At 40.4% G+C, this 72,089-nt stretch overlaps 2 protein-coding genes and 1 long non-coding RNA gene across 4 annotated transcripts; 2 read left to right on the top strand and 1 right to left on the bottom strand.

Moving 5' to 3' along the window:
- Positions 1-12,623: 12,623 nt before the first annotated feature.
- Positions 12,624-20,264, bottom strand: LOC140516888 (uncharacterized). Of its 2 annotated transcripts, none has more exons than XR_011971427.1 (3): positions 19,990-20,264; positions 13,205-13,351; positions 12,624-12,904 (listed from the first exon to the last, which is right to left on the bottom strand). It is a non-coding gene; the product is annotated as an uncharacterized lncRNA (long non-coding RNA). The 2 variants fall into 2 exon arrangements; XR_011971426.1 differs by lacking the exon at positions 19,990-20,264 and adding an exon at positions 19,629-19,924.
- ZNF488 (zinc finger protein 488) lies at positions 17,223-53,686 on the top strand. Its single transcript, XM_072627739.1, has 3 exons — positions 17,223-19,590; positions 43,342-43,556; positions 52,132-53,686. Exons 1-3 carry the CDS (start codon positions 19,022-19,024, stop codon positions 53,301-53,303), a joined length of 1,956 nt encoding a protein of 651 aa, XP_072483840.1. The 5' UTR covers positions 17,223-19,021; the 3' UTR covers positions 53,304-53,686.
- Positions 53,687-63,871: 10,185 nt separating this feature from the next.
- On the top strand, positions 63,872-65,187 carry LOC140524623 (zinc finger and BTB domain-containing protein 12-like). Its single transcript, XM_072639272.1, has 2 exons — positions 63,872-64,642; positions 64,680-65,187. The coding sequence occupies exons 1-2, from the start codon at positions 63,872-63,874 to the stop codon at positions 65,124-65,126; spliced, it is 1,218 nt and encodes a 405-aa protein (XP_072495373.1). The 3' UTR covers positions 65,127-65,187.
- The last annotated feature ends 6,902 nt before the right edge of the window (positions 65,188-72,089 follow it).

The raw sequence follows: 72,089 nt of genomic DNA, 5'->3' as shown, positions 1-72,089 counted from the left end.
AAAAGTTTTATAGTCTTTCCCCTCTGGTTTATTAGTCCACAAGAAAAAAGAATATAACAAAACAAATGCTTGGAAGCACCTGCCACCATGGATTATCAGTACAAAGCATAGATAAAACAGCACAGATTTCCCATTCTCTTAAAGATTTTTTTCAATTATGTAAGGTCCTTCTCTATCTGAAAGAAGGAACTCGCTTATTTGAAAACTTATGTCTATCATTCACAACATGGACACACAGAGAACATAAAACTAGAGACTTAAAACAACATCATTAAATCGTGCCTGATTTCTGCTAAGTAGAAAAAAAGAAAAAAAGGAAAAATGGTTTTGCTGGTTTCCTCCTCAAAGTGAAGGCTTACCTTAGCTTGCAAGAATTTAGGTTCTAGATTGAGGAGAGTTCAGGCCTCTGAAGCAGAGCTCTGAGAAGTCCTTTGGTGACTGCTGAGCTCTCAGGGAAATTCCTTGGAGGAGAGCTCACTTATGAAAGTCTGAAGTCAGTCCCTCAGGTCCCATCTGGGTGCCAGCTGTTAAAATTGATTATCTGAAATAAAAGGAAACTGAAGACAAATTTACTGAGTACCTATGATTTAATTTTGCAAAGCTAGTATTTGCATATCAAATCAGGTCACCTGATCCCTCAGATGTCAGAGTCAAGGAGTGATTTACAGAGTTGATTTTTATAGCAGAAAAGAGGAATGAAAAAAATTACAGACTTGTTTTGAACATAATTCAATTGGACAAGGCAGGTTACCTGACTAGTTAACTTCTCCTAGGCTTTCTTAATCCTACCCCAGAAGTCCAGGTGATGCCTTTTATAATCAGGAAGTATACTTAACCTCTGTCTAACCCTTCTCCAGTTTACCCTCTGGTCAAATCTCACTGCCCCCTCTCCCAAAGGGAAACAGTCTTTTAATAAAAACTTATAATATGATTATTTTCATTCTTCTAAATTATCTGCTGCTAAATGTTAACGTCTCATCATTCTATTCACTAAATTTATAGGTGACCTAGACTTAAAAGACTATGTTAGTCTGGCTTAGCTGTTAGGGCTAGATTTTCCTAAAGAAAGGAATTTAATCCTATAATCAATCTAAAAATTAATCAAAGTAATAATCAACACTAAATGACTTCCTTTTCACCTGCAAAAAAATAAGAATTTTCTTTACCATTTCTGGGGGATGTTCCAGCAAATGCACAATATTACATTATGACAGTGTATGGATGTGTACTGTTTAGACTTCAACAGTGTTAAAGGTTAGAAAAAGAAAGCTGTTGAACTCTAAAGAGAAAGGGTTCTTGGATGCAAAATAAGTATTTTATATCTTCCAAAATGCCGAGCCTTGAATATCTCAATTGCTATGAAGAGACCAGTAAGAAAATAAACTTGTCCCAAGACATAGACTGCTTTAATACCTTTGCCCCCAGTTACTCATCTGCATAAAACCCTATAGGAATCTGGGAACTGTAAGTGAGCATTTCACCATAAGTAAAGATGAAGTTCCTCATTGAGGGAAGTCATTTCTGAACGAGAAGAGATTGTGTAACAGGGGAATCTAGATCTTTCCTACCTCCTGCCAGGAGATGAGAAACACTTTATAGCCATCCAATTAGTCCAGTTTGAGCAGCAGTCCAGTCACCAAGCAACCTGCTTGGCCAATTCCAGCAGCAGCTGAGCCTGTTGAAGAAATGCCTTTATAGTTGAGTGACCTGCTTGATTGAATGGAAACAATAAAAACTGGCCTATATTGCTGAAATACTGGGTTCTACAAAAAGCCAGTCCAGGCAAGTAGCAGGGTGGCTCATTTATCATGATACCTTATTCTTCAGTGAACTTTAGGAGGACATTCCAGGAAAAAAGGAATAGTTAGACCCTGTAATTTTAAGTTGTTTTAGCTATTGTTTTCCTTAAATGTGTACCTCATTTCCATTGAAAGTTAATGCTACTTCATTCTATTCCCACCATATATATTTATGGGATTTTATATATATATATGTATGTATACATGGCACAGGCTTCCTTCCTTGGGAAGGAATTCCTTCCTTTCCCCAGAAATGAATACTTTGCCACTATTGTTCTTGCTTTGCCATTTGAGTGTCTTTGCTAAGAACTAAATGAGTCTATTGACTGATTGTTAAGAGGAAGCCACTGGTGGGGGCTCATGCTCTATTTTCTGAGTATCATAGTTATCCCTACAAGCCTGAGAGTTATACCTGGAAACACAACCTGCCAGAGTCAGCATGTGTTGGAGAATTAGCATTGTGGAGCTCATCCAGGACATATTTGATTGCCTTTTACATATAATATAGCTTACTAGCAAAATCTTCTATGCATGACTCTCCTTATTAGATACTCTAATTTTGAAAGAATCCACTAGAGAAAGATTAGCACTTTTTTTTTCTTTTGCTCTAGACAGCCATTAGCAGTTTGTTTTCTGGTTTTCTTTAGAAGTCAGACCAATTTCTTTTGGAAAACTTACTTGTTTGAATGTTAAATACTGATATCTGTTTATTACTGCAGATATTGGATGTGTGGTGCTGATATGAGCAATTAGAATTTTGCATTCCTAGGGAGTGATGTTATTGCTTTCAGTGTTTTAGGGGTATTCCTATGAGTAGTTATCTTCCTAAAATTCACAAGTCCCCATCAGTATGCTTCCATTGAACAGTCGGTAGATTAAATTAGCATTTTAGTAAAGGCATTTATTCAAATAGCATTAGCAAGAACATGAACCATGGACCATTTTCCCACATAATCTGGGATACATTCTCCCACAAACATGCAGAGCCAGTGGGAGCAAGAGAGTGGATGCAAACTTAGAGTTCAGTGGCAGTGAGGCAGATGTGTAGCTGTCTCAAAACAATAGAACTTTGGTGTCCTTTGTTTCTCTGGAGGCTTCTCACATGGTTCGTTGAAGTGGGAGCTACTGGTGATAGGTGAGTCTTTCAGATGCTAAGCTGTACTGTCTACTCCCAAAGCATGGTGTTTTAGCAATATGAGTCAATTTACTGCTCAGCTGGGTTAAACTTGTTGCTCACTCAAAGTCTTATTGAGATACCATTAGGTAGCAGCTCATAGAACTCTAGATGGCCTCTCCATTTGAAATTGAAGCTGTTCAAGTCTCAGACTTCTTTCAAGGTGTGAAATATTTAATATGCATTTGAAAGGTCTTCCCCTTTCCAGTGTTCACCCTTTGTGACCTTCAAACTTGTTGAGTTCTGAATCTGGCTACACCCTCACAGCTGGACTCAGTCAGAAGGGCATGTATACTCTTTCCGTTGTTTTTTCTAGTAGGAGTAATGACTTTCCTGTGACTACATCTCTATTTGCATGCTTTCCTTTGCTATTTCCTTGCAACCAAAGGCATTTTGGCTACTGACCAGACAAGTAAAGGTTGTGTACTGTTTGTGACTACTAAATACAGAAAAGCAAACTAGTTAATCCACAGATTGATCTGCCTCATTAGCATCATATTTCAACCAACTGAACTTTGGAAAACACTTCATTTCCCTTTTTATGCACATTACAAAAGCCACATCAAAGACTTGAGTTCTAGTTTCAGCTCTGCCACTGAACTTTGGTGATCCAGGGCATCTAATGAATTGTTCTGGAACTCATTTTCTTCATGCAGGGATAATCTGGAAGACCTCTTTTGCATGCCAATATTTTATAATTCCAATTTCTTTTGTATAAAGGTTTCAAATGTTATTACTGATGGGGCTATACGATATGCAGCTTTCTTTGTTGCCTGTGAACACCACCTTCTTTTGTTAACCTTATTTTAGGTTTCTGATATCAAAAGGAAAAAGTAGACTTTTGAATATCAAAACCATTTCTTAGGGTGTCAAATCAATCAATCAGCATTTAGTAAGTACCTACTATGTGCCAGCCATGGTGTTAAGCACAGGGGATATAAAAAGAGGCAAAAAACAGTCCCTGCCTTCAAGTAGCTTCCAATCTAATGGGAGAGACTGCATGCAAACAAAAATTTACAAAGGAAGCTATGTGCAAGATACATAGTATCAAATACGAGTTTGGAGTGTTTATCGACATTGGAAACTTTTGGTGTGCAAATTTTCTTTAATAAGGCAGCTACCAACCTCTCTAAATTTGTTGGATAAATGGATAAGTCCTGAGAGTTGCCTAAGATAAAGTGACTTTGCTAGGGCCACACTCTGCTAGAGTTAGAGGTAGGATCTGCACCCAGGCCTTCCTGGTGCTAAACTCAGTACTTTATCTACTACCTATAATCTCTCTAGGGATGTGTCAGGACCAATCCCATGTGAAAGGACTTAAAGAGGCTTTCTTTTGCTTGGGGGCATATACCAAATAAGATTTGTTTTAGTTCTTTTACTATGTGCCTTTTCCTTGGAGTATGGATAATTTTCCAATGATAAATGAGCAACAAATGTTTGTATATGTACACACATGTATGCATACATATATGTAACAGCTAAAATTTACATAACACTTAAAGGTTTATAAAATGCTTTTATATATGATCTCATTTGGGCCTCACAGCACTGTGAGGTAAGTATGATCATTATTCCCATTTTATAGTTCAGGAAACGGAGATAAACAGAGGTTAAGTGACTTGCTCAGGATCACACAGCTAGTAAGTGTCTGAGGCCATATTTGAACCCAGATCTTCCTGACTCTAAGTCCAGTGTACTATCTATTGTACTATATCACCTAGCTGCCTCTAATGTTCACACACACACACACACACACGTAGTTAAATCTTTCTGTATCTCCCTTTACCATATCTCTCAAATCTGACTGACTCCATCTCTCCACACATACACTGCTATCACCTTAGTTCAGGGCTCCGTCAATTTTCACCTGTATTATGGCAACAGACTCTGATCTCCCTGCCATGGGTCTCTCACCTTTCCAGTCCATCCAACAAACTGTTGCCAATGTAATTTTCCTTAAGCACTTATCTTGCCATATGACTTCCTCTACCTGACCCACTCCAGTGATTTCCAATTGCCTCTTGGATAAAATCTAAAGTCCTTGATTTAGCTTTTGAAACACTCTACAACCTGGTCCCAACCTATCTTTGCGCGTTATTTCTCTCTCACCCTTTGAACTAGTCAAACTACTTTCTCATTGTTCTTCATTCCTGACATTCCATTTCTGTTCTTGGTCCCTTTCTACAGTGTTTTCCCATGCTTGGAATGTACTGAGTCTTTACCTTCACTTAATAGAGTCGTACCTTCTTCTGCCCAAAACCTTTCCTGATTCTCTGAACTCCAAATGTCCTCCCTTCCAAACCACCTTGTATTTAAATACTTTGTAGATACAGTATTTGTACATATTAACTTTATATTCACATTGTCTATCTTTTTATAGATTCTGTTTGTCTACTCCATTAGAATGTAGTTATATGTTATTATATGTAGGGATTGTTTCATCCATTGTACTTCTATTCCCACTAATGAATAGAGTGCTTGGCACATAGTTGGTTGTTGTCCTTCATTCTCGAAGAGGACCAAAATGACATCTCCAAGATAAATTGAAGTTTCAGTGTGTCTGACTGTAGCTGATCAGACCAATATGATCTTGGAATGCTCTACCACAAATTGGGCACAGATAGTCTATGTGAATATTTGGGGTGGCTACTCTAAATTTGTGCATCCTAAGTTTCCTTTGTGCTGTCTCAATCCTGCTTTGCTCATAGAGCACAACAGCTTTTCTGATGTCATCACACCATGCTGAACTATCTTGTGCCAGTGACTCCCATGTCTTACAATCAAATCCAAAGTTCTTGAGAAAGATCTTGAGAGAGCTGACCACCATGTTATAGCCTGCCCCATGTGAGTTCTCCATAAAATGGTCTTTTTGGCAAGCGTATATTTTGTGCTCATCAACATGGCTAGACCATTTAAGTTGCGCTTTCTGAAGCATAGTTTGAATGCTTGGCAGTTCAGCTCGAGCAAGGACTTCAGTGTCTGGTACCTTATCCTGCCAAGTGATCCTCAGAATCTTCCTAAGACAGTTTAAATGGAAGTGATTCAGTTTCCTGGCATGGCACTGGTAGACTGTCCATGTTTCACAGGCATACAACAATATGAGGTCAGCACAATGGTTCTATAGACCTTCAGTCAGTCTAATACCTCTTCTCTCCCAAACTTTTCTTCAACGCCTCCCAAACACTGAGCCAGCTCTGGCAATGCATGTGTCAACCTCATTGTCAGTGTGTACATCCCTGGAAAGTATACTAGCAAGGTAAGTGAACTTATCCACAACATCCAGAACTTCTCCATTTGTTGTAACCTATGGTTCCATGTACGGATGGTGTGGTGGTGGCTGATGGAGCACTTGTGTTTTCTTGGTGTTAATTATTAGGCCAAAATTAGCACAGACAGCAGAGAGTTGATCCATACTTTGTTGCATCTCAGCTTCAGAGGCTGCATTGAGTGCACAATCATCTGCAAACAGAAAACCATGCACCAACACTCCCTCCACTTTGGTCTTGGCCTGTAGCCTTTTCAAATTGAAGAACTTAGCATCAGTATGGTAGTTGACCTTGATGCCGTGTTCATCCTCATTGAAAGCGTTTGACAACGTGGCTGAAAATATCATGCTAAAAAGCATGGGAGCAAGCACACAGCCCTGTTTCACTCCATTCGTGACTGGGAAGGCAGAAGAGCATTCTCCACTATCCAGAACCCAGGCAAACATGCCATCATGAAACTGACGTACAATACTGATGAACTTCTTTGGGCAACCAAATTTTGACATAATTTTCCATGAGCCCTCATGACTAACAGTGTCAAAGACCTTGGTCAGATCTACAAACGTTGTGTACAGACCTCTGTTCTGCTTCTGGCATTTCTGCTGGAGTTGTTGGGCAGCAAACACCATATCGACTGTTCCTTGGCCCTTTCTGAAGCCACACTGGCTCTCTGGTATATAACCATCTTCCAGGTGAAGGATGAGTCTGTTAAGGAGGACTCTAGCAAGAATTTTGTCAGCAATGTTTAAGAGAGAGATCTCGCTGTGATTGTCGCAGGACAATCTATTCCATTTACTTTTACAGAGATGGACAATGGAAGCATCCTTGAACTCCTAGGGGATAACCTCCTCTTGCCATATAACCTGGGAAATTTCAGTCAGCTTTTGTACAAGCAGTGGTCCCACTACCTTGTAAATCTCATCTGGAATAGAATCAGCACCACGTGCTTTGCCACATGAAAGGAACCTAGTGGCCCTCAAACCTCTGTTTCAGTTGGCAATTCAGCTAAGGAGGGATTGACTTCAATCTGAGGTAAATGGTCAATAGCCTCAGCATTGATTGATGATGGTCTGTTGGGAACACTATGGAAGTGTTCAGCCCATGTCTCTAGGATCATATCCTTATCACTAATCAATGTGGCTCCATCAGCACTGAGTAGTGATGCACCATAGGTTTTTGGTCCATAAATAGCTTTCAGAGAATCATAAAAGCAATCATAAAAGCTTGGCACATAGTAGGCATTCAATAAAGACTTGTTGATTGAATGCCAATTTATAGATACATATAAATAAATATACATCTATGTCTTGCTTTCCCTCCTCAACCTCCATCACCCATCTCCCCCCTTGACCAGTGGGAGACTATGTCAACTTTAGAGGATCAGAAGACTGGGACTTTTTTCTTTGACATCCTAGCAGTGTCTGGAGGACAGAAATGTCTAACAGTACAGTGGACAGAGGGTGGTAAAGACAGACTGGACCCTGTGAGGAAAGGCAGATTCAAGGATCTACAAGGAATCCAACCAGGAAATGACACTATTATCTAAGGGCAGTCAAAGACTTCTAGCAGCCAGGAACTGTGACATGAGCCACATGTATTCATTCTCTAAAGCTCATTTCCTACCCCCCACCTCCAACTCTGTATGGAATGGAAGAAGAATGTGTCACAGACTTTTCTTGTTTTATACCAACTGTTCTTGCCATAGCACTATAGTAAAATATCCTTTTTAAAAAGCTAACGAGTCTTGACTGACTGATTTTAACAGATTATCAAGAGAGGAAGCATACTAGTAGGAGTGAGAGGTATAATATTAGAAAGACATCCTTGAGCCTTTCAGGTTTATCCCTAGAACACAGTAGTCAATATAGCTTTTGAAGAGACATAGTAGCCACTCTATAGGGACCCAGCCTTCTGGCACAAGTGTGTGTTGGGAGGGTAGCTCAGAGACTCTGTTACACTAACCTTGTAGAATATCCTTCCCAAGGCTGCACAACTAGGCTTGTAGGTGGTTGCCTCTAGCCAATGAAGAGGAAAGGGGAAAATACTTGGGTGGTATTCCCCACTGGACAATATGAATATTTGAATACTACAATGTCACTCAATTCAGATGATTTCCTTTAACTTTTCCCTTGGTTCATCCATAAAATGGCATCAGGGCTATGCATTTCATTCTCTACCTTCCCCTCCAAGGCTCCACATTTCCTTCTCTGTCTGCAGTCATCTGAAATAACAAGATCAACGTAACATGACAGGGTCTGAGATGGCTTTGCTTTTAAAGTTACATCTATTGCACTCTTTCTGTATATACATAATCTAGAAGGTTCATGTTTCTATCCTTAGGATCATAGATTAGATCTGCAATGGTCCTTAGAAGGCCATCAGATACAACTTCCTCAATTTGCATTTGGGAAATTGAGCCCCAGAGATGTTGTGTTCCTTACTCAAGGTCACACAGATTTTAAATGGCATAGGCAAGATTTTTGACCCAAATCCATAGCTTTCCCTACAATATAATGACATTGTAGATGATAAAAGGTACATTCCTTTAGGTATGACTATTCCTGACATCATCCTAGGGCAGGGAAACCTTATTTGTGTTATGGACCTCTTTGGCAGTCTGTGAAATCTAGGGACCCCTTCTAAGAATAAAGTTTTGATGCCTGCATTCACCAACAAAGAAAATGCTTGGTTTTGGTTATTTGTTACTGAAAAGATTCCCTCCTCTCCTTCCTCCTTTCCTCCCCACACTGCTTCAGAATCATTGCTGTGGGGTTTCTCTGATCAGTTCCTGTGAACACTAAAGGGAGGAAGGGTCTGCTTTTTGTTCTGTTGGCTTAACCAATTGGCAGGTCAGTAAGACTGATGTCCTGGACATGTAAGTATGGCACAAGGTCATTTATTCCTTCACAACCAAAGCTCCAAGCTCTTTTGGGTAACCTCTATATCACCAAACGTCGAGTATGATGAGGCTGGGAGCTGGGAAGCTGCCTGGTATCATTGGAAGAGTTCATTCTCATGTTTACAAAACCAACAATGATCTAAGTTTTGAGACTGTCAGCTTTGCTCTAACTCTCAGTGGTCAGAGTAGCCCCAAATTTAGAAAACAACAGTAGACCCCAGGAGCCTGAGAACTAGTCAACATGGATCTCTGGACTCGGTAGCAAATCTTCTCCTCAAAAATTAGAGTGGTCCCAGTGGTGTAGGTGGTATGGGTTCATTTCAGGAGGGTCAAAGTTTATTCTGGTTCGAATTTATTTCTGACTGGCCTATTAAAATTACAGGGGAAGTACTATACCATTTCATCCCTTTAATTCTTGCAGAAATCCAGCTTCTGAGTAAAACACACACATACACACACACACACACACAGTGAAAGGGAAATGCTTCACTGGCATGGTGTAGTAAAGGCCTGACATCTCTGCTCCAAGTGCAAGCCAGTATTCAGATTGCTGGGACATTAATCAAATACCTTCAGTTATTCCATTTGTCAACATGTTCACAAGCATTTTCGACCAGGCGTTAAGCACACTTATGTGGAGCGACAGTCATCAAAAGCTGTGTAGGCTGGCCGAGGTGACAGGATCATGGATGTGGATCCCTGACTCTGGTTCACTGCTCTGACTCCTGGGAGAGCATCCATCACCCAGCAAAGGGGCGGCCTAGCTATGAAAGCCAGGACTGGGCCTTGAGCTCAGAGGTGTCGGAGAGAAAAAGGCAATCATGTCATCAGCTTGGCTGGAGAAGAGCTACAGTCCCTGAGGCCCCAGAAGTCTTTAAGGAGTTGGAGATTAAATGTGTGTGTGTGTGTGTGTGTGTGTGTGTGTGTGTGTGTGTGTGTGTGTGTGTGTGTGTGAGAGAGAGAGAGAGAGAGAGACAGAGAGAGAGACAGAGAGAGAGACAGAGAGACAGAGAGAGACAGAGAGACAGAGAGAGAGACAGAGAGAGAGATGGAGAGAGACAGAGAGAGACAGAGAGAGTGAGAGAGAGAGAGAGAGAGAAAGGAGAGAGAGAGAGAGAGAGAGAGAGAGAGAGAGAGAGAGAGAGAGAGAGAGAGAGAGAGAGAGAGAGAGATTGGATATTCTCATTACCTTGTTTTGTGAAAACCACACAAGATGATTCATATTTATTTTATTTCAACCATATGACACAATTGGTTCCATTTATGTGTGTGTGTTTATATGTTACAGTCCCCATATAACAAATTATTTCTGCCCCAAACATACCACCCCTCCTTCACAATTCTCTGTTTTTTGATGAAGACACCATCATCCTTACAGTCAACTAGTCATTCTTGACTTTTCTCTGTCACTCACTCTCTGCCCTTTTGGTAACATCCGATATTGTCAAATCTCATTCATTTGGACTCTACACTACCTCTTGAATCTCCTCCTTTCTTTCTACTTTCACAACCATGATTTTAGTTCAGTTCTTTCTCATCCTTTGCTTGGACTATCAGAACAATTCCAGTTTTTTTCAGCTAAGGAAACTGAAGCACTGATAGGTTAAGTGACTTTCTTAACTTGCCAAGTCACGCAATTATTAAGTGTCTCAACTGATTTTTGGGGAAGAAAAGAGAACAATTTAACAAATGTAATGCTCCCTAATACTATGAGTAGTAATCTACTTCCTAGATTTACCAGGTAGCCAGAGTATAATGGAAATATACTAGAATTAGATTCAGAAGACTTGAGTTTAAACCTTGGCAGTGTGTCTTCAGATAAGTCACAAACTTTGTAAGCTTCACTTTTCTTATCTTATAGATGAGAATACCAATATTTTTACTACCTATGAATAATTTGTACTTCTGTAGCAATTTAAAGTTTGCAAAGATCTTAGTTTCTTGAGGTTGTTGGAAGAAAGGCATTTTCCAGTCCTAAACAAATGTATTATTTACATTTTAAAAGAGTTTGCTTTGTTAACCCAAAGCAACTAGCCCCTAATAAAGAGAATTTGGGAATAGGAGTGAGTCTGGGTATAGATCAAATTGTCTTGCTTATGGTAGAATGTCTAAGATATAGCCTCAATGTTGCAACATCCCATTTAGAGGTTTGGGTAATTCAAGGACAGATTTTTATAGGAAGCTGCCTGCTAGAACTTCAAGAAATGCTAACTATATTTGTCCCTCCCCTTCCTACGAAACTTTGGGTTTGTAGGCATGCTCTAGTTACTGTAAATGAATGGCTCAGAATAATTGAGATACCCTTCTTTCTTCCCCAAGGCAATTTGTGGAAAGACCAGACCTTATTTCCTGGAGATAAGACTTGTGTGTAAGAATTTAAAATTAAGCCTGCTTTCAAATATATGAAGAATATATATCCCAATAACCATGTAATCTCCATCATTATGTACTATCATATTATAATTAGATCAATATATTACTACATATTATTATATATCATCAATTTCATTTTTTTAAAGGATCCCTTTGCTTAAAAATATCCAAAATGAACTATAGGATCATGGATATCAAGCTGGAAGGGTCTCATCCAGTTCCCCTCCTTTCCAGTTTTGCAGGTGAGGAAACTGAGGTCTATTTAAAGTGATTTCTTCTGGACTATACAAGTAGTATCTGAAGAAGGATTTGGACTCAGACTTCTTGACTCCAAGTTCAATGCTATCTGCTATGACATTTTATTTAGTATTGTTTTTAAATTTTCCCTTCAAACTTACATGAACCGATGCTGGGTGAAGCGAGCAGAACCAGAACATCGTACATAGTAACAGCAACAGTGTGCGATGATCAACTTTGATAGACTTAGCTCTTCTCAGCAATGCATGTATCTAAGACAATTCCGAAAGTCTCATGATGGAAAATGCTATCCACATCCAGAGAAAGAACTATGGAGTCTGAATGCAGATCGAAGCATACTATTTTCTCTTTTTTGTTGGTTTGTTTTTCCTTCCTTGTGGCTTTTTCCTTTTTATTCTTATTCTTTTTTCACAACATGACTAATGTGGAAATATATGATTGTACATGTGTAGCCTATATCAGATTGCTTGCCATCTTGGGAAGGGGGAGAGGAGAGAGAGGGAAAAAAGTTTGGAACTTGAAATCTTATAAAAATGACTGTTGAAAACTATCTTTATTTGTAATTGGAAAAAATAAATATTATTAAATGGGGAAAATTTTTTTTAAAAAGAGAAAAATACAATTTCCCCTTTCTCCATTTTAGTATCATTGTTCTTACTCGAGGCAGTATGGTGTGGTAGATCGAGTGTTAGATTCTGAAACCTGGGTTTAGAAACCACCTTTGATATTTATCAGCTATGTGACCATGGGAAATTTTCTGAACCTCAGTTTCCTCATCTGTGAAATGGAGATAAACAATACCCATAGTGCCTATGTCATAGGGTTATTGTGTAGGCTAAATAAGACCATGGATGTAAAATGCTTTGTTAATCTTAAAGCATTTAATAAATGAATTATCCTTATTGTTGCTGTTCTCAGGATCCATGGGAATACTCGTTCTCTTGACCCAGAATGCAACCTCTTCATACCTATTTCATTAAACTGCTCTGGCTAAAATCCCTTCACCATCCGTTGGGCAGCATCCTGGCAAAGAGCCTTCTGTAGCTTAGCTAGTTAGTTCTTGGAAGGCAGAAATGAGGTTCATTCCCAGGCTTGTCCTCAGCATCCGTCCCCCTCGTGGGAAATTCTGGAATTACTTTCAAGGATTCAGGGTCATCCCCAGGCGGTGATGCGCCAACGGGAAAACAACAAACAGTTATTAGGCACTTACTATAAGTAAGGTACTGTGCTAGTTTCTGGGGATACAGATACAGGGGAAAAGAAAGTCCTGGTCTCAAGGAACTTCCATTTTAATGCAGGAAGACAACACATCAGAGGGATCAGAAGAGCAGGAAGTAGGGGGACAGGGCATGGTGGCGAAGACAAGAGAGTCAGAAACATGAAGCATGGCTGACCTGGAACTATTCCCCAAATAGCAGCCCTGGAAGTAACTCACCAATGGGAGAAAAAGCCATCATGGTGGAGGGACGTTCCTGCTTGAGAAGGCCCTGGGCATAGGTTGAAGTTCCAGGCTAAGGAGGCAGCTAAGGCAAGGTGACAAAAGCTGGAAAGTCAGAAGCACTCAAGTTTGTTGCTCATGCCACTGAAAATAAAAAGTTGGGAAGTTTTCAGGTCGTAATGGTTTTATTGGGAACACCAAAGCACCGGTGAGAGAACAAGACGCAAGACAGATGGAAAGAGGAAAAGTTTACCAAATTCAATTCCAAAGGACCAGTTGAAATGCAAACCTAGATTAGTAAATGAAAATGAACAGTTCAAGTAAGTTTCCCCATCTTTAAAATGAGGGGTTTGGCCTATGAGATCTCCAAAATCCCTTCCAGCATTAACATTGGATGATTCCAAGAAACAGATGGAATACATTTGTTTAATTACTAGGCTAGGCTATAATAGGAACACTGAGAATGGGGTTTAAAATCCTTAAAGTTAAAATGACCAACTTAAAATTGATCAGAAATCAAAAGAAAATCCGAATATCAAAATACTATGTGACAGAGAAATGAAAGAAAGTTCTATAAAACAAATTATTGAAATGGAGAGCAAGAGAGAGAGAGAGAGAGAGACAGAGACAGAGACAGAGACAGAGATAGATAGGCACAGACAGAGAGGAGAGGAGACACAGAAAAAAGGAGGAAAGGCACAGAGAGACACACACACAGACACAGAGACAGAGAGAGAGGAGAGGAGAGAGACAGACAGAGAAGGGGAAGAGAGAGAGACAGAGAGAGAGACAGACAGAGAGAGAGAACAGAGAGGGAGACAGAGACAGAGACAGAGACGACAGACAGACAAAGGCAGAGAGACAGAGAGAAGCCAGAAAAAAAAAAACCAACCAAAAACTTAAATGGGATAGTATGACTAGCTAACAGAAATAGCCCAGGTACAGACACCTTTAAGTATAGATCTTCCTAAAAATGGAAGCAATGTTTGGAAAGAAAGGCTATGAACAATATTCTATAACATATGGGGATTCCCAATTCCGTTGGGAATCTATTTTCATAGATTAGAACTGGAATGGGCTTTAGAATTTATACTAAAGATAATCTGAAGAGTATAAAGGACCTGTCTGCACCCTGTCATTTTATTTGGAAGAACGGTACGAGCTGGAAACGAGCTCAGCATTTAATGATCAGAGAACAGCTGAATAAATGGTGTTACATTCATAGGATGATAGATTTAGAGCTGGTAGTGGCCTTAGAGACCACATTCAGCTCCCTCATTGGACTCATTAGGAGACTGAGGCACAAAGCCATTAAATGATTCACTCAGGGTGGCACAGTTAAGTGTGTGAGGTGGAATTTAAGCCAAGATCTTTGTGATTTTAAGTGCAGTGACCTGCCCCTCTGGGAGGAGACCACTGGAGTCAACATAATTCATACAGTGTACTGGCACTGTCCCTTAGGACTCCTTGGTTCTATTATTCTGCCTCTAGACTGTAGCCCATGAGTGCCCCACGTGAATAGTTGGATTGCACCAAGGTGTTACGTGTTCACTTCATGATCACACTAGATAATTAGCTACCAAGTGATCAGCCTAAATCACATGGTTTTTAAATCTTGTTTTAAAAATCTAACTACAAAGTAAACAACGTCAATAGTAACAAAAATAAGTGAGTGACCTTCTTTCCGAGGTGATAGCTTCAAAGAGGACAATCCTTGCTTGCATTCCTGCATTCTGGCGTGTTGTTTTAAACTCACCAGACTAATTGTTTCTACCTCTCCTTCAGAACCTATAAATCAGAGGAGTTCCCAAAAGGCTGTGTTTCCTAGGTTAACCCCAATCAGGAAATGTTACACCATGAGCCATATCCTCTGTCCTATGTTCAGCAGGACGGACAGCGTGATGTAGTTTCTTCTCAGTGGATTTATGTGAAAGGAAGTTACTCTGATCTAACTCTAATTCAGCCAGATTTTTTTCTCTTAAATCACAGTTTTACAATTAGACAGCTTAGAGGAAGTTTAGGACAGGATGTTGATTAGGCTTATTATGATTATTTGCTAGATCTCAGAGTTGGAGTTGTAGTCAGGGCCAAAACCAGTGTGCCAGGGGAAGCTTCAAGAAAGACAATCTGAAGGGGGTAGGAATAAGCAATGCCAAGGACTTTCAAGGTACAGAGGATAATTCCACCATGGATGAAATATGTTGGGAAACGGGTCAGCCTGAAACCTGTGGAGTTTGGAGGGAGAAAGGGAACCCTATGAGAGGCTACCATGAGAAGGAATCAGGCAATGAGATGATAGTCTCAGGACAACTGTGAGGAGGAAAATGCATTCCCTCAAGGATGTATGCACCCGGGGACAAAGTACAAACCATCTCACCCTAGTTATGGTTTTATCCAGAGGTTTCTTTTATTTGGCAGTAAACAAAATTCAGACTAATTGACAAAGGAAGATTAATCAATAATTTGAGTTTCCTAGTGCTTACTCCCCAACACTGAGTATACTTTCTAGTTCTCAGTTGTGTTGAGGACAGTTTTGACAAAGGGGGTCTACCAGACCTTCTTTCATTTTTTTCTGAGCCCTTAATGGATATAATCAGAGAGTATTATCTCTTTTTGTTTGGCTAAGAAGTTATATACTAGAAATTACTGACACAAAATCAGGAGATTTTCGTTTGAATCATGCCTATGATTCCTATTTGGTGAGTAATCACAATCAATTCCTGAGCCTTCATTGTCTGTTCTATAAAATAGGCCTAAAATACTTACATCTACCGTCCTATAGTAGTTGAGACGAAAGGTTTTGTAAGCTACAAAGTTCTAGATAAATGTGAACTATTATTACCAAAGTTATAAGATAGCTCCAACCAGGCCAGTTTCATTAAAAACAAAACAAAACCAAACCAAACTACCTTACTCTTTATCCATTCATCAGCATAGTCTTAAGTGTAAACAGTTTATTTAGTAATTTTAAAAAGAGTAAAAAAAAACCCTTTCTGACATTTTTTAATATTTCTTCTATTCCTTCTATGTTTACTCAAAATTAGAAGTTCCTCTTTCCTAGAGAAAGCCACTGGGGTTCCCAACTCATTTTCCCTAATCAATCAATCAATCAATCAACTAACCTGCATTCATTAGAGTCCTAGTACGTGATAGGGATTTAAGACAAAAACAAAACATTTTCTGCCTTCAAGTGGCTTACATCCTATTAGAAGAGATGAACGTGTACCTACCTAGATATATTCAAGGTAATTTTGGGGATGAAGAATTAGCATCTGGGGTGATCAGGAAAGCCTCTTGCAGAAGGTGGTGCTTGAACTGAGTCTTGAAGGAAAACAGGGCTTCTAAGAGGCACCATTGAGGAAGGAATACATTTCAGATGGAAGGAAACTCCATGCTAAAGCATGAAGACAGGAGATAGAGTATGGTGTATGAAGAAAATTTAAGAAGGTCAATTTGTGGACCACAGTGTTTGGGTAATAGAGTGGAAAAGCAAATTGGGGCCAGATTGTGAAGAGCTTTGGATTCCTAACAAAGTTTATACTATCCCATAGGGGGCCACCATAGTTTATTGAGTAGAGAGGTAATATACATGTCAGACCTGTGCCTTAGGTAAATCACTTTGGTAGTTATGTGAAGGATAGATTAAGAAGGGGGAAGACTTGAGGCAAGCAGGCCAATTATAAGACTAGTGCAATAGTCCAGTCAAGAAATGTTAAGGGTTTGAACTAAGGTCACTAAGGGAGTGGAGAGAAGGGAATATATTGATGGAGATGGATTGGTTGATGGAGATAGAAAATGCCAAGATCTGGAAAATTATTGGATAAGGAGAGAAAGAAGTAGAATAAAGATCTGAGGATTAGACCAAGGTTGCAAACCAAGATGTCTGGAAGATGGTGATACACTCCACAGAAAGTGAAAAGTTAGGAAACAGGTAGGGGTTGGAGAAAGAGAATGAATTCTGTTTTGGACATACTGAGTTGAGATACCTATGATGAATTCAGTTGATGATGTGGGACTGGAGCTCAGGAGAGAAATTCAGGCAAAATATGTAGATCAGTGAGTTCTCTGCAAAGAGGTGGCAATAAAATCTATGGGAGTTATCCTCTAACTCCTTGGAAAGGGAAGGTGGGGCAGATAGCTGAAGAGAAGGGTAAGGAAGCAAGGGTAGTAGAAATGTCTTCTCTTTGAAAGGATATCAGGAATTAAAGGCACTGACCTAGAAAGAGATGAGATGGAAGGGATCTGGATAGAAGGGCCACCAAGAAAAGAAAGCCACTGGAGAGAGACTTGTGAATTGGACTCAGAGCAAGGAATAGATGCATTAGAAATGATTGGAGGAGAAAAACTGACTACAGAAAAGATGTCTGGAATGGAGGGGAAACATACAAATGACTGGTTCTGGGGAAATTTTTAAAGTATGATAGCTGGTTTATCTTCAGTTTTCTCTCTTTTTCTGCTTCCATCCCACCCCAGGATGGTGATGGTGGAGGACAATTTAGGGGCACCATGTTCTCCTGCCAATCAAAATCTGTTTTTAGAAAAAGTCTGTCCCCAGTTATTTTTGCCTTTTGATGTAGTTCTTTTCCACTCTTAAAGTATGTACTTATTTCATTTAGCTAACTTTATGAAATGAAAGGATTTTTCTTCAATTAAAGGAATTTCAAGTAGCAGCAAGGGTATTTTACTAGTCAGGAGATTCCATCTCCTATATTCCCAATTAGGCTTTAAAAAATCTAGGTTTAGATCAGCCCCTGGATTGAAGTAAAGAGCAAAAGTATCAATGGAATTCTTCATTTAGGACCATGAAGTGATGCATGGGGAAGGGAAGTAAGCAAGAATGGGAAAGACAGTTATCCAGTTACCCATAGGGACACAACAGTGAGAAAGACCTGGAAAGAAAGAGACCTACACACAGGGACAAAGACAGACACAGAGACAGCAAAACGGAGGAGGAATGAGCGTGGGGAGACAGAGAAGAAAAAGAAGAAAAGGAAGGAGTAAAAGGGAGGAGAAGGAGAAGGAGAAGAAAGATTGTGTACTGGGGACTGGAAAGTGAAAGTGATAGACGACCAGAGAACCTATTCAAGTCGGGCAGAGAGACGACCGGAAATATAACTGAAGGATAAATGATAATGAAAAGAACATAATATGAAGTAGAGAAAGCATATCTATAAATATAAAACAGGATCTGAGAAGAGACTGGGCCACAGAAAGCAGGTGCTGCACTAAAAAGCAGTTGTGTATAATCCGAGGCAGAACATACATGGGGTATGTAGAAGAGGAAAGTAGCCCAGCATGTCCCCTATTAGGATAGCCAGGATGGAGGAGGTTCAGGAGAGTACTAGAAGAGAGATACAAACAGCTTTGGGAAAAGAGTAGAATCCGCAGAAGGGATGCACAGGAAGCAATGGGTTTGAAATAAGAGGGAAGATGGAGCTAAGACTGGGGTGCATGGAAGTCAGGCGCCGGAAGTATTGAGATAGTAGCAAAGATGGAGAATACAAAAAATGGGGAAAGAAGAATCAGGAGAAAAAGAAGCGAAAAATGAATCGAGATGGCGAGTGGAGGGCTCCGGGAACTGGGGACTGGGAGTGGGGAAAACGGAGTAACACTATCCAAGGAGCGCACCGCTTAGACCAAAAGGCGGCAATGAAATTGCAAAGCGAGAGGTGGCTAGCGTGGAACCAGGAACACAATAGCTAAAAAATCCAGGAGAAGGAACCTCACAGGAAAGAAAAGAGGCAGAGGACAGGGCAGGGGCGAGAGAGGGGAGGACAGAAGGGATGGAGATCGCGAGCAAGGACCGCAAATTGAATGAATAGGACTGGCGAGGCGAAAGAAGAGGCTCCAGGCGGGGGTGGAATGCAGGGGAGGCGCAGAGGAGGCGGGAGGAGGCAAAGAAAGGCGGGAGGAAAAGTGGGGAGCAAGAGGGAGGGGAGGAGAGGGAGCCCAGGGAAAGGCAGTCAGGCAGGCAGGGAACGGACCTGCCCTCGTCTCACGCCTCACTGGCTCTCGGTGCGCGCGAGCTGGAGACACTCGCGAGTCAAGCAGGGACCACTTTCCTCCCCATCAGCAGGAACGCACGCAAGCATTCGGGGAGTCCTTTGCAGCCCATTCCCCCAATCAGGACTTCCACGTCCACGTTATCCCCTCCAACCCCTCACTCCCTTCCCTCCTCTGCGCTCGGTCAGGGGTCTTGACTGGAGGGACATCGAAGTCTGCGTGCGCGATCCCCAGGTCCCTCTACATCCATCTCTCTGGGGCTCTCTTAAAGGGCAGGGGCTCCGGGAAGAGCTTCTGAGGGTCTGGGCCAGCTGTGCTACTGCAGGGACCTCGGGTGACTTGGAGACGAGCAGTAGCAGCGGCGGCAGCGTCTGTAACCGGTAAGAAAGGGCCAGAAAGGGGCTGGCCCCTTGCTTACCCTGGGCACCGAAGGCGACCAACAGGGAAACCGTGGAGGAAGGAGATGGAGAGTGAGCCCTGGGAGCGAGCTGTTGGGCTAAAGCTGAATCTTCAAGATAGGGATGCTGCGGAGAAATGCCGGGAGGGAACGGATGGGAAACTGGCCCTTCCTGTTTTGGTTTCAGTTTCCAGATACCTGCGGAACTAGCGAGGGGTTTGGCATGCGCCAATTCAGCTCCATGGATCGGCAGTAGATTCGTAGGCTCCCAGACTCTACAACCCTACATGCCTTAGCCAGGCTAAATCCCTTAGATTGGTTTGTCCATTCCATCTCACTAGGACCGGATTTCCTTACCTTGCCTTCTTTGGGCTAATCGTACCTGGAGTATCAGCAGAGGTCCTAGGTCTGGGAGAGGGGCTGGAAGGTGAATGTAGAGAGTCAGTGCTGCGCAGGTTGTGGGGAGAGGAGACAGGATCTTTTAGTGAACCTTCAGACTCGGTGCTTTTCCAATTTGTGTAAGTTGTCCTGGCTGCAGAGACCAGAAGAGAAAAAGAGGAAGGAGGAAAGAGAACAATAAGGAAAGGAAGAAGGAAGATGTTTCCTGAGGGGTGGGGGAGGACAGGTTTAGGGAAACGTAGGAAGGGCACGTTCGGATGCCAGGTGGGCAGAAGAACTTGTAGGTGAATCTAAAAGACACTGCTCATTCTCTCCCAGAAATTAGCTGTCAGGCACCCAGAGGCCTGGGGAATATGGCAAACACTTCAAAGATCCAGGCAGGAAAGTTAGAATTTGTTAGCTATCAACACACAAAACTTGGCTGTATTTTGAAACTAAGGAAATGAAAGGAAGGATGTTTCCAGAAAGCCAAGGGGAGACAAATGAATATTTTACAAGTTGAGTTCTAGGCACCACATTGTAAGAGAGATAATAACAAACTGGAGCTAATTCAGAGGGGGATGAGGAAGGTAGGTTGGTTTGATGTCTGGGGAACTATGCAGTTAGGTGGCATAATGAATAGAATACTGACTTGGAGTCAGGAAGACCTGTATTCTAATTCTGCCTCAGACATTTATTAGCTATGCCACTCTAACCTCAGCTTTCTCATCTATAAAAGGAAGGGGGTTGGGCTTGACTGCCTTTAAAATTCCTGTCACTTCTAAATCCTATGCCATATGAGGCTTGGATACAGAAATTGTGACTATTTAGCTTGGAGGAGGAAAAACTTAGTAAGGATGGGCATGATAACTATCTTCAAATATCTAAAAATCTGTCCTTTAGGAGTGAGATTTCACTAATTCTGCTGGCCTAGAGAGGAGAGAACTAGGAACAATGGGTGGAAATTATATTGAAGCAGATTCTATTTCCGTATGAGGAAAACTGCCTAGCAATTAGTACTACTCCTAAATGAATGCATAGGTTATGGTGTTAATTCCTGTCCTTTAGTAATTTGAACAAGCAGAGGATGGATGATCACCTGTGGAAGATGCTCGGTAGTCACTGGGCTTAGGTTCAGGAGATCTTCCCTCTGTTACTCTTTTGAAAGCTCTCTCAGCCTCTCTGGATCTCATCTATAAAATGAAAAAGTTGGGCTGTATGATCTCTAGGTCCCTACCAGGGCTAATAATCTATTGATCTATGGATTCCTGCATATGTTAGGAAATAAAATTGGGTGTAAGGTCTCATCCAGCTTTGAGATTCCATGATTCTGAATATTTGCTTCCCTCTCCCTGGCAGGCTAAACTGACCTTGGAAGGATTTTTGGAAATAAGTTGCCACTCTGATGAAGACCCATTTATAATGTATACCTGTGCAGAAAAAAAAATCCCTCTGCAATACAGAGGATGATTTCTATTCATAGACTATCCCTGGGAATAGATAACATAGCCTCCCCCCTCCCACCTTGACAGCTGTTTTCATAGTAGTCTACTCATTTTAGGTTCTATATTTTACTCTGTCATCTGTTCTGTGAAGAGGTTTTATCCAGTAGCTAATTTAGATTCTTCTGTGGAAAAATTTGAATAGCAGAAGTAGAAAGCTTTGAAACAAAGGTATGTCTACATTGAAAAGGTCACTTTTGGCTTTAGGCTGAAGGTGTTGGTTAAGCAGTTTCCCTTTGGTAAATAAACAGAAGGAACTCTCAGTACCCTGAAAAGAGAATAACCCTTTGGGAAATATTTCTTACGTTTTCTTTATCCTTGAGCAAAATATCTTATAGTGCTCTCAAGGGTCTACTGTCATAGAATAAAACACAGTACTTTATTCTGTGAAGACAATAGATGAGTATGCCAGTGACAAGAATGTTTTAGTAGGAGTCAGTATTGGAAACTGGATTCCAAATTTTATAAAATAGAAACAATCGGGATCCTAGGGAGCCCTGGATGACTATTGTTTGAAGGAATGTTTATTTTGTAAAAGTTAAGAATGGTGGTCACCTACATAAATATCATGCTAAACAGATTGGTTTAATATGAAAATATTTATTCTGATCTTGAAGTTTATTTCAGATAAACTGAAAGGAAAAGATGAAAAATGTGATCCTACTTTTTGGTATAAAATCCAAGCATTTCTTATGCCAAGGTTTTAATTTTCTGTTAAAATTAAAGACATTTGACAAAGAGGCATTTAGGATATGCTGTTTTTCTAAAAAGAAATACAATCTGTTTTAAAGACACAAACCATTCAATTTGTTTGAGGTTGAACAGTTTCTTATTTTTAGTTTATACTGATCCTTAACGATCATTTGGCTTATCTCATGTTTAAGGTCTAATGGTGGCCATATCTACAGATAAATAACCTAGGATAAATGATAGCAATTTTAAAAAATTCCGATTTGTAATCTTAATTTGTTATGAGAGAAGTATAAGGAATGTATTAATGGAAAATATTTTCAAAGGAAATATACATAGAAAAAATGACATTAGGTTTTTGTTTGTAAATTTCAATATTACTTTTTTTAGATGAAAGTAACAGGAATAATTGTGGATGTAAGCTTCAATGACCTGAATGATATTTCCCCAGATTGCAGATCATAAACAGATTACATATTACAGCTGTAATATATGATTTATAGGATATATATTATATTCTAGGTCACAGAGTTAAATTCTCCTTTAATGAATTAACCATTGGCCTAAAGCTATCAGAATTGGGAAGAAGGAGATTTTTTAAGGGAATCGGAATTTCATTCAATTCTTCTAATCATTTTTTCCCATGATAATGGAGTGGGTGAAAATTTTTCTCTTTAACAAAGGTGATTTCCTCATCATTAACTTATTTTACAAACATTCATGATTCTGAACTTCTGACTTCTTCATATAAGGAGGCCATATCTGTAGATAATAATCTTCAGGGTTAATATTTTTAAATGGTACTGCAGAAGATAGCTGTGATGGAGACCAACAGTCCTCCCCATAGGCTTTACCCATAAAGTAAAGACTGTCATTTCATTGGCAACTATAGCCCATTTATGAGTCTGCCCTTAGTCTACAACCACACAGGGCTTTTTTAAGGAGAATGAATATCCAGTTAAGTCAAACAAGCAGTGGATTCACACAAACCAGCTGGATGTAGAGACACAGCCTCATACAGATATGGCTGAAGTTTTTGCTTAGAAAGAAAGGCCACCTCATTTCTGAATGCTGCCTGGCAGTGTGGCTGGCACTGGATACTCTTCACAGTCCTCAACCGTGGCACATTGCTTGAGATCTCTTTAATATTTTTTCTCCTGTCCCCTCTGCTTTCCATTGCCCTCTTTCAGCTCACCAAATAAGATTTGCTTTCCTTCCATCCTTTCAAATCCAGTGTAAGCATCACCTTTGGGTCTGTATTTCAGGAAGGTGTTCCAGGAGTTCCTTCCTGGCCATCCTGGCTTGCTTTCTGCTGATCATCAGGACTTGTTGAAGCTGATAAACTTACTCAGGAAGCTAGAAATGTCTTCTGCACAGGGCATAGGCTAGGAGTGCAACCCTGAAGTTGTGTGCTCCTTTGACAAGTCAAGTCAAGTCAAGAAGTATTTATTAAGAGCTACTTATGTGCCAGGCAGCATGCCAAGTGCTGGGAATACAAAGATAAGCAGAAAGAAAGACATTCCCTGCCCTCAGAGAGCTTACATTGTAGTGATGGAAGATAACACATAAAAAATTGTAGAGGAAGTCTGTGAGGAGAGTGAGAAGAGCAGCTTAGAGAGGAATAATACATGAAAGGAGGGTGAGGTAGATGTTCAGTCATTCCTTCCACATCATGACTTTCTCCATCTCAATTTTAATATATCATGGGTCAGCATAAGAAATTAAATGAGAATTTTGGGTGCATTTTGCAAAAGCTGAAGATGATATGCAAAGGCCAGCGATGACATAGAAAAAGTTTAGAAACTCAGAAATGCAGAAACTGTATGTATAGTATTGTATAATATCAACATATTATATTTTAATACTGAAAACACCCCATAAAAGAAGAAAAAAATTCAGACATTTCTGGTATGGAGGACCAAATTTTTTTATTCGAATTTTCCAGATCATGGGGGACAGCCTAGCCTTGAACTGTGGAAGGGATAACTATACTCCTTAAAATAGAGGTTCTGGAAAGAACTAGTCAATCAGAGGGAGGAAGGTCCTTCAATATGTGAAGTCCAGGGCTGGAGGGAACTTGAAGAATGTAGAGGCTTTGGGGGCATTGTAGAGGAAGTCCAGGAGGAAAGTTAGGAGTACAGCTTCGGGAGGACCAGCACATCCTGTCATCTTCTCTCACCTGTGCAGGAATGCTTTACAGGTTTTTCCACTCTATCCATCTCTCATTCTAATAATGAATAAAAAGGTTTGTGATGAGGGTGTGCTCAAATAGCAAATATTTGGTCAACCATCCAGATTTCATTTTTAACAGGAAGCACAAATTTGGATTTTCCATTTCTAAATCCTTTCTCATTACCAAGAAAGTGATGTGGTGCATTAGACAGAGAACTGGCTTTGGAGCCAGGAAAACTTAGGTATGAGTGTATCTTCTGACTCATGTTGGCTGTGTGGTTCTAGGCCAAGGTGCCTCACCTCTCACTGCTCTCTAGGCAATACTTTTGAGATTATAAATTGCTGAGGAGGTGCCAACCTACACCAGTAGAGGGAGTTCTCTCATTTGAGAGCTCCCAATGCCAATGAAATTGCTGGTCTAGTCTGTGTCCCATTACCAGCTTCCATGAAGGATCTATCACAATTAATCTATGACACTGGTCAGTGTAAACCTTAATGATTTGGGACTTCTGACTTATTTTCCTTCAGATAAATAGGCTGTATCTATAGGCAGTATGTCTTTGTGGTTCATATTTTAAAATAGTGCTATAGATGATAACTGTGATGGGGACCAAGTTGGTATTTGAGCTGCCTCAGTGCCTCTGTCTTAAGAAAACCCAGTGTATAGAAATTGCAGCTAACAAAATAAATGAAGGGGCAAGTGTCTGCATCACAAAACAGCTCTCTGGTTTGTTGCCAGATCCCCTTAGACACTGAGCTCCCAGGTAAACTTAAGTATTTTATAGCTCTTGAACGTAATCAGAGAGTGGCAGGTAGAGGCTGGAGATAGTTAAAGGTCAGTCAGTAAGGAAGACTAAGCATATTTGAATTTCCAAATCCAAGTCAATGGGGAAATGCAACCTAATGGACCCAGATTTATTTTATGTTCCCTAATACACCTGAAGAGAGGTATATGCTTGTGGAAACATTCAAGTTTGGAATGGTGATGAATACTGGTTCTATGTAGACAAATTGAAGTAATTGCTAGGCTAATTTGGTCCAAATAACCTGCTTTGGATTTTGAATTCATATGGAATCACTATCATTATTTCCAACAAGGTGCTGATCGGTATTTTTAAGTTCTAAGAGTCAAGGCTAGATAGTCACAGTGAATCTGACCAGTCACATATATAGTGCATTCTTTCCTCATGGCACCTCCCATCCTGTGGTACTTAGTTTGTGTTGTTCAGTCATTTCAGTCATGTCTGGCTCTTTGCGACCCCATTTGTGTATCAGAGCTACAGGCAACTTTTTAAGACTAAATTAGAGAGGGGTTGTGATCTGAATTGGTGGAAGGAATTATTACAATAGGAGTTCTCATAGCCAAAATCACAGATCTTTTGCGTATTGATAAACTACATTTTCTTTAGGCCAACAGATGCATTTCTGCTGGTCATGCCTATAGTAGTGTAGTCAAATCAGATGAGACCTAAACATGGGAAATATTGTCAAGAATTTGTCTGATATATTTGTGTATTTTGTATTATAGCTGGTTGTGTTCAAGTAGAATCCTTTTGCAGCTGCTAGCTAGCTTATTAGATAAAGCACCAGGCCTGGAGTCAGAAAGACCTGAGTTCAAATTTGTCCTCAGACACTTACTAGCTGTGTGACCCTGGGCAAATCATTTAACCCTATTTGCCTCAGTTTCCTCATCTGTAAAATGAGCTGGAGAAGGAAATGGCAAACCACTCCATTATTTCTGCCAACATCCCAAATGGGGTCACAGAGAGTCAGACACGACTGAATAAGAATCCCTTACTTGGGGTTAAGCTCCATGGGATCAATGATCATATCTTATTTAAACTTTGCATTCCCTCCAGGGCAGATAGCATAATACTTTTTTGCCTCAGAGGCATTTAATAACTGTTTATTGAATTGAATTGAAAGTGAGCATACACCTTTTCTCTTTTTTTATATTAATTTTATTTATTTTCAGTGTTCTACAATCTCTACCAAATAACTTAGATTTTTTCTCCCCCTTCCCCCTCCCTCCCCCCTCCCTCCCCTGGGGCATACAATTTTATATAGGTTCTAAACATGCATTCCTATTAAATACATTTTCACCATAGTCATGCTGTGTAAAAGAATTATAATGAATGGGAGAAATCATATAACAAACCAAAACGTAATACACAAAAAAATGATCTGCTATATTCTGCAATTGAATTCCATAGTTCTTTCTCTGGATGTTGAAGGCATTTTGCCTTAAAAGACCGTTGGGAATTTTAAATCCTTGCATTGCTATGAAGTTCCAAGTCTCCCAGAAAAAGTTCTTGTACCCTGTGGTCATTGCTGTGCACTAGGTTCTCCTGGCTCTGCTCCTTTCACTTAGCATCAGATCATGTAAGTCTTTCCAGTCCTCTCTGAAGTCTTCCTGTTCATCATTTCTTACAGCGCAATAGTATTCCACTACATTCATATACCATAATTTATTCAGCCATTCCCCAGCTAATGGGCATCCCCTTAATTTCCAGTTTTTGGCCACGACAAAGAGAGCTGCTATAAATATTTTTGTACATGTGGGACCGTTTCCCATTTTTATGGTCTCTTGGTGATACAGTCCTCATAGTGATATTGCTGGGTCAAAGAGTGTGCATATTTTTGTAGCCCTTTGGGCATAGTTCCAAATTGCTCTCCAGAATGGTTGGATCAGCTCACAGCTCCACCAACAATGTATTAGTGTTCTAACTCTCCCACATCCTCTCTAACATTTATCATCTTCCTATTTTGTGATGTTTGCCAATCTGATAGGTGTGATGTGGTACCTCAGAGTTGTTTTGATTTGCATCTCTCTAATCAAAAGAGCATACTCCTTTTTTCAAAGGATTCAAATTCAGTAAATCACACTTCACAGCCAAATCAACTTGAAATTAATTTATTTTTTCTCTGTTGTTTCAGATAACACTCAGGGGTTCTTTAATTCCTTAGGGTCATCATTAGGAACGTCAATTATTATTACGTTGTAGAGGTATGAAAATGCCCATTATTAGAGTATTCTGGTTAATTCAAAGCAGAGGGCTAAGTATTTCTTGTTCTTCAGGTCTCATCTAATTTACCTAGTACTGTAGATGTGGGCCAAGTCCTGCCTACTTCAGATGTAAATGAACATTGAGAGAGATGCCCCTACTTACTCTTCCGGGCCTCTGAAGGACCAGCAGGAACGCATGCTTCATTTGACCTAGAGAAGTCCAATTCAGGGGATGCTTAACTCTAATGAAGTAGAAAACATTCAGTCAGTCATCCAGATGTTTTGTTCCATGATGCCAGGGTCCAGCTCCTGGGCAGCATTCATTAGAGTTAAAGGAGGCATGGACCTTGGTGCTAGTGTGCTCTGTCAGCTAGGCTATTACTACATTGATAAAGACAACTGGTAAGTAGAGGCAATTATATGCAGATAATTTGTCATCACCCTGCTTCTGGCTTGTCTTGCTATGTGCGATACATATGCACATGTATACATGTGTATATACATACACACATGTTTATATGTGTATATACATATATGTATGCATGTATGTGTATACATGTACGCACATACAAGCAATTTATATATGTGCCGTGTATATATGTATATACATATATGTATATATGTATGTATGTATATTATATATATATGAATATGTGAAATTAAATGTAGCATAACTGACATAGCACTGATTTTGAACCCTTGGGCAGGCAGGCTTGTACTTGAATCCTGGGTCATCTGTGCGACTTCCTCTGTGTATATAGACAATTGTAGGTGGCACAGTGGATAGAGTGCTAAGCCTGGAATCAACAAGACTCAACTTCCTGAGTTCAAATCTGGCCTCAGACACTTCCTAGCTGTGTGACTCTGGGCAAATCACTTAAGTTTCCTCATCTATAAAATGTGCCGGAGAAGGCAATAGTAAACCCCTGCAGTACCTCTGCCAAGAAAACTACAAATGGGTTCACAAAGAGTCAGACCTGACTGAAAATGACTGGACATCAAACATATAATAATGTGTGTGTGTGTGTATATATATCTATATCTATCTATATCTTTTTCCAAGCCTATATGTCTATCTTGTTCACAGACCTGAATTTTCCAAACTATCAATTTTATCAAACTTTCAGATTCATTGTAGCCATGCTAATGAGTCAGATTCTTTCATAGATAGAAGGAATTAAGGGGTCATTCAAGAACATACATTCTTCTGACCCCAAACTCAGTTTATACTTATTCAATTTGCCCTTATCAGATATTTCCTGAGATGTACCATGATGTAGTGAATAGAAAACTGATCTTAGACTTAGAAAGGCCTGGCTTCAAGTCTTACCTCTGACATACACTGGCCTGAGGACATCATTTAACTTCCGAGGTAACTTATTGTTTTAAACCTAAGGAGCAAAGAAAGATTCCATCTCCTTTTGGTGGAAAGAGCTTCCTCTAGGGGAGGTCTTTCTACCAAGACTGGACCACAACTGTAATTTCATGGGACTAGAGAACTCCTGAAGAAATTTGCATGACTACAGCAGAAGACTAGTGCCTTCTCTGCCCCTTAGACTTAGAGCTGTCTGGGGACATCCAGAGCTTGGGACTGGCCCACGGTTGTAGAACTAAGATGTATGAGAAGTGTGGGACTGGGACCTGGGTCTTCCTGATTCCAAGACCATCTTTCTATGCCTCTCTTTCTCTTCCTTCCCCCCACACCTTTGCTTTTTCCTTCCCTTTTCTGTCTCTCTGTTTCTCTTTCTGCTTTATTTCCCTGTCTCTCCCCCCACTCTATCTCTTTCTGTCTTTGTCTCTGTGTGTGTCTCTCTTTCTGCCTCTCTTTCTCTGTTTGTCTATCTCCCATCTCCTATGGAGGAAACCCAAAAGGCAGCTTAATTAATTTAAGAGTGAATCAAGTAGAAATCTAGGGTCCAGAAAGAGACAACGTCTCCCTCAAAATATGGAAGCAAAATGCTTATCCCTATTTTCTATACCCTAGGGCCTACCTCCTGTTTCACAACTTAAAAACAAAGGCTCCTCCCCCACTGAAGTTCTTTCTTTAGATGTGACTGTACCTGTCTTAGAGCTCAGCCTTCAAAGCTGCTGGCAAAGATGCTTCATTACTATTTGGAAATGGAACAAGGAAACTCTCCAAAGAAGGGCCAGTATAAGAGTGACCAAGAAAACACACCAGATGCTAAATCTTCTCTATCCTTGCTTGGTACAGATCTATCTGGTCTCCAAAATTTGCAGAATAAGATTTACTTCTGCTCTACAGGCATGCAAGTGTGTGTGTGTCTGTGTGTGTGTGTGTGTGTGTGAATGTGTGTGTCTGTGTGTGTGTAGGGAAAGGGGCAATAAGCTGGTGCTGATCCAACTCAAAGTGTAACATCAGGTTTACCGCTCTGATGGAGGCAGAATTGGCTTCATCCGCAGATCTAACGACTCCCGTTTACTTAGTGCTTCATGATTTACAAGGCACTTTGCAGGCATTTTCTCACTTAATTCTCACAATAACCCTATGAGGCAGGTAGTACTCATATTTTTACACTCATTTTACAGCTGTAGAAACTGAGGTTCAGAAACATGAGTTGCCCAAGGTCATAAAGTAAGAAGTGACACAGACCCAGGCCTCAAATATAGGCCTGCCCTTAGGCTCCAACGTTAATGATCTTCCCCACTCAACTACATTGACTCTAATTTATTTAGTTCAGTTAGTTCAGTCCAGTACGACCCAATCCAATCCAGTCCAATCTGATCCAGTCTATTCCAGTCCAGTCCAGTTCAATAAACATTTACTAAATACCTACTATATCCAGGACATCTGTGCTGGGGATACAGTACCTGTCTTCAAGGACTTTATATTCTCTTGAGGAGATACAGTGTATTCATAGATAAATAGATAAGGAGTCAGCTAGCTGGCTCAGTGGATAGAGCACTGGGTCTGGAGTCAGGAAAACCTGAATTCAAATGTGACATCAGACACTTCCTAACTGTGTGACCCTGTCACTTAATTTCTGTTTGCCTTAATCTACTGGAGAAGAAAATGGCAAACCACTTCAGTATCTTTGCCAAGAAAACTCCATGGACAGTATTGGCCTGATATGGTCCACAGTGTCACAAAGAGTCGGACATGACTGGATGAATGAACACCAACAAATCCAAAGTAAATAAAAAATAATGAGACACTCAGGTTGCTCAGAGTACTGGACCTGGGGTTAGAAAGACCTGAGTTTGAATCACACCCTCAGACTAGCTGTGTGATCATGGCAAATTATTTAAAACCTGTTTCTTTTTCTGTAAAATGGGAATAATTTATAGCATTTACGTCACAGTGATGATGTGAGGATCAAAGGATATATACACGTTAATGGGCAATTTTGTTGGGGAGAGGGAATCTTAACAACTGAGGGGGATGTGGTAGATCAGGAATGGCCTTGCAGAGATGGCTCAAGGATTGAGTCCCGAAGGGAGCGTGTTGTTGCTGAATCATTTTTGAGTTGTTGACTCTTCATGACCTCATTTGGGGTTTTCTTGGCAAAGAGATTGGAGTGGTTTGCCATTTCCTTCTCCAAAGGAGCTAAGGATTCCCAAAGGCAAAGGTGAGTTGGAAAAGTATTCCAGACGTGGAAGATAGATTGCAAAGGCATGGGAGCTGGATATGGACTGACACATGCTGAAAACAGCAAGTACTCTCTAGGGATGACATTTACTGTCATCTTTATGGCAACTCCACTGTCTTATCATTTTCAGTGGCCTCTCATTTGTGGAATCCTTTTGGAAAGGATGGGACATAATTGAGTGGTTCCCGTCTTCCTGGAGACTCACTGTTTAAATATTTCTTTCTAAAAGTTACAAAGGAAATGGAACCAGAAACAACTCATAGGAGGAATCTAAAGTTTTTTTATTTGAATTGGTTTTGGTGTTGACTTTCAGAAGGTCTTCAGTGATACCAAATATAAAGCATCACAGAAAAGGAAAGAGCATGGATTATTTGGAGGACAAAAAAAAGAGAGGAAACAAACAAAAAAAGTAATACATTGTGTTTTTCAAGGAGTGCAATGTGCCAGGTGCATACAGAGCACCTCTAAATCTATGATCCTGAGATGTTTACAACTCTTACCACTTTTCCTAACTTTTCAGTTAGGAAGACAAGTAATATGGGACATTATCTTGATTTTACAGATGGGGATATGGAGTACAAAAATAGGGAACTAAGTTGCTCGATTAGAATTTTTATTTATTTCTAAGAACACGACCAGATCTCAGGGAACATAGAATGGAGAGTCCTTCCTTAGTGCTATCTCTTAGAATCCTTAGTTTCCTTCAAGGCTCAGTTTATGTGCCAGCTCTTAGAAAAAATGTGTTCTCATCTTCCTAATTAATTAATGTTCTTTTCCTTTTCCTGCATTTATAATGTGTATGTGTAGCAGTTGTGTGGGTGTGGAGTAGGTGCTGGGGAGGAGAGGGCTAATTATTTCTTTTCTGTTTCACCCTGGCCCCCCACTTTCCTTGAGTGGGTAGTAACATTCTTTTTTTTTTTAGCACCTCCCTCTGAGTTTGACTTTCTCTCTACTCAATTCCTTGGCTCTGTCCTGGAGGCTTGGGGGTGGGGAGGAGGGTGGTTTGGGGGAATGGTTTCCCTTTCAAATCTGCCTCTGGAAAAAAGTTGGAAAGTGGAGGTGCCTGAGGTGGCCCCCACAGTAATAGTAGCTTCCTGCTACTTATGACTTCTTCCAAACCACCACAGCTTTTCTCTTTTTCCTAGGAATGCATCTGGAATCATGATTTTTTTTTTCTGCTCTGAGAATTTCTAAAAATATGAATCAATAATTCTCCCTTTTACTTATCTCCAAGTCCCTATGCCAAGAAAGATCCCAGAAGTTAAAAACATCTGTCTCGGTCTTTCTTCTATGTACTTACCCTCTCCTTCTGCCCCTATTTGTGAAAAGACACATATGTACACCTCTTGTGCCGCCAACACCCCCTCCCAACATTGATCAACACCACTATGGTTGTTTATCATAGAGAAAACAATGTCTTTAAAAAGAACAGAGAGAAGAAAACAAACGATCTCTTGAGAAATCAATATTTTACTTGAAGGAACAAGAAAGTGAGGGTGAAGCAAAAGATGGAAAATTGAAGAATAGTCAATTCTGTTCTCAGTATCTTGAATGGCTCCCGCCACTCTGCATCTGTTCCATGTGGCTTCTGCCTAGCCTAGCCACAGTTCTCTTCTTGTTATGTTGCTTTTTCTTTCTCCTCAGTCAATATCCTTGTAAAACTTGTAGTCCTAGGGCTCTGCTTAGGACTATCCCCTCCTCACTCCCCCCACTCTCCTGGTTCCTACTCCATTCTCTCAGAGGTTACCATCTCACACAGCTTCCCTTTAGAAAGGGAGGGTCCCATCAGAGCATCCCAATGACTCTCCAGGGTCTTAAGATGAAGGACATCCAAAATTTCTTTTCTGTACTGGATATGTTCCCAGTGCCCTGTTTCATGTGCTTATATGTTCTTACAGGTTGTATTCATCTAATAGAATGTAAGCTACTTGATGAAAAGGACTACTTTGGATTCTAACCTTGTATCCCCAGAGCTCAGCACAAGGCCTTGCACATAATGGGCACGTAAATGCTTGTTATATTTGATTGCACACTAGCTCCCAATAAAGCTCATCCAGCCTGACCCTGCAGTGGACAGATGAATTTCTTGTCCCAGAACAACAAGAACTTGTTTTTCCTTCGTTCTGGAGAACAAAGAGGTGTTTTGTACCCTTGTGCTTTAAGGTGAAAGTGTTGGGGTTAAATACCTTAATTCTGTCAGCTACCAAAACACCTTTTTCTCCTTAAAGCGGCTTAAATAGAATACAAAAGAACAGACATTTGAATGTATCTTAGTGAAATGAAGATGACCAAAGGGGGGGATAATTATTTTTAAGAGTTTAAGGGGTAACCCAACTAAAAGGAATGACTTCTGTGATAATAGAGTATAAACCCTCTGAGGGCAGGAGCTTTTTCATTTTTATCTTTGTATCCCTGGTGACTAACATGTAGTAGGTACTTAATAAATGTTTGTTTCTTTACTGAGTGTTTGATCCGCAGCTTTAGAATACTGATGCTTTGCCGGTAGGTTGAATCAAGCTGTTAACTGCAATCTTATGCTTTTATAGGTGGCCTCCTAGAGTGTTAGGAGTTTGGGGTCTTGGCACTGAGTTCACAAAGTGAAGATCAGAACAGTCCTCAGATGTGAAATAAAGAACAATGATGATGATACTTCCTTACAAAGTACTTTCCACATAACCCTATGAGGTATGTAGTTGTTGTTATTCAGTCTTTTTCTGATTCTTCATGACCCCATTTGGCAATTTTTTTGGCAGAGATACTGGAGTGGTTTGCCATTTCCTTCTCCAGCTCACTTTACAGATGAGGAAACTGTAGCAAATAGGGTTAAGTGACTTGCCCAGGGTCACACAGCTAGCAAGTATCTGAGGACAGATTTGAACTCAGGAAGATGAGTCTTCCTGATTCCAGGCCTGGCTCCCTATCCACTGTTCCTCCTAGTCACCCTGTAGTGTGTAGTAAAACCATAATTACATTATTTTGCTCATTTTATAGATGAAGCGACTCAAAGAGTCTGAGGTAGGTCAAGTGACTTTTCCGATTTTGTACAACTAGTTAGTGGCAGAGTTGAGACTTACATAGGCTTCTGACTCCAAGACTAATGTTCTTTGTGCCACCCCAGGATGGCAGGGTAACTGTAGTGGGGTGAATGAAATTTTAAAGCCATTACATATAAGAGCTGAAATGAACCTTCATTGCGTCTGAATCCTTGTTTCAAATATTTAGAAACTGAGGCTCAGAGAGGAAAGTTGTGACTTGCCCAAAGGTCACATCATTTTTATAGAGGTAGGAGGGTCTTTGCTGATTGTGGAGGATAAGGAAGCTTTCCAACTAACCTAAATGGATGAGCTTAGGGTTAAAAGAAATTAAGCATTGATTAAAATAAAACAGCCTATGAGCTATTTAGAATTTTTATCAAAATTACAAACATGTTCTTCAATGCTAATAGTGATCTTTTAATAAGTCAAGCACGGACACTCCCTGACTCTCAAAAGCTTTACCACCCTGATCCTCTAACATACAGGAATATCGTATTCTGGGTATAGATTGGTTATCCAGTATATATTTGGATATTTCTGGAACCCGCTTTAAAACTGAATTAACATACCAGCCAAAAAGCTTTATTTCCTTTATATAGGTCTGAAGGTAAATTTATAGTTTAAGATCTGGACTCCTAGCCTGTTAGAGCTAGAAGGGACCTCAGAGGTAGTTTTGTACAATTGCTTCATCTTACTGAAGTGACAGATGTTTCTCTGCCTCCTCTCTATGCAATAATTTGGCCACACAATCCTGATGCACTTTGGGTTTGAACAAGTTGCAAATAAAACAAATTCCATTTCTATTTGTGGTCAGCTTTCTGAGGTTCAGTTGGAAACCTTCAAGTGGAGATGGAGTTACATCCTCTGGAAAGAAAATAGCATGGGTTTAAAGTTTCCATTGAAACACACCCTCTTCAGGACAGAGAGAAGGGAAAGTCAGCCATCTTGTTGTGCTTCTCTGGAAGCAGAAGCCTGCTTGGCTTTAGAAGATGATGAACCTTCTGTTGCAATAATAGTTGACTCTGTGGCTTTCACAGAATAGGGATGGCTGCTACCAGAAACCAAAATGGAACTCCTAAAGAAGTCATAGCAAAAGTCAGTCTTGCCAAGATACCTCTGGGCACTGTGTAAACTTCAAATCACTGCTTGTGCATCCCTGCCTCTGACACATCTTGAAGAGCTTTGCATCCCTTATACCTCAGGCACAGTGAATGCTTAATAAAAATTTGTTGAGTGGTGATCCAGCCCTGAGTAACCCTGAATACTCCATGGCAAGGAGTTTGTTGACTATCTTTTATGGCTGTTGAGCAAAAACATAACGTGAGATGGGCAATGGGGTACCCTAATGGGAATGACTCTGGTGTACTCCAAACTCATGTTCTTTGGATGCTCCTATAGTCATTCTACTTGGGAATCAGAAAACATGGTATCCAGATTCTGATTTGTCATTGACTCACCATGTCACTTTCGATAAGTCAATCCAAGTCTTTATTCCTTATTTTATACACTGGGAGAGTGAAAATGATAACATCTGTACCTTCTTCACATGCAATGACAATTACATGGTAGAAATTGGGTATGGATCTCTTGGCAATGGTGTACCATAGATTGGGTCAATGTGCCATCAGTGAGTTGTGGCTCTCTCTGCCTATGTAACTCTTACCTCAATGTAGCTTTCATCTTCCTTTGATCCATTTCTATAGGGTCCTTATTAGAGTGTAGAACTGGCTTTCAATCCCAGATTAGGGAGGTAACCTCATAAAACTGAAGAGCTAAAAGGGACATCAGAGATTATCTCATCCACCCCTACCATATTTTACAGATCAAGAAACTGAAGCATAGAGAAGCGAAGGAAGTGTCTTGTTCAAAGTCAGACAAATAATAAATAGCTGAGGCAGGAGTTGAACTCAGCTCTCCTGACTCCAGATCCAGGGCTGTTTCCATAGTAACACATTGCCACTTAAATTGAGTACCACTACTTCTACATCTCTTATATCACCCATGTATCTATCTCCTTTTCTAACCCACTCTTTACAGTAACCATACTGTTTTTCTACTTCAGTCCCTTTATATGAGCTTTCTCTTTTATTGACCTCATGCACTGTAGCTCTAATTTATCTTTCCTTCTTATTGTTAAACATGACGAAAATGGCCCCTCTCCATCCCTTCACCAGCCTAATAGCTTGTATTTCTGTTGTACTTTATCCTTTTTACAACACCTTCCATGTACTTTATATGAGCTTTATAAAAACCATATGAAGTGGGTAAGGATGGAGGTATTAGTTCCTCTATTTTACAAATGAGGAAACTTAGTCCTAGAAAGATTAAATGATGCATCCAAGGTCATACAGTTCATTGGCATCAGAACCAAGGCTAGGTCTCAGGTCTCTTGGTGGACTCCTAGTCTAGTGTACTCGATCTCACTCAGTTGTCTCCAGGGCAAAGCTTACTTTTAATACTTTTTTTTGATGATTTTCATCTAAATACATTTCAATATCTCATTTGTCATGAAAATTGTATTAAAAGTTCTGCCCTAGGTCACTTTATCTTTGTCACAATCCTTTTGCCCTGATCATGTCCCCTCCTATGGACTTAATTATAACCTCCACATAGATGACTCCCAAATCTATATATACAGACCAAATCTCCGCCTGAGCTCCAATCCTTGATCACTTCTTACCTGCTAAAATCTTCAACTGGGTGTCCCATACTCAACATGTCCAAAAAGGACATTATTAGTTTTTCCTCTGTACCTCTAAATCTCTCCCCACCAACTTCCTTATTTTTTTGTTGAGGATGTGACCATCCTTCTAATTATCCCAGTTTGAGACCTTGGAGTCATCCTTGATTTTTTCTTCCTTCTACCTCCATTTCAACTATTTACCCAAGCATTAACTCAATAATTGTTCTCATATTTGTTTCTTTTTATTCACTCATATTGCTATCATATTAATTCAGATCTTTATCATTTCTTATCTAGATTATTATGAAATAGTACTAATTGAACTCTTGGCTTCTAGTTACTCCCCTCTCCAAACTATCTTTCACATATTAATATAATCTTCTTAAAGCACAAGTCTACCTTCCTCTAGAATCTTCATTAGTTCCCTATTTCCTCTTGGGTGAAAATACAAACTATTAAACTTAATATTTACAATTTTTCCAGCTTATTTCGTGTTCTTTGTTCCAGATAAATTGACCTTCTTCCTGCATCCCAAACCTTCTACTCCATCTCTCATTCCTGTCTTTTCATAGTTTGTCCCCCATGCTCATAATCTACTCCATTCTCACCTCCACCTCTTAGAATCCCAACCTTTCTTAAAGATTTGCCTATCCTTGTCCCCTTTGTTGTAAGTTCTCTTTCCCTGCTGAAATTAACCTCCATGTACTTAGCTATTTAAGTGTTATAATGCCACCCCCAGCTTGGAGTAGAAAGTAAGCTCCCTAGTGATGGAGAATGTTTTTCATTTCTGTCTTTGTATCTACCAGGCTTAGCATAGTGCCCTGCCCTGCTGTGGATGCTAAATAAATGATTTTAAAATTAAATTGATTCTCCATTTTACAGATGAAGAAACTAAGGGTCTGGCTGTTATTTGTCCACAATCACACACCTAAATGTTTGAGATTATGGTGTTCTATCCACTGCACCATGTAAGATCTCTTTAAAAAGAGGATATCACTATGGCATGACTGTCCACAAAAGTTCACCTCAATGTGGAAAACAGTCGTAATTAAAATGTGCCATGCACACATCATTGTGATAAATACCTATTGACTTTACTGTATGTTATCCTTAGGGTTAAAATTAACTACATGCAATATTCTTTGTTAGATGAGATGGAAAGAGGAGGGAGAGGAATATAAGGGGAAACCTGGGTGATATAAAACCCAAAAACTCAATAAAATTCACTTTAAAAATAACCAGATTTTGTACTGAGAATATAAAAATGACATTTATTTTTTCCATTATGAATAATTTAACCCATTTATTCATTTGTTTAGCTGGTATTTATTAAGTCCTTATTATTCACAAAATATTCTTGCAATGACTAGGGGAGATATAAGGGTCATAGCCTCTGCCCTCATGGACCCAGTATACAATTGTGTGTGTGTGTGAATTATATATATATGGAAGTATTTGATACAAAAAATAGCTATACAGTAGGTTAGAATAGAATGCATCATAACATAATAAGAGCATGAGACAAGTCAGTAGCTCTTTCACATTGTTGACATTTCCTTACTCTTTTCAGTCACACTTGTAAAAATGACTTTCAGCACCACCCGAGAGCATCCCCTCTGACAACATGGGACACTAATCTTTGTAGCTGGGTGTGTCTTTAAATCTTCTCTTAGTTGTGTGCTGGACCTTCGCCCTTTGCCGAAGCTTCTGTGGCCCAATGACAGCAAACAGCTGCATCATCATTCCCCACAGTTCACACCACTCAGGATATCCCAGAAGAAGCCACGCTTGGGCCATGTAAGCCCCAGAACACATTTCTAGACACCATAGCATTCATTGCTCTTAAATACTTGGACAGAAGGACTATCCACTGTATATTTAAGGTAGGTTCTCCTTCTCTGATCTTCATTATAAGTATTTCTTTTAAATTTCATTCTTTTCTTCAAACCTGGAGATGCCTTAGTTCAGCTATTAGCAGTGTGACCTTGGGCAAATCATTTCCCTTCTTCATGAGCATGATTTCTTTCCTCATGTATAAAAAGAAGGGTCAAAAAAAAAAAATGATCACACAGTTCCCTTCTAGCACTAGAAGATCTAGGAGTCTAACATCCTCCAGAGGGGGATTTCCAAGAAACAAGTTAATCAGGGAGAAGAATTAATTAAAGTTTAACTATAGAAAGGACACTTTTCCATGGAATGCTTATAAGCTTAGGCAGCTAAAACCATGGCCTAATGGCCCATATGGCTGGCTTATTTGCATACACACACTTTTATTTATTTTTTCTTTTTTTTGGCAGAAGTGAAGAATGACCATATCTCTCGTTGGTAAGGTTAAATAAATCTACATGGATGGAATTACTGAGGAATTTTGTAGTTGTGATCTGTTAGGCAATTTCTTGGAACACTATAATGTTGTTACGTTAATGTCTCATTTATCCAGAAGTGACTTATGTAGCACCGTTGGTCATTCTGGACACACTGGAAACAAAGAAGAAAGAAAAAAGTGACTGTGTGGTTGAATCTTTACTCATTGGATAGATTATGGAAAGGGCCTTGGATCTGGAATCAGAAGTCCAGGGTTCAAGTCCTAGCTCTGTCACATGAATGACCTTGGACAAGTAATTTTATCTCTTTAGTTGCATGGATAGAACATCAGGCCTGAAGTCAGGAAGACTCATCTTCCTGAGTTCAAATCTAGTCTCACACATTCAGTAGCTTAGTGACACTGGGCAAATCACTTAACCCTGTTTGTCTCAGTTTTCTTATCTGGAATATTCCAGTATCTCTGCCAAGAAAACTCCAAATGGGGTCATGAAGAGTTGGACATGACTGAAGCGACTGCACAATGCCAGTTCCTCATCTGTAAATGAGAGAGCTGGACTAGACTGTTCTCAGAGGTATGTTTCAGCTCAAGATCTGTGGTCTTATGGATCTATGTCCCTTAAAGTCCTTCCTAGTTCTAGTTCTGTCTTTCTATGAACTATGAAGGCTCAGCAGTCTGAGGGTGATTTAGGACAAAGGCTGGTAAATATATTCTTTTCAGTTGCCTCTGAGGGCATCATACTATTAGAGCACAGGATGGTAATAGATGTACATTGAATAATGATGATGGTGACTCCTTGAGGAAAGGTTCCATGATCATAAACTCTTAGGCAGGAAGGGTCCTCAGAAGCTACTCATTCCAAACTGCACTTGGAGACAAATCCCCTTCATAGTCACTGTGACAAATTGGTGTCTAGTGTTTTTCTCGAAAACCTCCAATGATGAGGAAGTCAACACTTCCTGGATAATCTAGTTTTCCCTGGTTTTCAGTGGTAGGAAGTTGAACTAAAAGTCAACTGAGGTTGACCTGGAACATACTTTTGGGTGGCTTTCATATGTCATTTCTACTTCTGCCCTCTGGTGTCTGTTAGAATGAGTATCATCCCTCTTTCATGAGGTCGTCCTTCACCTTGATAACATCTTCTAGGAATCTTTTCTTCACCAGTTGAACATTATCTGTGCCTTCATCCAGTCCTCATAAGGAATGGACTATCATCCCTTCATCATTATGACTGAGCCTACCTCACAGGATTATTGTGAAGACCAAGTAAGATGGTAGATGTACATTGCTTTGCAATCTGTAATGTGCTATGTAAATGACAGCAACTGTTGTTACTTTTATTTTTGTTGTTAACATTATTACCCTCCTGTGAATGAAGTAGTTAGGTGACACAATGGATAGAATCCTGGGCCTAAAGTCATGAAGACCTATGTTCGATCTCAAGCTCAGATGCTTACTAGTTTCTGACCTTGGGCAAGTCCCTTAATCTCCATTTGCTTCAGTTCCCTCATCTGTAAAATGGGGATAATAATAACACCTGCTTCCTTGGGTTGTTGTGAGGATAAAATGAGATAACGTTTGTAAAGTGCCTGGCACATAGTAGGAGCTATATAAATGCTAGCGATGATGATGATGATGATGATGATGACGACGACGATGACGATGACGACAATGGTGATGGTGATGATGCACTTTTCTTTGAAAATTACCAGAGTAATTAAATGGGTTGGGAGTCTTGTTGGAATATTAGGGCTTCTCCTCAAGGCCTTTGGCCAAGGCTTGTGGCAATGCTAGTCTACTTTCTGTATACTAATGACTGCTTCTGATGGTTATAAAGGCTATACGCTCTGGATCCAAAGCATCAAAGACATTTATTAAAACTGGATCTGTTATTTCATTACTGCAAGGAATTTTGGGAGAGAACTCCTTCTACCTATATAGGTCAGCAAACTTACAGTCTTTATCATTTGCTTTGAAACATGGAGTCTTAAGGGTTTTCTGAAGAACTGAGAGATTTCAGTGACTTGACCAGGATCACACAGTCAATATGTGTCAGAGATGGGTCTTCAACTTAAGTCTTCTTGATTCCAAGGCCAGCTTGTTAGCCATGATTCACTGCTGCCTTTGTGGGATATGATAACTATGTGTACTTTTCATAAAATCATAGATTTACTGCTCTAAAATACCTTGGAGTCTAGTTTAAACCTCTTATTTTATAGATCAGGAAACTGAGACTCAGGGTATTTAAATTACATACTCAGAGTCACACAGATAATGAAAGTCTAAGGAGGGATTTGAATCCAGGTCTTCTTGATTCCAAGTCCAATGGCTATCCACTATACCATTCTATCACTCACTTAGGGAGAAAATACTACTGCTCCATTCCTCATTAGTAGGATTTGGCTTCTGAGTTGTTTTTCCAGTCTCGGGGATGGATTTACATTAATCCATCCACATTGCCTCATGGAGTTCTTGTGACTAATAGCCAACAGGGCTTAAAAGGGCAGTTTGTGGTCATGGAACAGACCCACAGAGCCAAGTTAGCTGATTTATTCAGGGATCTAATCTAAGATGTGGGTCTCATTAACAGAAATGCTCTAACTAAATGATCTAATTGGCCGTACAGCTTGAGATGCAGAGCAGAAAATTAGAATTTCATAAGCACACACAGACATATACAGAAAAGCATTCTGTAGTCAAGGAAAAGGGAAAATTGAACACCTTGCTAGGGATATAGTCTCAAAGTATGGGGTAATCTAGAGTGCCAAGAGCCAGGCCATGGCTTTTGATGTCTGACGTTCAATAGTGGGATGTGGGGTGGGGAAGGTGATGAGGAAAGGGATTTGGAATGGGAGACACAGAGGAGGATTTGAATGTCAGTGAGGGCTTCAGCTTTGAGCCAGGACTCCAAGGACTCCAGGGTTACACAAGTTTCTTCCTTTCATTTCCAAATATATAATCTTTGGTTGACTCATGAGGATGATCATGTCATGGTCCGATTCTTCTGGTTTCTAACTACATGAACCTTCCTGCCACAACAACAACAACATAAGGCTACTCTACCTTCTGAAAGTTGTGTTATGTCGCTATGCTATACTGTGCTATGTTGCGTTACCAGTCAATAAGCACCTACTGTTGCCAGGCACTGTACTAAACACTGAAGATACAAAGAAAAGTGAATAGTTTTTGCTTTCACTTAGATTTTAGTCCAATAGGAGAGACAATAGGTAAACAACTCCATACAGACAAAATATATACAAAAATAACTTAGATATAAGCAACAGGAAGAAGGCACTAGAATTAAAAGGACTTGGGAATGGTTTCTTGTAGAAGGTGGGATTTTAACTGGGACTTGAATCAATCTGGGGGAGCCAGAAGGCAGAGATGAGGAGGGAGGAAGTTCAAAGAATGGGAGGTACCCACAGTTGGGATATAGAGAGTCTTGAGCAATGGACAGCAGGAAGATCAACATACTTTTTCCCCAGAGCATGTAAAAGGGAGTAAGGTATAAGATGACTGAGAGTTAGAAGAGGGCAAGGTTATAAAAGACTTTCACCACCAGATGGATGATTTTATATTTGATCCTGGATGTAAGAGGGAACCACTGAAATTTATTGAATGGGGGAGCAGGGTGGCATGAGAAAAAGGGAGGGAATAAGCGTTTATTAAGCACTTATTATAGGGGCAGCTAGGTGGTACAGTGGATAGAGCACCAGTGTAGGGGTCAGGAGGACCTGAGTTCAAATCTCACCTCAGACACTTGACACTTACTAGCTGTGTGACCTTGGGCAAGTCACTTAACCCCAATTGCCTCATCCTGGGTCATCTCCAGTCATCCTGATGAATATCTGGTCACTGGGTTCAGATGACTCTGGAGGAGAAGTGAGGCTGGTGACCTGCACAGCCCTCTCTCACTCAAAACAAAGTCAGGTGCGAGTCATGTCATTATTTCTCTGATGACGTGGTCTTCTTTGGCAACGAAGGATGAACACACACACACAATATGCCAAAGATTGTGCTACATATTATCTCATTTGATCCTCACAACAACCCTGGTAAGTGATATTATTAGCCCCATTTTACAGTTAAGGAAAGTGAGGCAGAGGTTAAGTGACTTACTGAAGGCCACACAGAAAATATCTGAGGCTGGATTTGAACTCAAGTCTGGCTCTCTATCTACTATTCCACCTAGCTGCCTCAACATAATTAGGCCTGTAATTAAGGAACATCTATTTGTGTTATGTGATGTTGTGTTATAATATACACCAACTCAAGGAAAGTTGCAATGTTTCCTGGATGCCTTCTAAAGATTTTCTTGTGTGTCTATATCCACTAGGAACTATAGTTCCACTGACTTGACATGGATGAGGCTTGTTCAGGCAGCTTGCAGTAGCAAGGAGCAGAACCTGGAAGCTTATTTGGAAAACAGTCAGCTGTATTACTGCCCCACCAAGAAGATCAGCCAAAATGAAGAGCTCTTTGTTTGGTATGACAAAGAGCTTTCATGCCTCCTAGGTTTCCAGGATATTAAAGCCAGAGCTCTCCAGAAAGGTAAGAGCTTTTCCAAACAAATCCCTTCCCCTAAGGAACAATTAGGATGTTAGAAAGGCAATTCCTTAAAAAATAAGTCATGGGATTGAGGCCTTTAAAAATGTTTCCAATGGGACCAGTTGAGAACTAAGACGTGACTACTTGGGAAAGTTTGTCTGTCTGTCTGTCTCTCCTCTCTCTATATATGTGTACTTTTGAAATATAAAATAGGCTTAAATATCTATAGATATGAACAGATAAGGCACCCTTTCTATGAAAAAGGAGCTGCCTTTGGCAGATCTGAGCCTGGAGGGACAGACAAAGCTGGCGGCTGACATCAGACATGTGACTGCTGCCCACAGAGTGTCCTGTGGTAACCAAAGACAGCACAGCACTCCGCACAGTCTGTTAAAAAGAAACTGAGTTGGTTCTGGGTTGGGAAAAGTCAGAACTGATGCAAGTTTGGGGGTAGAAGAAAATTAAGGATGTGAGGAAATGTGAGGCCTGGAAGGAGGTTGGCAAACTTCAGTGAGATCCATGTTTTCTGCCATCAAACAAACCAAGCAGAAAAGTTGAGGTTAAGAAGATCTCCTGAGTAACAGAAAACAACTTCTCAGATTGCTAGAGCTGTCAGAGTGGCAGACATGAAGCTTGACCAGAGATGACCTGGCTGCTTCTCTGAAGAATGCAGGGAGTGTCAGATCTCTGGCCCCAGTACTAAGGATGAAATTTTGAAATTGGGTCATGATTCTTTGCTTAAATGACACTTTCAGGAATACTTCTCTGTCCCTTCTCTTCTGGACACTTTTCCAGTTTAGTTCATTCTTTATTTATCCTCTAAGTACAAAGAAGGTAACATGAAGACAGCATTTGCCCTTATGGGAGAAAGTTGATTTACACATGTCTGACATTTTGCTGGCTTTATTAAAGTATTGGGATTGACCATAAACTCTGCATACACAGTGAGCTGTAACTTCAAAAATTCAGGCTACTGCTGGAAGAGGAATTCATATAGTCGCACAGCACAAACATCTTTTGGTGAAGCCTTCCCCACAGTATGGGGCGAAGTGAGTAGAGGTCAACTTCCTAGGCCATGATCCTGTTTGTTGCCTGACTTATTACCAGGTATGGTCAATAACCAAGATCATTTAATAGGAACTGAATGAGAGAGCAAAAAGGACTCTGGAAGGCAGGTGTGGGAAGAGCAGACAGTCATAGAATGGAGAGATATATGTGGGGTGAGATGAGATGATTAAGTACTAGCTAGAGTGGAGAAGAAATAGCACGTCAGTCTACCTAATAATTGTCTGGCATTTGCTAAGCACTTACCATATGCTAAGCACTGGGGATACAAGGAAAGTTAAGAAAAAAAACAACATGGTCCAAGAAAAAGTCAGAGAGGGCTGTCTCACTGACATGACTTCAGTACTTCCTTTTTCGGTCATTTGTCTTTTGGAGGTTTTCTGCTACTTCAAGTGCATAATTAATTGTTTATAATATGCTCCTTATTTGTGCCTTCTTGTCCAGTTTCTTTCCTTGTTCTTTGGGGAACCCATTATTTTGATTCTATGTTTTATGATTTGAAGCAATATAGGAGAATATTCATGTTAAAAAGAGAGGTTTTCTTTTAGGAAGAAGCTTATTGAAAGGGCTATACTATTTTCCAAATGCTGTCCAGTCTACTCATCTTCTTATTTGTTTCTGGGATCATTCATTGACTATCTACAGTGTCTGACTTCAATAAATGCCTTTACTTTAAGCTAATAGTGTGCTTTAGCTTTTATTGAAAAGTAATAACATTGGTGGTAGATTTGTGAGCTATAATTTTCTCTTTTTGGAGGGGGGAAGGCAAGGCAATTGGAGTTAAGTGACTTGTCCAAGGTCACACAGCTAGTGTGTCAAGTATCTGAGGCCAGATTTAAACTTAGGTCCTCCTGACTCCAGGGCCAGTGCTTTACTCACTGTGAGACCTAGCTGCCTTGAGCTATAATTTTTGAAGGATGGACCCTCAAAGTACTTTGAACTTGGGGTTTCTATCCCTTGGGGAACTACCCTTCAAGTTAGGAGTTAGTCCAAAGGGATACTACACATACATGATCAAATGAACATATGATCATCAATTTCCTGCCAGTAATAGCTATACATGAGTGAATTACCCATTTCTCCTTTTTCTTGAAGGATCTACTCTTAATTTTACTCCTATGGCATGATAGTCATGGGAAAGGGACAGTGTTCCATTTATCTTCCATTTACCTTTCTATTAGCAAAGTTACGCTTTGCTTTCCTCAGTAAGCTTCATCATTTCTTCACAGAAAGAATAATGAAATGGAATACCTACCTGATTTCAAGTCCTGACTCTGAGACTAGCTTTGTGATCTTGAGTGAGTCAATTTCCCCACTTAGGCTCAGTTTTCTTGCATATATGTAACAAATTCTAGGAGTTTATGGACAATCTCCATTGCATGTTACTCCTGAGTTTACTCAGGGTCTGGATTAAGATATTTGACATTGGTTCAGTCAATAACCTGCAGGGAAATTCTGTCCTCTTAGGTAGAGACGTTAACAGATCACTTATACATTATATCATAATCTGAAGCGAAAGAGTTCAATTTGATTAGGAAAAGCACAGCAAGACCAAGCAGTAGTGGGCAGAGGTAGTTTAAACTCCCCAAATTGAAGCATACACATCCTCTCCTAGGGTCAAAGTTCTGTTTCATACCAAGCATGGACCTGGATCTAATTTTACCTATTCCCAATGCATCTTCGGTAAAATGGGAGGGGAAAGAAAGCATTGATTCATGGAAGTCGATTGGACGAGTGGCAGAAAGTTTTGAAGAGTACCGATTGCTTTGTGTGCCTCAGATTATGGGCAGATTCTTGGTACTGGTTTCTCTGATTGCACTTTGGTTTAGGGGAGTAGGAATGAAGAATCTGCCTCTCCCAAATATAGAACATAGAAGACTACCTACCCCATTCTGGTTGAATGGAATCTCAGCTTGTATACATGGTGGCACCCATATTAATTACTGCAGTCCTCCATGTCTCCAAATCTTTCTGTCCTCTCCCTTCCTTTTTCTTCAGTTTACTTAACCAAACCAGTCCCCGGCTCCGTGGATGCCAAATCTCCTGGGAAGTAAAAGCAACTGATGATGAACTAGAAATATTCTGCTAATGGCACTGCTAGGAAACAATTTTCAGAAAAAAATTGGGGCCTCATTGGAGTAGAAGATTTGTTTTTTACACATAAAATAGGAATATGCCTTGTATTACATCTTGGAATTAAGAGGAAAGCACTATGTGAAACACAGAGTTTGTTGATATTCCCTGTTTTTATTACCATCATCATTACTATCCTTGTTATCATAGTTCTACCGGGTCCATACAGATTTTTGTCCTCAGAATCTTGGTACATCCAAGGCTGACTGTGCCCTAATTCAGCGAGTACTATATTCAGAAACTTGGTGCTTCCCCCACCTTCTTTCCCCCCCTGACGCACAAGAATACAAAGTTCCATCTCTCGAACAAGACTGTAGATGAACTGTCTCCGTTAGGGTTTCAGGGTGGAGGATGCGAAGTAGTTTCCACAGTATGACACTTTCCATGAAGTGGTCAGAGATTGAATCATAGAATTCCATGGAGTGTTTATTGACAAAACAGCTCAGATTAGAGATTCCATCACCAAGTCAATCCAAATGTTCTGCATTCAGTCTTTCCCTCCCAACTATCTCTTGGGCTTGCCTCTTCTGCAAGGCCCCCTGCTCCATTGGTGAGTTCCTCCACATATGGAAAGGCCATCTGTCTCCATTCACCTCCCTGCTCTGCTCCTGACTTTCTGGATGTTAAAACATGGATTTTGCTCCTCTTTGCCACTCTTCTCTCCATCTACTTTTCAGCTCCCTTTTGCTTGTCATCTGCCCCATTAGACTGTAAGCTCTGGGGAACAAGGATTGTCTTTTTTTTCTTTGACCTTTTCTACTTGGGTTTATACTCTCCAGTGCTTAGGACATAGTATCCTTTTCTTCCTTGAGACTGATACAAAATTGACTGAGGATAGCCACCATAGGGAGAAAGGTGATATGACAAAAATAATAGGCAGAGAAAATGGTTGGCAGGGTTTCTCCCTCCCTTCCTCCCTTTCTCCCTTTCTCCCTCCCTCTCTCCCTCCTTTCCTTCCTTCCTTCCTTCCTTCCTTCCTTCCTTCCTTCCTTCCTTCCTTCCTTCCTTCCTTCCTTCCTTCCTTCCTTCCATCTTTTGTGCTTGCATTTTTCATCTTTGATGACAATGGCAGCTTCTCAAGCAAGAAATATCACAGAGGTAATCTGAATAATTAAAAAAAATTTCACACAATCAGTTGTTAAATATTATTGGACAAAATGCTACACTTGGAGACAGGAAGATCTGACTTCAAATCCAGCTTCAGACATTAGTCATGTGACTCTGAGCAAGTCACTTAAAAAAAGAAGTCAATCTCTGCCTCAGTTGTCCCATATGTTAACCTGATGCTGAATTGCACTGATCTCCTAGGGCTATTGTGAAGATAAAATGAGGTAATATTTATTTGTAAAGTAGTTTGCCAACCTGAAAGCTCTATATAAATGCTAGTTCATCAAAATAATGCCAATATCTCCTTTGTCTTTATTATTATAATTGCAGTCTTTATTAGGCCCTGTTTATCTCTCTGTTTATTATAATGTTCCTATTTATTAGACTCCCTGCATTGGCACCATACTCTGTCAGTCATTTTCTCTGCCTACTATTCTTACCTATCTTCTCCCTCTCTGTGTTGCTGTCCCCAGTACCTTTTTGTATCAGTCTCAAGACCCTCAGCTTGATCTGCAAGCCTCTTAATTTAGGAACCTGGGAACTACCTCACTTTCCCCATCTCCTCTGTCCAAGACTCACTCACAACTCCTTTATCTTATTTTCACAGTGCAATCTGCAAATCTTTAGATCACAAAATGTCCACACTTGCTTCTACCAAACCATTTCTTTTCCATCATTCAAATGGCTCCTTAAATCTTGCCTTCTTAGGGAAGCCCTCCTACCTTGATTGGAAGAGACATGACAGTTGCCTTCTTCCTGCCCTGCCTGGGTGTAGATCTCCTGTGGTTTCTCCTTCTGTTCACTACTCTCCAAATGCACTTGCCTGTATTCTGAACACCAAAATACTTTTGACAGATACATCATTCAAATACAGCTCCTGCTTGTTGTTCCAGCTTTCTCCTCTGTGGAAATGGGCACAATGTCAATGGAAGATTCTGTTTCAATGGATTCTAACAATTTGGACTCTTTGTTTCTCCTTTAGCTATTATATAATCCAAAGCCCATACTCTGGGTTGTCAATTCTTTTATTATAGAGTTGCTTCAAATCCTTCCCCTATGATACATACCCCCAGATTTCTGATGTTATTTTACTGCCTAATAAATAACCTGTCCCTAAGTAATTTTGAACATCTTTCTTGTGGAAGAATCTGAGGTTTTTTGTTTTGCTACTTAGTAACTACATTCTTCACATGGTATCAAAAACTCATCTGTCTTTGCCAATACCCTATCTTGCTTGGATTAATTTGTTCCTGTTTTGTTCTGAAGGGCTCCCTCAGCCTGGTATCATGATCTCAGGGAATGTTCATATGGATGCTGCAATGTCTCCATATCAGTCCATCAGGCAGAGCAAACCAGACGTATAAAAAGAGTGAATTGGGGCTTAACTGTTTCCTGCCCAACATTTCAGCAGCTGTGTGATGTTGCTCTACTCTGGTCCTCGCCATGCCCCTTTGCAATAGTTCTGAGTATCATGATCAATCAGCTTTTAGTAAGCATCCTCTATCACAGGAACTGTGTTGGTGACTAGGGATCCAAAATCAAAACCAAAACAGCGCCTGCCCTCAGGGAGCTGATATTCTAGTGAGAGAAGAAATGCATATAACTGTGTGTGTACATACAAAAGACATAATGCCAGCTAACTTTGGGAAGGAAAGGTGCTAACATCTGGGAGAACCAGGAAAGGATTCATGTAGAAATTGACTCTGGATTTGGAAGCTAGGTGGTACAGTGGACAAGTCAAGCCACCTGAGTTCTAATCTTGCTTCAGATGTTTATTTATGTGACCCTCGACAAATCATTTAATCTCTCTTAGCATCTGTCTGTAGTCTTCTTATAAAAGGAGAATAACAGTAGGACCACTGTATCTACCAGAGTATATTTAAAGCGCTTACAAATCTTAAACCACTATATTAAATTTTATAGACAGGGTAACACCACCACCACCACCAATGATGGCTAGCACTTATATGATACTGTAAGGTTTGCAAAGTACTTTCCAAATATCTCATTTTGTCCTCACAACAATGCTGGGAGGTAGAGGCTATTATTATCCTCATTTTACAGATGAGGAAACTGAGGCAAACAGAAGTTAAATGACTTGTCCAGGGTCACATATCTAATAAGTATCTGTGGTTGGATTTTATCTCAAATCTTCCTGATTCCAAGTCCAAGGCTCTATCCATTGTCGCACCTAGTTGCTTCTAATATGGGAGGTGTACTACATTGGGAATCAGAACACCCGAGTTTGTATCCTGTCTCTGCCAGTTCATCACCTTGGGTAAATCATTTAGCTGCTCTGGGCCTCAGTCTCCTCATCAGTAAAATGAGGGGATTGGGCTAGATAGTTACTAAGGTTCCTTTCGGGTCTAAATCTATGATTCCATGATACTATTAATCCAGAGAGATCAAGAGGTAGAAATGGGAAGGAAGAGAATTCTAGGTATGGGGGACAACAGAGATGGGACATGGTATATGGTAGGTGTGGAACAGCCACAGTAAGACTGGAAAGTTTTAATGGGTTGTGGTTATCAAGAGCCTTAAATATCAGAGGAGTTCGTAGTTGATCTTGGAAGTAACAGGGAGCCCCTGGAACTGGTTGAGTTGGGGAGCTTTAGGCATGAACTTCAGAACAATCACTTTGACAGCTGTATGGAAGTTAGATCAAAGTAGACAGAGTTGAAGTAAGGACCTGAATTATATACAACCTGAACTAGGATGGTAGCTGAATTAGTGGAGAGAAATTGATGTGAGAGACAGAGACAGAAACTATAAGACTTGGAAACTTAATGGAGACATGGAGTAAGAGTGAGGAGTCACTTTCTAGCAGAGACTGACTGAAGTTGCAGTCAATAAGCTTGGCAGGATAGGAAAGCCCTTGCCAAACATAGAGATATTTATAAGAGAGATAGGTTTGGTGGGAAAGCACATGAATCCGATTTTGAACATGTTGAGTTTGAGGTGCCTATAGGTCTTTTAATTGGAAATGTCCAATAGATATTTGGTAACATGGGACTGGAGCCAGGGAGAATGACTAGGGCTGGATACATACTGTAGAGATGAAAGAACTCTGCATAGAAATGATAATTAGACCCATGATGGGTGGTACCATGGGTGGTAGAGAGAGTGTAGAAAGAAAGAAAAGAGAAGAAAGTCTAGGAAATAGCCTTAGATTTTAAGAGTCTGGATGGCAGGAAACATTTCTTTCTCTCTTTAACACCGAGTTCAGTGACACTTTCCTTGACTTGCTTAATACTGTCAACTTTTTAAAACTTAAGGAATGGGATATCCTGGCTGTTTTATATTCTACTATAGATAAAAGAAAGCCTTTTGGTCATAATTTGTGCTCTTTCTTGTCCATCTTTCTAATGGTCTTATTTTGCTTTTTTGTTTAAGTAAAAACAATTTGGCGAATATAAATTCAATGTTTTGAAGTTGATTTTGTTAAAAGTCTATGACTGTGATAGATAACTGGAGATACTGACAAAGGAAAGTGAGATGGTTATGTAATGATACCTCCTCCTCTCAATATCTCCTAGAAGATATTTTAATAAAATTCCTAATATCTTATATTCTTGTGAGCTTTTTTCTCCAAAAAGTGAAATTTGGGGAGGGGGAGGGATACAGCTTAAGGGCTTTGGTTAGTTGGATGGTTATAATTACTTTTATTTATTGTTTTGGAGATGGAGACCTAGGTTTGAGGCCTTTGAGGCACCTACTGGCTGAGTGATTCTGGGCAGCCTCTCAGTGCTCCAGGCAACTGTCTAAGGCTGTAAACTGTAGATGTATTACTTATCGGCAATGGTGGACGTTTTCACATTGAGACCTGCCTATACCTCATGGTCTCTTTTCAGCCCCTCCACAGGTTGCTTAGGCCATGCCTTTGCTATTATTTTATCTTTCTTTTCAAGGTTCCCATGTATTATTGCCTGTTTTCTTTTCTAAATATGGAGACGCTGAGGCCTGAAGATGTATGACAACTTGCTCAGTCAAACATGGAGAGGATATATATGGATATCTGAGTATGGGTCCTTCTACATCAGTGACATGTGAAAACCTCTGAAAAGGTTTGAAAAGTTGAACGTCAGGGGCTAATATTTCAATCATCTTATCTGGGGAAAATTTCTTGCAGTAAATTGAGATTTATAGAGAGAGAGGCACTGGGAGACTGGCCTTAATGTAAACCTAGTCTATGGGGGAAGTAGTTACAGATTATACTAAATGACTCTGCAAAAGAACCCCTTTTGAAATAATATTCTATTTCTTCTCTACTCAGACTACAGATGCCCTGAATGCAACCATACCTTTAAGTGTGAGCACTCCTTTCTCTCACACATTTGCTTCCTGTGCTCTCCAGGGAAAGCCTCCTTGGTGATGAGCTTTCCAGACCCCAAAGCTCCTCATACCAGAGATCTGGACCAATCTACCAACTTCCACAACTTAGCCAGAGACCTGGAGGTCAAAATGGCCACCCAGAAAGATACCCTGCACAGTCCTTTGTCTGAAAGGAGGACACAAACCAATGATGCTGAGCAGAGCCAGGTCCAAAAAATAGTATTACTGGAGAAAACAAGCCACTTGAAGAAGGGACTGCCCTCTGTTCCCTATAGCAGGGAGGATGGAGGGACTGAACATGTGTTGTCAGCTGCCATATGGAAGCTGAGCCCAGTGAAGCAGTCATCCAAGAAGCCCCCTTGGGACCAGAAGCCCAGCGCTTTCACTGAGGTCAAGAGACTAAAGGACAAACTTAGGAGCGAGAGAGCCAGAGAGGGGCACAGAGGCTCTGGCTCAGAACAACTTGGCAAAGAACAGCAACCAATAGATTGTGTCCTGAGTGGGGCAGGGAGTGCTTTCTCTTTTGTGTGGCCTGCCCGAGCCCTGGGAGAGCTGGGGAGCGCTTTCAGCAAACCAGTCAAGTGTCTGGCCCAGAAAACAGCACTAAGCTCCCAGCTCCCAGTCAGCAACTCGGCAGAAGCCCTAGGGGATCTGTCAGGGTTCATTAACACCATGGATGCTATGTGTTGTGGAAATCTTTTGAATTCCAAGTTTTTGATCAGTGATTTGTGCAACTTACAAATGTTACAGGAGTGGGCCCCCCAGTGCAACACCTTCCCATATGCCTCAGAACTGTGGCCAAAGCCTGTAGCTCAGTTACACATATCTCCGTCGTCTGCCTCCTCCACCCCATCTTCCCCATCTTTGACGCTTCTGCCGCCCACGTTCACATCGCTTGGCATGGCTACCCAGAACTGGTGCGCGAAATGTAACCTCTCCTTCCGTATGACATCTGACTTGGTTTTCCACATGCGATCACACCACAAGAAAGAATATTCCTCTTCTGAAGTGGAGGCCAAGAGGAGGCGAGAAGAGAAGCTGACCTGCCCAATTTGCCATGAGTATTTCCGAGAGCGCCACCATCTATCCCGGCACATGACTTCTCACAATTAGAGGCACAGTTATGGACCTAATCAATCCTGCCTCACGTGCAGCTTGTATGGCTTTGTTCTGAGGGAAGAAATGGTCTTTGAATACCTTTCTTTAGGGAAATGTCTATTTACAATGATGGACAATTCTGTCTCCTGGCTCAAAGATGGGATATTTACAAATGGTCAGCTAGGTTTGGTCTTAGTTTGAAAAAGACAGTCACAGAGCTGTTGAGTTTAAAGGGAACTTAATGGTCATCTTGTTCAACCCTTACATATAAGTCCTTGTTAATATATATTTTTAAGGAATGAAAATAGTGAAATGAAGCCAGGCTTATTGTTAATTCTCAATCACTGTACTTTTCAGACCTGTGTGTTGGTATAATACAGACTTTATAACGTTTTCAAGGGTGTGAATTGTTTGAACCATTCATGCAGGAAATGTTACGTCCATTTCCATTTTGTTTTTACGGCATTAAGTTCAGACATAGAGAGGGCAGAAAAACAGCACCAACTCTTTCCCACCCAAAAAACATTACATACAAAAGTCTGAGGAATAAATGTATGTGGGATAGAAGGGAGTTGTGATTGGTAGCAATATAAAGATAAAAGAATCTATTAGAGGCTAGTTGTGTATTCTCCTCAGGGGACAGTCCTTTCTAATGGTACAGGGAGACAAACTTCTTTCTCAACAACCACAGAAAGCAATATTTCACTCCACCCAAAGAGTTGTTCCATCCTCACAAACACTCGTTGTTGGAATTCTCATGATTCCTATCTATTCCCTGAATCCTATTTTTCCTAACTGGGGGCATATGTTCGGGGGAGCAGAATTACCCATAATCTCTATCTCAGGACACCACCTTCCATGAAAATCAAGCACACCCTGGGTGAAAACACCTTTACATAAAATAGCTTTACATCTGCAAAGATGCATGACCATAAAGGATCACTCAGAAATGGAAAGGAGGGGGGAAGGTTGCAAGTGAAATGAATAAAAGCAAGAAACCTGGCTAGAGAAGGTCCTCATCATCTCATGGACTGGTTAGTGTCCAGAAGAAACAGGGGATGTGGTTCCAACCATGTCGGTACCTTCCATACCCCTGCGGTTGCCCTTTACTAAAGTAGTAGGACCTGTATTCACCATGGCTCAGTGAAGTGTGCTCTGGTGCTTAGATGCCTGCTTGTCTCCTGTCACATTCGAAAATCCTTTAGAACTTGCTGCCATTCAGGTGTGTGAATCTCTGATAACGCTCGGCTTATGATGGGTGGCATGTCTGCAGGCGGCAGCTGCGTGGAAGAAAGGCAAACTTGGGGATTCTTTTCTATGTTATTTGACATGCTTTTCTTGCTTTAAAGAGCAAGACCCATTTGAACCACTCATTGGGATAAATCTTCAGTCATTTATAGTCTGGATGGGGAGCACAGGCTTTATTGTATTGTCGATGCCTAAGTGGTCAACGAAATTTCCCTATTTAATGTTGAATTCAATTTAATTCATTTCAACACATGTTTATTAAGTTCCTACTTAAATGCAAGGCAAGGATACATGACCATAAACGATCACTCAGAAATAGAAAGGGAAGAGAGTTGCAAGAGACATAAATAAAAGCAAGTAACCTGGCTAGAGGAGGTCCTCACTATCTCTTGGGCTGGTCAGTATCCGGAGGAAACAGGGGATGTGGTAGGCACTATGTTAGGCACAAAGCCAAAAATGAGACATTCTCTGCCCTAAAGGAGGTTACCTTCCACTGAACAGGAAAGGAAACCTATTTAATGTGTACCCAGATAGTTAAATGCAAAATATATACAAAATAGTACAATTTCAAGAAAGAGAGAGATTTGGCAACTGAGAGGATCAGGACAGGCTTCCTGCAGAGGTGAAGTAGGAATGCACTCCAAAAATGCAAGTCCACCTGTACAAGAGCACAAAAGTGCCATGTGTTTGAAGCAGCTCATTCATGAAAGGGAGTGCTATGAAATACGCCTTCATACAAGATACATGCCATAGAGTGGTGCTGGCTTTATAACTTGGGGATGCTGGTTTCAGTGCAGCATACGCTAGTTGGTTATCGTTAAAGTAGCTGCCATATGAGTCTGTGGACAAATTGTTCCCTCTAAGGCTAAGTCTATTTCTAGGGGAAACATTTTAGAAGCTGTCAAGACTTTCTGAGTGCTCCACTAATTACTCTTCTACAACATTACCAAGCCTGGTACTTTGACACAAACAAATTTCAGAACACAGATGGCAAATTCTCAAACTTCGATGCTTTGTATATTGACCAAGAGGTGGTAGGGCAGTTTTTCAATTGTTTTCTTTAATGATTTTTAAAAATAGTTGTCAGTTAACTTAGTGGTTTGTTACTTTGACCAATTTAACCTGACATTAGTGTGCTGGTAATGTTAAACCACCAGCTCTTTAAACAAATGTATGCATGAAACACTTTCTACTCTAATATGCATTGTTAACATTTCCTCTATCACTTTCTTAAGTCTAGACAAGCAAAAACAATCCCCAATAAGTCAAACCCTGATTGGTAGAGAATTCCAGTTTCTGGGGTACAAATTCTCACACTGAAAATTTTACAGTAGGCTCTTGTGAGCTGGTTTGAGCTGGCTCCAGTACTTCCCTGAATCTACCTTTTTAGATCATTCCTGCTGATTTCCTGAAGATGGCAAGGTGCTTCAGCAGTGATTTGAAGGAAGGAATTATGAAGTTGCCATTTATCAAAACAGCGTCATTTACATATGGTTGCCTTGGTCAAAATCGCAAAGAAGTTAAATAATTTTGTCTTCAATCCCTCTATTTCTCTTTTTGCTTCCCTAGTCCCCAAGGTATTAGTGCCCAAACATTAACTTTAAGTTGCCCCACTCTTCCACACTACACAGACACATCTGCAGCTACCAAAGATCCCATCTTTCTTATTTTTTCTTACTCTTTCCTCCTTCAGTCCTTTGGAACTCACCTGTTCTATGTCTCATTCCTTTAGGATTCTGCTAGGCTGTTAGCCAATTGGCTCATAGCTTAATGTGTTCCCTAATCTGTTAATTCTGTAAAGTAACTACATATATCTCATAGGATTGTTGTTAGAATCAGATAACACACAAAGCAATTTGCAGATCTCGTCACTTTATATAAATGATAGCTTGTTATCATCACTATTGTTAATTACTTATGCTAGGACTCTAGATGACATCTACCCCTTTCATCCATAAACTAAATCTCTGGTTCCCCTAGATTCTGATACCTGAACCTCTTTCCTTATCTTCCTGAATTCACACTACTCCTTGTAGTCTTCTTGGCATGCTCTATCTATCTATCTATCTATCTATCTATCTATCTATCTATCTATCTATCTATCTATCTATCTATTTATCTATGTATCTATCTCTTGCTAACATGTATGTTCTATATCTATCTAACATCTATCTATATCTATCTGTAAATCTATCTATCTATATCCATCCATCCATCTATCCATCCATCCATCCATCCATTCATCCATGCTTCTATTGACCAACCTAGCTCAGTCATTTTGCTATGTAAATCTAAGATCCTATAATCCTATTTGCTGATGGTATTGATTCTTTCAAGGTCAATGGTTAAGGAAGCCTTTAAGCCAGGAAGATCTTTCCTGAGACCTATCAAATCAAGCCACATAGATAGCCACCCCTACTCTGTATAAAAAAGGTCCTCCATTGGTGCTATTCATAGCGAAAGTGCAGTTTGGAACTCACCAATAAACTATCATCACACCTAATTCCCCTCTTTGATATCTGAGAGTCCTATCAATTTTCTCTGAACACTAGAAAGAAAAACTCTTCCTATCTTGGATTTTTGAAGGTATTTGCTTGAACATCAAAACATTCTGAGAGAGAAACTTGGTATCAACACAGGGCAGTAGGTAAACATTTAGTACTAAGAGGTTATTCAAAATAGTTATAGTAAATTCATTCTCTTCATTTTGTACCAATGCCACTGGCTGAACCAGCTAACCAGGGTTGCTAAAGATGGTAAGAACTGGAGATTAGACCACACTTGCCTGGCCTGATACCAACGAACTGTTCAGGAAGCTAGTGACAGGGCACATAGACATGCTGAAGCAGATGGATGTGTCCTCCTTTCCCTCCCTTCTCTTCCACTGACTCAAGAAAAGAAGTCCCTGGCAGCAGCTGGAGGGTAGAGTGGAATATCTACTGTTGCTATGGAAACTCTGGAGCAACCAAGGACTTTGCTGAATTTTCAGGCTGCCTTTAATGTCTCTCCTCACCTAGATCCTTAATATCAGGAGGCAGCTTCCACCTGTAACCTAGGTGTTTTCGAATGGGGTAATGACCTCCAAGGGCTCCAGGGTGGTTATAACTCTTTGGCTGGAGGAGTCACCACAGACAAAGCTCTGTGATGCCCATGAAAGATTCTTTTAGCTCTGAGGGATGGTAAGGAATTTTACTAGGTAGTTATGAGGAAGAATTGCTTTTACTTTGTGCCCCTAGGGTTGACCCTTTCCTTACTCCATCCATGCGCGATGCTTTGGGGGACTATGTGGCAGGTAGCTGCCATGGGCACTCATGCTGTGGATGAGGGGATAATCTCCCCTTTTTGTATCCATGTAATCCATATTATCTAGTTAATTCAGTATGCTTAGTTAGGGTGGTAAGAAGAACACTGAACTAGATAGATGTAAGGAGATCTTAATCTGAGCCCAGACTTCACCTCTGTCTTGTCATGTAACTTCAGGAAAGGTACTCAATCATCTTGTGTCTCAGATTCCCCCTTTAAGAAGCTAAAGTGATAATAATGATCTTGTTAGGGATCCTACAATACACAGTCCATGTACAAGTTCACTGCATGTAGGGATCATTCCATTCTTTGTTCATGTGTTCTTAGCACATAGCATTTAGAAAAAAGGAATAAGCATTTAGATGGCGCCTACTATGCTTCAAATACAATGCAAAGCACATATTTCAAATATTATCTTAACAATCCTACGAAGCAGGTGCAAGTATCATCCCCATTTTACAGTTGAATGAACTGAGGCAGACAGAGATGTCAAGTGACTTTCCCAGTCATGGAAAAGGGTCATGAAATATGGAAGCTAGGAAGTATGGTCTTCCTAACTGGAGATCCACTATTCTGTCTACTATACCAACAGCAGCCCCTCTTAGTAATCACTTAATACATTCTTGTTCATTGATTGATTGGTTCCCTTGTCTTCTCATCCCCACTCCCAGTACCCACTTGCTTTTGCCTGAAGACTATAGGGAGATTAGTAATTTGTCATTCAGATATGCTGTGCAATATAGACTCAAAATGTGATACTTATCAGAGGGGGCACCAACACACAACTGCCAGGCCAGTACTCAGTTTTATGTCTTCTCTCATGCCCTGCTCTACCTGGGCTCCAAGCTTCAACTACTCCCTCTCACCTTCTGATTCTAGATCCACCCTCTGCTTCTCTGAAATATACTTTGACTATCTACATCGAATCCCATAATGAGTCTCCTGTTGACATTTCACACATGAAACCTACTTCTACGTGCCCAGGCTCAAAGTAACCTCACATGGGCTCACAGGGTTGGGGGCAGTTGATATCTGGCCATATCTTTGGATAAAGCTATTTCCCCTTTAGCCCTGGCATCCCCAGACTCTGACATTCCAGCTGATCCTTCACTTATTTATCAAAGTGATCTTACTTAAGCACAGTTCTGTCCATGTTACCCCCATTCAATGAACTTCAGCCACACCTTATACTTCCAGAATCCAATATGAAATCTTATGTAGGCTTTTCAAAGCCTTACATAATTTGGCCCCTTCTTTCCAGCCTTCTTACATCTCACTTCTCAATACAGCAACACTCATCTCTTTCTTGATTCCTGTAATGCTAATGGGATTTAAGATCTTCCCCACCCATTATTAACAGGCCTCATATGGAGCCCATTAAGGGAAGATTGCTTAGGGAAGGCTTGCTTGTAGAAAGGCTTTCACATATTTTGCTAATTTTTAATGAAGCACTGAGTCACAGGGGTTGTAATGCCTTCTGGCTCTGAGAAGTGCATATATATATATATATATATGTATGTATATACATACACAGACATACAGATACATATACATATATACTCTGAGATGGTATTTTGCTTTGGGGGCTTAATTATGAGAAGGACTTTTGATTCCTTGGTAGAGACTTTGAGTAGCTGTATGTTCAGAATCCCCGACTGCCGAGAGGTAAAGGCTCTTTTGATCCAGTGGTGTATGTGAAGTGTATAGCAATACTGCTTTGATTCAGGCAGTCAGAGCCCTGTCTGTTGGTCTTTTTGCTAATTTCTCTGTTTCTTTTTATTTTCTCTGACGTTCAGGGTGCTGACTTTTCCTCTGAATTAGTGAATATAATTATAGAAGATTGTTGACCCCTTAAAAGTTGCTTTCCTTTAAGAAAAGCAGATCCAAGAACCTGTGCTAGCAGGTCATCCTGGGTACTGTTACAATTCCCAAACTCTATCTCCTGGCTCATGGTAATTTTCACCAGCTATTTCCCATGTGTGAAACTCTCTCTCTTTCCTTGTCTTGTCCTTCTGGCTTTTCTGGCATCCTCTGAGCTTCAACTACAGTCTTACTTTCTGTAAGAAGCCTTTCCAAGTTCTTAATCTTTGTGCTTTTCCTCTGAGATGACTTCTAAATTATCCTGTTGATACTGTGTATACATAACTCTTTGCATGTTGTCTCTCCTCCCTCCCCCCCGCATTGAATCATGAACTCCATGAGGGCAGGGACTGTTTTTTGGCCTTTATTTATATCTCTAATACTTAGCACCATCATGGAACTTTGTGGGTGCTTAATAATTGCTCATTGATTAACAGCCATACCACCTACTAGAATGACTTCTCAATTCCATTTAATTCCATTGTGTTCCATTCTTTTTGATTTCATTGCATGCAGGACATTTTGTTAGGTGTAAGGGACACAAAACCAAAGGCAAAGCTATCCCTTCACTCAAGAAACTATAATTTTTTTGGGGGGGGGTGTAGGCAAAGTATATACAGATAAGTAAATACCAAATCATTTCAGGCCAGAAAGATTTCGAGTCAGAAGATGGGACCCATATGAGATGAGCCTTGAAGGAAGCTAGGGATTCTAAGTGGTAGAGAGGAGGTGGCTATGCATTCCAGGTCTGGAGAGCAGCCTGGGCAAAGGTACAGAGGGAGAAGTGGCCTCTTCTTGCAGTGGGGTCAGGCTCTCCTTATTCCAGATTGAACTTGTCCTGATTTCAGACTAAGCTTCTAGATAGATAGGTATTGCCTCATCCTTGAGGGAAGGAATTGAGGGACATCATGAGACCAGAGGCAGTGGGGGCAATGGGGATTGGGGGGACTTCAACCAGGGCTCTTGACTTTTACTGACCTCCTACCCCTAATCTCTGCCACAATTCTGTGGATACTCTGAGAGCATAACTGGGTGCAGTGTAATAGGAGTTGTTGATTTTCCATAATTCCTGTATGATGATTGATTGTTGCTTCCTTTCCATGACCTTATCCCTAGCTCTCTCTGATGCTGACTGATGGGAAACACCAATTTGTCAGGCAGTCATTTATAAGGAACCTACTAAGTGTCATGTGCTGTGTCAAGTACTATGGATATACAGAAAGGCAAAAATCTGTCCCCTCTCTCATGGAGCCTGCAATCTAATGAATTTGAGGGATGGGGCAAATTATCTAGTGCATACTTTACTTATGGGTGCTAAAAAGGACAGCTGAAACTCATCTGGAGTATTAATAAAAGAAAATAACAAAGCCCACTTTTATAGCTCTTTTATGTTTGCAAAACACTTTAGAAACATGATCTGATTTGATCCTTACAACCATCCTTGTAAGGTAAGTACTACAGCTGCTATTACCTCTACCCCTAACAGCTGGGACCTGCAAGTGACACATGCCAGCTGTGTGGCTCTGGGTAAATCTCTTAACTTTTCAGTACTCTAAGCAACATTCCAAGAAGGTGCCAATCTCCATTGGGAGAAGGAGTTTCCTCTTCCAGGAATTCACTATATAATGAAATCACCAGTCCAGTCCTCATCCTTATGTGTATCTAAATCCCTAATCCTATTCCTAGCTTTATCTGAAACCCTCACCCTATTGTAACCCACCAGGAAGCTGAGGCTGAGAGAGATTACCCAGAATTCCATTGCTAGTAAGTACCTGAGGCAGGATTCAAATTCTTATCTTCCTGACTCCAACTCCAGCATGGTATCCACTAGGTCACACTGAATTTCAGTAATACATTAATAATTCTCATTTGTGTAGCACTTTACTATTGACCAGAGGTTTCTTTACCATAGTCCTATGAAGTTAGTAATTCAAATATTTCTCCTAGGGGAAAATGTAAGTAAGGGTAGGCACTGTTTTGTTCTTGTCCTTTTTATCTCCAGTGCCTATGGTACAATATACTTAATAAATGTCTGTTGAATTTAAATAAATAGCATCCCCATTTTTCAGATGAGGAAACTCAGGCTCAGAGCAACTAGTGACCTTTTTCTAGGTCACATAGCTTGTAAGAGGATCCAGAGAACTTGGATTATCAGGTAGGACAGAGAAGATTCTTGGTGTGGTGTGGGTCAGACAAGATGACCCCTTCCCACTTGATGATCTGGGATTCTTCTGTCTCCCAGAATCTTCTGTCTCCAAAGCCATCGTTTCCTTCTATTGCACTAAGCTACTCTGAAGAAATATGGCAATGACTTTCCATACCTCTGTAATTTTCCATGGTCATTGCTACTGCTGGATTTTCTCCTGCTGCCTTTTCAGGCTTCCCATGACACTCAATAAATTTGCTGACTTCCCCCTAGAGCAAGGATTGTTAAATCTGGTGTTTATGAATTTAACTGCTCCCCCCTTTTATAACTGTATTTCCATATAATTGTATATATTGATAACTGTTTATTGATTGGATATATTTATAGCTATTTCTATGTAATTGATTTCCTTTGTAATCTTATGTATTTTATTTTATATATTTTACAATAATAATAATTGCTAGTATTTAAGTAGCATTTTGAGATCTGAAAGTACTTTAAAAATATTAGCTCCTTTGATCCTCACAACCCTGGAAAGTAGGTGCAATTATTATCCCCCATTTCACAGATGAGGAAACTAAGGTATATGGAAGTTAAATGATTTGCCCAGATTCAGAACAGATTTGAACTCAGGTCTTCCACACCCCATGTTCGATGCTCTAACCACTGTGCCATTTAAAAACATTTTTCAGAATTGTGATTCATAGGTTTCTCAGATTGTCATAGAGGTCCATGGTACAAAACTGCAAAACATGAGTGGACTACAAAATCCTGAAGCCTTCCCTTCTCCTCCCTCCCCTTTTTTAGATTTTTAACATGTTTCTAGACTCCTAGATTCCCATCTCTCCTAGTATAAATTGAATAGAAGGTGTTTAGTACAGATATTCATGGGAGGAAGGTAAGGGAAGAAGCTCTTATTAACACTATGGGTCAGTTACTGTGCCAAGAGCCTTTAAAATATCTCATTTGATCTTCATAACAACTCTGTGAGGTAGGTGATAGTTATTCCCATTTTTTCCAACAAGGAAAATGAGGCAAACAGATGAAGTGATTTGCCTCAGGTTACAAAACTAGTAAGTAACTGAGGCTGAATTTTAAGCTTAGATCTTTCTGAATTTAGGCACAGTGTTCTATCCATTGTGGCACCAAGCTGCCAGTATCCATTGGCTGAAATCTGTATAAATGACACAGAATAGTGCTTGCCAGAACCAACCAGTTATCCCACAGCTAGTATTTGTGGTTACAGCATTTGAAGCTCAGATGTGTTTTTTAAAAATGGAAAAGAATGTGCATGATGGCTGAAATATTCCCATCATCAGATTCTTGTCCATTTGGCAGGGTCTAAAGGCTTTGTAAGCAAACATTGGCTAGTTATACAATTCTGGCTAAAATGATTTGGCCAATTTTGTTAAAAAACAATAACTCACCATTCACAGCTAATACTAATCAACAAGTAATCTACCAAACCCTCAAAATAAAACCCTAAGTTGAGGTTTATATTTTATCCAAACAGAAAAACAATAATTTAATAGCATATATTTTCACTAGCTTCTAAACCAATCTCACGCAGCATAAACAGAAATTTTGAATACATTTGCTCTTTATCCCTTTCTAATTCAGTCTGTGTACATATTAAGTTCAAACTCTTCTGTTTGGCATTTAATATCCTTATAATAATCTGGCTCCAGCCTCTCTTTGCAGGCTGATCACACATTATTCCCTGTTTATGCACTGTGAATGCCAGCCATGGATTACATGTACTTTGTTACCCATACATGACATTCCATCTACTATATCCAAACCCTTCTCACAGGCTGCATCTCTTTCCTGGAATGCTCTCTGTCCTCACCTACACCCTTAGGAATCCTTTAAGACTCAGCTTAAGTGACACCTTCTTTAAGAAGCCTTTCCCAGGGAAAGAGTGGAGGGGAGGGGGCCAAGGCATGGGGAAGGAGGAGAAGGACAGACTTCCTAACTAATTTGTCCTCTGCCAAACACCAGAAACTCCCCCAGCTTAGTCAGTACCATGGCATCTGGAGTGGAAGTCTTGCGATTCCAGCTCCCAGGGCATGAGGCTTCTACCCTTCAAAACATGAACCAGGTCCGGGCAGAAGAGTGCTTTTGCGATGTCACCAATGTGGCCAAGAGCCTCAAGTTCCGAGGCCACAAGGTAATCTTGGTGGCCTGCTCCCCATTTCTTTGTGACCAGTTTCTCCTCAGTCCCAGTTCAGAGCTACAGGTCTCACTAATGCACAGTGTCAGAATCATGGCAGACTTCCTCCCCTGCTATACTGGTGCTCTGGAGTTTGCTGTCTGTGAGATTGTCAACTACCTGACTGCTGCGTCGTGTCTCCAAATGGAGCATGTGGTAGAAAAATGTAGAAATGCCCTGAGCCAATTCATTGAACCTAACATTGGGCTAAAAGAGGATGGAGTTAGTGGAAGGATTGGATTGACTGGGCTCAGCTCCACCAAGTCACTTCTCTCACTTGCTCGAACTGCCAAACTAGCTACCAACCCTGCCCCTTCTCCACCTCCTCCACCTCCTCTTCTCCTACCAGTGAAGCTAGAATTTCCCCTAGATGAGGACCTTGAGTTAAAGGCAGAAGAAGAAGAGGATATGTCAGACATCTGCATTGTCAAGGTGGAATCAGCTTTGGAAGTGGCACAGAGGCTTAAGTCCCCTGGAGGTATTGGGGGTAGCCTTGGTCTTGGAGGGAGCCCTGGTCTTGGGGGGAACCTTAACCTTGGAAGGGCTCTTGGCCTTGGAGGAAGTAGTGGACTCCTCATCAATGACGTTGGAGAAACTATTGATGCTCCTGATGCTAGGATAGGTGGTGAAGGCCTGCTGTGGCCATACAGAAGACAAGGAAGAGAAACATCTGTCACTGTTTCCTGGAGGTCAAGTAGGGGAGGGCATTACTCTTGGGCTGGGAGATGAAGCCCTAGCAGTAGTCACTATGTCCTGCAGCAGTGGAGTTAGTGGGAGTTATGGGGGCATGAGGAGTCGTATACCAGGGGGCTCCCCAGTGGGAAACCCACTGAAGAACATCAACTGCACTAAGTGCCCAGAAGGGTTTCAGGGTGTGGAAAAACTTGTGTTCCACATGAGAGCCCAGCACTCCATCCTTATGTGCCCTCGATGTGGGAAGCAGTTCAATCATAACAGCAACCTCAACCGTCACATGAATGTCCACCAAGGTATCAAGTCACACTCCTGTGGCATTTGTGGCAAATGCTTCTTGCTACACAACCACCTCAACCTTTACTCTGGGGCTTGACCTAACCGTTGTTCTTACTGTGATGGGCGATTTGCCCATGCCATTTGCTGGCACCTCAAGGAGCAGCACAGCAAGACCACAACAGAGAATGTCCTTGGTGCCAGTGTGTCAGAGTTCAATGCCCTCTTCCACTACCAGGAGGGGAGATAACTAGGGGAGGAGGTGAGGTGAGGTGAGGAGATTGCTGGTAGAAAGGGGTGATGAAAGATTCTCTCTCCAAAGGGGAGGAAATTTGAAGGGGAAAGGGGCTTTTCTGTTTCCAGGAGAGTTAACATACATCCTGGCAGAGGTTTTGCAAAAGGATAGCTGCTCAGGTCTTCCTCTGGGAATAAGAAGGGGTTAGACCTTGCTGAGGGGACTAACAAACCTTTCTTTGGGATGATGAGGAAAGAAAAGTTTCCTATTTTCTAGGATAAAAGGGACTAGGAAGAGGGAAGGCTCTTTTCTTGAACAGGTAGATTACTGGAGTGAGGATGGTGTGCAGGGTGTAAGTAGTAAAAAGGGGAATATAGGAGAAGATATTTTTCTCATAGGGTAAGAAAGCTATAGAGAAGACAGCTCAGTTGGGGTAGGGTGGGTGGGAATTGGGAGGGAATCTTACCAAAGCTATACCTGTCCTTGGGTGGGAATAGAACAGGGGAAACCTCTTAAATTCTTGGGAGAGCAACTATTATGAGGAAAAGGTTATCAAGTCCCAGGGAGAAAGGGTAGAGAATGGCTTTTTTGCATGCTAGAGAGGAGAGAAGACCAGGTTTTTGTCTCAGGAGACAAAAAGTGAAAAGTGATGATAAAAATGAAAGAAAAAAGAAAGAGAATGGAAGCAGACTAGGAAACAAATAGAGGTAAAATAAGGAAAGTCAAAAGTAGTAAGGGTTGGGGAGGGGATGTGGGGAAAAAGAGGAAAATACCTAGAAAAGGGCTCTTGGGGAGGGGAGGGAAGCAACAGGGGAGGGAAAGGGTGTGGAAGAGACATAATGGTATTTTTTAAGGAAACATATTTGTTTTCTGGAATCTGAGGTCTCAGCTTCTGCTTTTATTTTCCACAAAATAAAAAAAAGTTTTTTTTTCTTTTTTAAAATAGAAGTGTTTCCCAACGAATCTCTCCATTTCAAATAGCTTTGTATTTATTTTGTATTTAAATGGGACCAAGGGGCTGGTGTACTTATCTTTCTTCTCTTAAGGGGCCTTTTTACTCTGAGCCCATGAATGTGATCTAAATAAAGTTTAGACCAGGGGGAGCCTAGCCTTTAATGAAGAGGAATTATTCTTCCCCCCTTTTCTTCTTCACCCTTCTCATGTCATTAAACCTGTTCTCTGGAACCCTATGGACCATATCCTTATAGCTTAGGCTGTGGTTCTTATCTAGGATCTCCCCAGAGGCAGAATGGAAAAATACCCAATGTACAATAGGAATTAGACAAGGGACAAGTATTTATTTCCTACATTTGAAAGAAATGCTAAAGGTCTCAAATAACTTACCACATTTATTGACAGAATAACTTAAAACAATTAATTTATAACTACTTTTAAAGTCTCTTAAGAGGCTGACACTTAAGCCTCATCAAAATACAATGTGGTTTATGAGACTGCTTAGTAAGCACTCTTCACCCATTTCACCTCAGCTCTGCACTGTTCAAACAAGTCTATGTCTTCTGGCAAAATGCTTCAAGGTTGGGCCAATTCTCCTGCCATGGTCATCTTTGTGAGTACTGTAGTAGTTTCTGGGAACACCTCCCTGGCTCATGAGTTAACTCCAACCAAAGTCCTCTAGATCTCTTGAATTTTCAAAATCATCTCCAAGCCTGGATACATTCCTCTTGTAATAGACACATAGGCAACATAAAGTAGTGGAAAGGGCACTGAATTTAGAGCAAGGAAGACTTTGGTTCAAATTTAGTCTCACATATTTATTAGATGTGTAATCCACGGAGATTACACTTAATCTTTCTCATCCTCAGTTTCCTCATCTGTAAAATGAGATTGGATGTGATGATCTCTAAGGTTTTTTCCAGCTTTGAATGTAATAGGCTAAGCACCCAGGACCTAAGATCAAGGAAAAAACTGACAGAAAACAAACATAAAGATGAGCCTCAAAGTCTAGTCTCAGGATTGTGTATGTAGGACATGGGCTTTATTTGTCCTGTGTTCAGAGGAGCTTGATGGCCCTGATGCCCCACTCTCAAACCTTAGAGGTAGCATCTAGGAATTGTTCTGACATAATCTGCAGTCTGAAAGATAGAGAGCACAGAGTGTCTAGTCAATCCATTAAAAAAAATCCCATGATAATTCTTTTCATATCCTGGGGAGTCTTAACTGCTCAAGTGTTGGCCTTAGACTCAGGAAGAACAGACTGCAAATCCTGTTTCTGCCACTTAATAATTCCACTGGCTCAACAGGCAGCAAAGGGAAAACCTCATCATTTCAAAACAATCTTTCTTTCCCTACTCCTCCCCACTCAGACGCATGAGTTGGTCTAGAAGCAGAAATGTCTTGAATTCAGAATTCAGTCTTGAATGTGTCCTTTTCAACACAAGTGCAACATGGGTTTCCTGTGCTTATTTATCTGTAAATATGTTGTTTCTATAAACTCTCAAAAAACAAGGAACATCAGATTTTTGTAATTTGTATACCTAGTACCTTGTCTACATAGTACCTAGCACATAGTAGGAACTTAATAAAAGTTTTTTGACTAATTAATTATTAAGCCCCCTTGTCTTTGTTTCTTCATAACTATATGCATATAATGTATAATTATAGGCAATGTGTTAGGTTATTCTCCTGGTCTTTGGCACATGATATGAATCCTTCCATGTTTCCATGAATTCTTCATATTTGTAATTTTTTATTGCCTTAATATTCTATTTCATAAATAAACCACTACTTATTCAGCAATTTCAACTGGACATGTCAGTTGGTACCAATTTTTTCCATTCCTAATAAAGTGACTCTGAATCCTTTTGTGAAAGTAGGTATTTGTTCCTTTTTATCCATATCTGCATAACAAAGTCCAAACAACGCTGTTAAAATTCCTTAATCAGAGGAATGAAAATCAAGGTAATCATAAGATAGCATCTTTTTTTTTGGCAGTGGGGAGCAGGAAAGAGGGGTTGGGGTTGAACTTAGTATGGAAACTCCAAAAATGCAAGTCAGCAACTCATGCTGTAGTTGTAGTCTTGGAGAGCTCCCTGTGAGCTCATGTGAGCATTGAGAGCTCACATGACTTGCCTATGGTCACACAACTGCTATATTTCAGATGAAGAATTTGAATTCAAGTCTTCCTGTTTCAAGGCCAGTCCTCTATCCACTGAATGCCTTTCTACATAGTTCTTTAAGTCAATAATCAGTGAAGACATCCACTGTTGCTAGTAGGGTTATGGGAAACGTATATGTTCTTGGTGGAACTTTAAAATGATGATAACTAAAGAACACCCAGCAAAATGCAACAGGAGTCATCAAACTGATCATATAAATATGGACTCAACTATATCAAGTGAAGATCTTTTTAAAGGTGAATTTAAAAGAAACATGTATAATAACACAAGTTGCATATTTAGAGTAAGGATCTAGATTGAAATTCTATTTATGCAATTAACTATATGTGTGATTAGAGGCAAGCTCTTTGGGTCTCAGTTTCCTCATCTGTAAAATGAAAGGGTTGGATTAGATGATTTCTAAAGTCTCTTAGAGAGCTCAAAAATCCTATAATCTTGTGGTTAGTTTAATGTTATGGTCCATTCAGTAGCAAATGACCAGCATATTTGAATGTTTTATATTTTCATTTGACCTGCTGTGGATACAGCCTATGGATTTTTACTCTTATAAAAGGGGCTGTAAGCGCACATCCAACCCATTCTCTGGTCTTACAGTAGCTGAGCTTGAATGAGTGTGGGGCAAGATCATTTCTTGTATTTGACCTGAGGGGGCAGCGAGGTGGTACAGTGGGTAGAGCACCAGTGCAGGAGTCAGGGGGACCTGAGCTCAAATCTCATCTCAGACACTTGACACTCACTAGCTCTGTGACCTTGGGCAAGTCACTTAACCCCAGTTGCCTCATCCTGGATCATCTCCAGTCATCATGATGAATATTTGATTACTGGATTCAGATGGCTCTGGAGGAGAAGTCAAGCTGGTAACCTGCACAGCCCTCCCTCACTCAAAACAAAGTCAAGTGCAAGTCATGCCATTATTTCTCTGATGGCATGATCTTCTTTGGCAATGAAGGACCAACACACACAAAAATTTGGCCGAGTATTATTCCTGTGTATTTGGCCCATTTTGGATAAAAATACTTTTCATCATGCCTGAGGACAAAGATCAACTACTTCTGTGAAAGGGCTTGACCTGCCCCTGAGTGATCTCCAATAACCAAAGCTCTGGCAAAACTTCTTATCTGGATTTCCTGATTAGATAGTTGGTTCTTAGACATCTCATTCCTAAGGAAGTAGTGTGGTGTAATTGGTCATGCTTGGCTTTGGAGTCAGATAGTAAAAAAACCCATTTATTAAGCCCTATTGTATGTCAGGTACTGTGCTAAACACTTTGGATACAAAGAAAGGTAAAAGACAAGACACTCTCAAGAAGATCTAGTTTCAAATCCATGATGGACATGTAAGTGGACAAGCCACTTAACTTCTGTTTGCCTCAGACAACCACCTAAGACTTGTCTACTAATTCATAAAGCAGGTATTAGTCTCTGTAAACAGAAACATTTCCCACCAGGAAAGTGAAGTTCCTTATAATGAGGAAATCATCCATTTTTTTGTGTATTCTCAAAGGCATAATATATTGGAAAGAGAGCACAACTTCTAGAATTAGAGGACTTGGTTTCAAACCCCATTTCTAGTGCTACCTGTGTGACCTTGGGAAAGTCACAACCTCCTCGGGTCTCAGTTTCCTTATCTTTAACTTTGGGGAGTTGGCTATATGAGATAGCTGCTGATATTTCTTCTAGCTCTAGATCTAAATGTGTAAGGACCTAAATTGAAGATATTACTCTCTCCAAACTTAAAATGAAGATCAATTATATTTCTTCTTCTTAGATGAACCTTCAATAGCTCCCCATTGTCTACTTGAAGAAATTTTAAACCTTTTAGGCTGGTATTTAATTCCTTTCACAATCTACCTTTCCAGTTTGGGGTCATAATACTACCCTTCAAGAATTCCTTGTTTTTTTTTTTTATTGTATTCCCAGCACTTAGGACAGTGCTTGACACATAGCAGATGTTTAATAAGTGCTTGTTGACTTGGCTTGGTTTCCAGCAAAATTGGATTATCCTCCTAATTCTTGTCCTGCCCTCTTCCATCTTCCTGCTTTAGCTCACACTGACCTCCCTGTTTCTGCAATGGATTTTCCCCTATCCCAGTGTCTAGCCAGTTGAAACTCCTCTCTTTCTTCATCTCAAGTGAAATTTCATTCCCAGTTGAAGATTCCCTCTCCTTTCTCCAATCTCTTAGCGCTTTGTATAATTTTTTTCTTATACATGTATTTATTTTTGTATTATAGCTATTTGAGTATATGTCTCATTGCCCTTACTAGCTTGTAAGTTCCTTGAAATCAGGATCTTGAGTTCAGCTTGGCCCTATTCAAATACGTTATATATTTTTAGCATAAAACCTTTGTTCTTGAGTTGTTTTTCAGTTAGGTCCAATTCTTCATGACCCCATTTGGGGTTTTCTTGGCAAAGGCACTGATCTGCCATTTCCTTCTCCAGCTCATTTTACAGATGAGGAAACTGAGGAAAGCAGAGTTAAGTGAATTGCCCAGAGATACACAGCTGGCAAATATCTGAGGCTGAATTTGAACACATGAAGATGAGTTTCCCTAACTCCAGGTCCAGTTCTCTGTCCAACCAACGTGTGCAGAGTAACACTTAGTGTTATATACTATGGACTATAGTAGGTTGTTAATAGCACTTAATGAGTAATTGATAAATAAAAGGAGGATATTTGAGTTGTACTATAGGGTTGTACATACACCCTCTGTTTATTCCATATAACTTGTCATGGGAGAGAGAGAGGGAATCTACAGACACAAAGCAGGATTCAGGGATGATGTAAAAATTGGAGTAACATTGAAATACATTGTAGTGTAGCACTTTTGAAATGACCTTGGGCAAAATGGTGCATACAATGTAAACCGTGGTTGTAGGAGAACAGGTTGATACTAGTGATATTTTCCCTTGTCTAAAATGTTAGATATGAAATAATGCCACATTAAAATACCTGAATAGTAATTGTATTGTATAATAGCAACAATACAGTTATAATTGTAAAAGGACTACTTTTTGACGTGAAAAGTCAGTCAATCAACAAACATTTATTAAGTATCTACTCTGTGCCCTGGGATCCAAATATAAAGAATGAAACAATCTACTTTTCATGAGATTTAATTTCCTTTATTTTGTTCCCACATATCCCTAAATGCCTTTTATTCTGATGGTATTCCATCCCCTGCTGATCCTCTCATCTAGTTATGATATCTGTCAATATGATTCAAATCTCCAAATGTTTAGAGGCCAAATTACTTTCAGAAACGCTGTCATCATCAGTCATCATCATCATCATCATCGTCATCATCATCATCATCATCATCATCATCATCATCATTATCCATCCTTCAATAAAGAACTACTGTCATGTTTTCTTTGTGATGTGGGAGAGGCTGTGGGCTGCTGGGAAATCATGGGAACATAGATTTTGAGCTGGAAGGAACCTTAGAGGCTCTCATAGGAGGTACCAGAAGCCAATCTAAGCCCAGGTGTGGGCATGTCACAAATGATTTACTAGGTATGATCAAGGACTATGAAAGAATTCATTTGCTTGGGTTATAAGGACATAGTTGTTAAATACAGATCAAGAATGTACATTGATTGTGGTAACATTGATCTCTACTTGTCTCTGTTTCCCTGATGCTCAGAACATTGGCTGGTACAGTCCACATATAGCTTATGTTTCCCTAACATA

The sequence above is a fragment of the Notamacropus eugenii genome, chromosome 1 (genome assembly GCF_028372415.1).
Source record: "Notamacropus eugenii isolate mMacEug1 chromosome 1, mMacEug1.pri_v2, whole genome shotgun sequence".
Taxonomy (NCBI): domain Eukaryota; kingdom Metazoa; phylum Chordata; class Mammalia; order Diprotodontia; family Macropodidae; genus Notamacropus; species Notamacropus eugenii.
This window is presented reverse-complemented; position numbering and strand designations above follow the sequence as displayed.

Bases quoted from the DNA above. Each gene is read 5' to 3' on its own strand.
- ZNF488 (XM_072627739.1), top strand. From the start codon at position 19,022: ATGAATAGGACTGGCGAGGCGAAAGAAGAGGCTCCAGGCGGGGGTGGA. The intron at 19,591-43,341 runs GTAAGAAAGGGC...TATATCCACTAG, and splicing joins GGCGGCAGCGTCTGTAACCG to GAACTATAGTTCCACTGACT. The intron at 43,557-52,131 runs GTAAGAGCTTTT...TTCTCTACTCAG, and splicing joins AGCCAGAGCTCTCCAGAAAG to ACTACAGATGCCCTGAATGC.
- LOC140524623 (XM_072639272.1), top strand. From the start codon at position 63,872: ATGGCATCTGGAGTGGAAGTCTTGCGATTCCAGCTCCCAGGGCATGAG. The intron at 64,643-64,679 runs GTTGGAGAAACT...ATGCTAGGATAG, and splicing joins GTGGACTCCTCATCAATGAC to GTGGTGAAGGCCTGCTGTGG.